The sequence below is a fragment of the Selaginella moellendorffii genome, unplaced genomic scaffold, assembly GCF_000143415.4.
Source record: "Selaginella moellendorffii unplaced genomic scaffold, v1.0 SELMOscaffold_46, whole genome shotgun sequence".
NCBI classification, from domain to species: Eukaryota; Viridiplantae; Streptophyta; class Lycopodiopsida; order Selaginellales; family Selaginellaceae; genus Selaginella; species Selaginella moellendorffii.
The window spans coordinates 314,658-372,172 of record NW_003314307.1 but is presented as its reverse complement, the minus strand read 5'-3'; the positions used below and the strand labels follow the sequence as shown (position 1 = coordinate 372,172).

General features: G+C 45.9%; 9 protein-coding genes and 2 long non-coding RNA genes across 15 annotated transcripts; 5 read left to right on the top strand and 6 right to left on the bottom strand.

Moving 5' to 3' along the window:
- The first annotated feature begins 21,937 nt into the window (after window positions 1–21,937).
- LOC9656975 lies at window positions 21,938–24,382 on the top strand. The gene is made up of 6 exons (XM_024685813.1): window positions 21,938–22,189; window positions 22,281–22,766; window positions 22,900–23,268; window positions 23,330–23,702; window positions 23,759–23,994; window positions 24,048–24,382. Exons 1-6 carry the CDS (start codon window positions 21,938–21,940, stop codon window positions 24,213–24,215), a joined length of 1,884 nt encoding a protein of 627 aa, XP_024541581.1. The 3' UTR covers window positions 24,216–24,382.
- A 6,180-nt stretch (window positions 24,383–30,562) lies between these two features.
- LOC112350169 lies at window positions 30,563–33,266 on the bottom strand. 2 transcript variants are annotated; one of them, XM_024685915.1, is made up of 4 exons: window positions 31,837–32,446; window positions 31,198–31,778; window positions 30,927–31,133; window positions 30,563–30,861 (listed from the first exon to the last, which is right to left on the bottom strand). In XM_024685915.1, the coding sequence occupies exons 1-4, from the start codon at window positions 31,931–31,933 to the stop codon at window positions 30,655–30,657; spliced, it is 1,092 nt and encodes a 363-aa protein (XP_024541683.1). In that variant the 5' UTR covers window positions 31,934–32,446; the 3' UTR covers window positions 30,563–30,654. The 2 variants fall into 2 exon arrangements, with proteins under 2 accessions (XP_024541683.1, XP_024541682.1); XM_024685914.1 differs by lacking the exons at window positions 30,563–30,861; window positions 30,927–31,133 and having other exon boundaries at window positions 31,759–31,778; window positions 31,837–33,266.
- A 26-nt stretch (window positions 33,267–33,292) lies between these two features.
- Window positions 33,293–35,927, bottom strand: LOC112350168 (uncharacterized protein At1g51745-like). 3 transcript variants are annotated; one of them, XM_024685911.1, is made up of 3 exons: window positions 35,336–35,927; window positions 34,031–35,187; window positions 33,293–33,976 (listed from the first exon to the last, which is right to left on the bottom strand). In XM_024685911.1, exons 1-3 carry the CDS (start codon window positions 35,524–35,526, stop codon window positions 33,471–33,473), a joined length of 1,854 nt encoding a protein of 617 aa, XP_024541679.1. In that variant the 5' UTR covers window positions 35,527–35,927; the 3' UTR covers window positions 33,293–33,470. The 3 variants fall into 3 exon arrangements, with proteins under 3 accessions (XP_024541679.1, XP_024541680.1, XP_024541681.1); XM_024685912.1 differs by having other exon boundaries at window positions 35,737–35,925; XM_024685913.1 differs by having other exon boundaries at window positions 35,340–35,446.
- Window positions 35,566–38,566, bottom strand: LOC9657310 (spindle assembly abnormal protein 6 homolog). Its single transcript, XM_002980754.2, has 12 exons — window positions 38,390–38,566; window positions 38,154–38,338; window positions 37,941–38,097; window positions 37,803–37,888; window positions 37,653–37,743; window positions 37,479–37,598; window positions 37,318–37,419; window positions 37,146–37,253; window positions 37,014–37,078; window positions 36,659–36,950; window positions 36,526–36,593; window positions 35,566–36,468 (listed from the first exon to the last, which is right to left on the bottom strand). The coding sequence occupies exons 1-12, from the start codon at window positions 38,564–38,566 to the stop codon at window positions 35,961–35,963; spliced, it is 1,959 nt and encodes a 652-aa protein (XP_002980800.1). The 3' UTR covers window positions 35,566–35,960.
- Window positions 38,567–38,764: 198 nt separating this feature from the next.
- Window positions 38,765–39,927, top strand: LOC9656974 (mediator of RNA polymerase II transcription subunit 30). Its single transcript, XM_002980836.2, has 4 exons — window positions 38,765–39,006; window positions 39,118–39,210; window positions 39,266–39,382; window positions 39,430–39,927. Exons 1-3 carry the CDS (start codon window positions 38,767–38,769, stop codon window positions 39,362–39,364), a joined length of 432 nt encoding a protein of 143 aa, XP_002980882.1. The 5' UTR covers window positions 38,765–38,766; the 3' UTR covers window positions 39,365–39,382; window positions 39,430–39,927.
- A 183-nt stretch (window positions 39,928–40,110) lies between these two features.
- On the top strand, window positions 40,111–41,460 carry LOC112350172. 2 transcript variants are annotated; one of them, XR_002993676.1, is made up of 4 exons: window positions 40,111–40,152; window positions 40,215–40,432; window positions 40,492–40,590; window positions 40,719–41,441. It is a non-coding gene; the product is annotated as an uncharacterized LOC112350172 (long non-coding RNA). The 2 variants fall into 2 exon arrangements; XR_002993675.1 differs by having other exon boundaries at window positions 40,492–41,460.
- Window positions 41,461–41,551: 91 nt separating this feature from the next.
- On the bottom strand, window positions 41,552–46,475 carry LOC9657309 (RNA cytidine acetyltransferase 1). Its single transcript, XM_024685910.1, has 27 exons — window positions 46,338–46,475; window positions 46,191–46,282; window positions 45,972–46,143; window positions 45,793–45,915; window positions 45,561–45,734; window positions 45,399–45,509; window positions 45,214–45,347; window positions 45,059–45,152; window positions 44,896–44,994; window positions 44,708–44,844; window positions 44,573–44,655; window positions 44,388–44,514; window positions 44,244–44,331; window positions 44,098–44,197; window positions 44,003–44,055; window positions 43,774–43,950; window positions 43,688–43,725; window positions 43,539–43,635; window positions 43,311–43,490; window positions 43,152–43,260; window positions 43,034–43,103; window positions 42,836–42,983; window positions 42,654–42,782; window positions 42,464–42,589; window positions 42,345–42,410; window positions 41,802–42,289; window positions 41,552–41,743 (listed from the first exon to the last, which is right to left on the bottom strand). The coding sequence occupies exons 1-26, from the start codon at window positions 46,440–46,442 to the stop codon at window positions 42,068–42,070; spliced, it is 3,054 nt and encodes a 1,017-aa protein (XP_024541678.1). The 5' UTR covers window positions 46,443–46,475; the 3' UTR covers window positions 41,552–41,743; window positions 41,802–42,067.
- Window positions 46,476–46,529: 54 nt separating this feature from the next.
- On the top strand, window positions 46,530–48,191 carry LOC9656973 (protein pxr-1). The gene is made up of 5 exons (XM_024685916.1): window positions 46,530–46,957; window positions 47,105–47,206; window positions 47,311–47,455; window positions 47,531–47,592; window positions 47,656–48,191. The coding sequence occupies exons 1-5, from the start codon at window positions 46,868–46,870 to the stop codon at window positions 47,899–47,901; spliced, it is 645 nt and encodes a 214-aa protein (XP_024541684.1). The 5' UTR covers window positions 46,530–46,867; the 3' UTR covers window positions 47,902–48,191.
- Window positions 48,192–48,209: 18 nt separating this feature from the next.
- LOC9656972 (probable glucan endo-1,3-beta-glucosidase A6) lies at window positions 48,210–50,069 on the bottom strand. Its single transcript, XM_002980752.2, has 3 exons — window positions 49,966–50,069; window positions 48,602–49,906; window positions 48,210–48,535 (listed from the first exon to the last, which is right to left on the bottom strand). Exons 1-3 carry the CDS (start codon window positions 50,018–50,020, stop codon window positions 48,501–48,503), a joined length of 1,395 nt encoding a protein of 464 aa, XP_002980798.1. The 5' UTR covers window positions 50,021–50,069; the 3' UTR covers window positions 48,210–48,500.
- Window positions 50,070–50,389: 320 nt separating this feature from the next.
- On the top strand, window positions 50,390–50,803 carry LOC112350171. The gene is made up of 2 exons (XR_002993674.1): window positions 50,390–50,477; window positions 50,559–50,803. It is a non-coding gene; the product is annotated as an uncharacterized LOC112350171 (long non-coding RNA).
- Window positions 50,804–50,886: 83 nt separating this feature from the next.
- Window positions 50,887–52,210, bottom strand: LOC9656971 (hypersensitive-induced response protein 1). The gene is made up of 5 exons (XM_002980751.2): window positions 52,007–52,210; window positions 51,823–51,943; window positions 51,675–51,766; window positions 51,456–51,552; window positions 50,887–51,342 (listed from the first exon to the last, which is right to left on the bottom strand). Exons 1-5 carry the CDS (start codon window positions 52,193–52,195, stop codon window positions 50,981–50,983), a joined length of 861 nt encoding a protein of 286 aa, XP_002980797.1. The 5' UTR covers window positions 52,196–52,210; the 3' UTR covers window positions 50,887–50,980.
- Window positions 52,211–57,515: the final 5,305 nt, after the last annotated feature.

The window sequence follows — 57,515 nt, the reverse complement described above, 5'->3', positions numbered from 1 at the left end:
ACAGACCGGTATTAAGATATACTAGTGCAAAGGGAAAAAGGTATTTGGTGATCAAGTAAATGGCATGAGGGCACACGCCATTATAAGCCTAAGCGCTAGTGGACACCTCCTTTTTGGTACTCTCAGCGGTACTATCATCCTTCTCCGGGTCAGTTGTTTTGCTTTGGATTGTTGTCTCTGACGTTACTGAGGCGTTCTCGATAGTTGTTAATGTTGCCGTTTGTTCAGAAAAATGATCACCTGGAGTATAGTACGGGGAGTTTGGAAGACTTATATATTCTACATCTTCATCTATCTCCTTCTCCGTCTCCTTTTCTGCCTCACTTACAGATTTTGTGCTTGCCATGAGAACGCTCTTCACCCTAAAATATGGAGTTCGTTGTGTTATAAAAGGAAACCAACACACACGCTGCAAGGGAATGATGGTACATAAAGCACGTAAGCCCACAATATGGGTTTATGTGCCATTAATATGGGCCACACGCCATATTATTAGATTTATGCACGTGTGATTGGTAAATGCATATGTCACATCATCTTTGTTTTACCTCACACACTATATCAAGCCTCCTCTGATTCAGATTCGGATTGTTCACCTTGAAATAAAATACATTAGAAACTTTGTAAAGGAATATTAATGAATCTCACCTTGAACCCGAGTTATGAATGCTCTTGCTGCATCTCTTGCATGGTCTGGCAAGGTGATGGTGGCACTCTGCTTCCGCATCCAACCATGCACAACATTATCCACCGATATGCTCATGCTGGGATCCCTTGGATTCAGCACCCATCTCTTTTCTAGGCAATCCTTCGTATATCCGGAACTTGGCTTGAACCACTCCACAGTTACATTGAAGGAGTTAGTTTCCGCGTCCTCCTCTGCATCAGTGATGCAGCGCCCCACCCATATCATTTGTTTTTTATTACTGGGTCTAACAAGCACGACCATTCCTTTGCAGACCTGTACTGGATTGAATGCTGAATCCGGCTTCTTGTTCCTCGGCCCACAATAGTGATCCTCAACATCATTATCTGTCACTGCATTTCCAGAGGACATTGTTCCGCTACTATCTGGTGCTCTGGGTTCTGGCCAAAAGGACTCTTCCAATTCTTCATATACAACCGGCCCATTTTGGATAGCAGATATAATCTTCTCCCAGTATTCGAGCAAAGGCTTGCACCTCTGAAAATAGGATTCTCCACCAAACACCAACCCCCTCTTCCAGAAGGCAATATGCTGTCTAATCCCGGCCACTATACTTTCCTGGTCTTTGAGTCCATCCGGGTGCATCGGCCGTGGGGAACCCTGAGGAATCATAGGTTCCCCAGTTATGGGATCTCTCTTGAAGAGTTCAATGCCGTCCACTGGCAGCCACACTGTGTCCCATTCTCTCATCTTGTACCTCATCACTGGAGCACCGTCACACATGCTGAAATGAAACTGAAGAGGCTTGGAGTGGCCAATCAGCGTTTCGGATCCATCCCTGATGTAGCCTCTTACAAACCCCTTAAAGTCTGGAACCTCTGTCAGAAGTGCAGCTTCAACAGTGCCTTTGATGCAATTTTGGAATTCATCGTAGAGTTGTGGGAGGGTGAGGACATTGGATCGCCGGAGGGACTCTGCCAGGTGACTGAACATGGCATCGACGTCTTCATGAGTGTGCCCAACCATGAGAAAGCCAAGTGTAACCGTTTCAAATATGCCTTTGGCAACAAGCATCGCCAAGTACGCGAAGACGTACATGTTTTTGTTCTCACTGCCAGCATTGTCTGTTTGGAGCAGAAGATGGGGTGGAAGGCCACATCGGCCGCAAGAACTTCCTTGAGATTCTGCTTCGTTTGGATGAGGCTGTGCATTCACCGGGCGACCAGCCTCGTCGGAATGGCATGAGGCCTCACGTGATAACCCTACAATCTGACGGCCAACATATTCACTGGGATGGCATGGGGCCCCACGCGATACTGCAAGCCTTTGCTCCTCCTCCAGCTGAACCCTGTATGGGGTTCGATCGACAAGGGCCTTATGCAAGGGTTGGCCGTTCAGCTCAGTCTGCGCACTTTGCAGAGACCTTAAGTGTTTTGCTAGGGACGCAATCATCATGTTTGCACCCCCGCCACCCCATAGAGGTACAAAGAAGTTCCCATAGTTCTGGGCACCATGCCCATGAGCGATTATGCCAAACAGAGACACAGGCAGCTGCATGGATGAAGAGATTGCCTTGGGGGCAGGATTGAGTCGAGGTAAGCACGTCTTTTTCTGGTCCATTTTGTCGTGGATGATGCAGAGGTAAGAGTCAGGTCTCTCCATGGAGAGAATCCTGTTATGATAATATGCTGTCCTGCAGCTTCTCTGCTCGATGTTGTGGTCGAGCCGCCTTCTAACCAACGTCTCTCGCTCTTGAGCGCTGCAAGAATTCTTCGACAAAGCCATTTTGATAGCAGTGCACTCGTCACACTTTGAAAAGCTGGAGTACTTTCCTATACTCACATCCCTGAACCTGTTGCTCCACAATCTACTAAATCTAGATTGGCTCAGCTTCCTGTAGCCATTACTCTGGAGTTCCCGATTCACATCTTCCAATATGGCCCCCTTGGTATACATGGAAGGGAGAACTCGTTGGGTGTCTCGTGTTCCATCTTCCAAGAGGCGGGTTTTATGTGGTTGCTACTCGCTACATGTCTCGACAAACCTCTTGAAGATTGCCTCTCCATATACAACATGACCCCTGGTTTTGTGCGTACCGTCGTTCTCATGGACTGCCTGTTGAACCCTTTGTTCCTCGAACTCAGTTTTGATTCTGTAGAATGTGGTTCGAGGGACTCCATAAATGATTCTCCATGCCTTCATGCAGACCAAACCCCTCTGGAAGACCATGCCCCCCACCTGATGTTCTGAAGCATCAACAGATGACCGTAATGCCTCATACACAAAATTGCGAGCTGCCTTCCAGGACAATGTCTTGTATCTTGCTCTCTCCTCTTCAATAGCATCCCAATCAGCATGTTGACAGCACCTCCTCTTGCAACAAGCAACTGTCGAGACCATTCGAACCTCCATCGCCATTTTCTGCCTTTTCGGTTCGTTGCTCAGATCCCTTTGGCTGCGCTTTAGGAAGGTGTACTTTCTTTTCCCATGAAGAGATGTTCTGTCATCAGTTGTAGTGGTGTTTGATTGTGAATCCTTCACATTCTCAAACACTAAGTGCCTCAATTTCCACCGCACAATGCTTCCAATAGTCAGACTGTTTTCTTCTGTGTCAACAACCTCTAAAATCGCAACTCCAATATCATCCCAGCCCAATTCTTGATTAGCAACCGCATCTCTTGGATCGACAACTGTGGCTAAGCCCTCAGCTACCACCTCCCCCTCGGGGTTGTTTAGAAACACTTTTGCCTGAATCCATGTAGCACGGTTCTTAAGATCCACGGAAGGAACATGCGTCGCACTTGCGCTGTCCCCAACATCTGCTTTCTTCTGAAGATTTTTCAAGGCAATAACAACATTTACCCCGACGACCATCTCTCCTCGTTCAATAGCGACCACATTCCCATCGAAGACAGTCTCTACTGATACAGCAGCATTGCCTTCCCCAAGCCTTTGACAGTGTATAACAAAGTTCCGATCCATAGACACAAGGGTCCCTTTTGCAACTCTCTTCCCACCATTCAAAATGTAAACCTTTTCCCCAACCCTGAAGGCCATTCTGAAAGTGCAGAAAAGAAGTTAAAACCATACAAAAAATGATTGGAGAATGGCCTAAATCATAACATACCAAACAACCTCAATAGCATGAGGCCACATGCCATTATTCAAACATGCTATTGACACCCACGTGAAATTTCGCATTCACAAAATTGGCATGAGGCCTCATGCCATCTTGATATACACACAGCTGCAGGCAAGTAAAAACATACATGACAATACGCTAGCCATGAAATTGCAAGGGCCCAAGATGGCATGTGGCCTCATGCCATTTCTAAATGTGGTCCTAAGCCATTCCATGGTGAACATACCAGGAAGCACAAGTGCCGAATATCAAGAGGAAGCGGTAGCCACACCAAAGACAGTGCCGCTCGCAACATCGCAACTACTCGTAGCGCCGCTCGCAACACCGCAACTGCTCGTAGCGCCGCTCGCACAAACTGCCACTCGCATAAACTGCCGCTCGCAATGGCCGCAATGCCGCAACCGCTCGTAGACGCATAAACCACAGCCCACAACGCCGCTTACACAAGCAGCGCTCACTGCGCTCAGCGGAACTAAGAACACGGCGCACAAAAATGATAGACCTAGGAATGAGTTCGAGAATTCAAAAATAACACACGCTTGAACGTCACATCAAATCCTCTGACAAACCAGATCTTATGATTCCTCTGACAAATTTCAAACTGAGTAGCTTCTAGACTTTGTTGTCGGAGGTTGAACTTTGTCACATCATGTCCTTGCCTCGATCCAGCTGTGCCATGTCAGTGATTCGAACTTTGCCATGCCATGTCAGCGATCCGCGCCAAGATTATTCGCCGTGTAAAGGAATAATTACGCTGTGTGTGTACGTCCATTTATGGCAATATAAGGCCACACGCCATTCAAAGAATAATGCTCGACATAAGGCCACACGCCATTCAAAGAATAATGCTAGTCGAGCATTTTTTGGTGCATTTTTGGGTTCAAAATTGCATGAGCCCACACGCTATAAAGTTTACCTGTACCAAAAATAGAAACAGCTTTATTTACTTGGGAATTTAAGTGGTTGAGGCATTTTTAAACTTACAAACACATGCCCTACTTACATTCCTTTGGTTGCCTAAAATTCAAAAATATTATAAACCTTTCTTTTTGCATTTTCAATGTTTTCAATTATGGTTTTTGATTTTCGTAGGACCAGCCTAGTAATCTATTTGCATCCCGTCATGTTTATAGCTAGCTTTCGTTCGTCCCCTTCGCTAGCCTGAGATACATCTGCTCGGCATCTGCCTCTTACAGCATTTGCCCAGAAAGGGCATCTTTCTTCACGCAGCATTTGCCACATGTTTAGGGTTTAGGGTTTAGGGTTTAGGGTTTAGCAATTCAGTAGCTTGATAAACATGCAAATACAGAACTTGATGCAAAATCCTTTGATATGTCACAATGCCCCTAGGACCATAAACACATTTCAATAGAGAAGGTCCTTTCATTTCATAACTCCTTACGTAGATCTTGGTGAAACCAGAGTTAGTGAAGTTAGTTTCTTGTGATCCCGCATCTGATTGTGATGTCCCTTTGCAGTGTCGATGGAAATGTCAATGCACACCAAACTGTAAAATCTTGGAGCAAAATAACGGTCGGATCTATGGCAAATGCCCCTGAAACATTGTAAGGCTCGTGTGGTCTCATGTGGTGTCCGATCGAGATGCTTCTTTGCAGGGTCATCAAGAAAGACATTCTATACCATTCTGTAAAATCTAGTTGCGATCTAACGGTTGGATCTCCAGAAAACTTAAAAAAATCTCGCGCGTGTCAGAATATCCTAGGAATATACTCCTATGTGCCCCTGAAAATGGCATGCGGCCCCACGCCATTCAAGAGATAATGCTAGATGACGCCGAGAATTTTTTGGTGCATTTTTTGGGTTCAAAATTGCATGAGCCCACACGCTATAAAGTTTATCTTTGCCAAATAGAGAAAAGTTTATCTGTGTCATGTGAGGTAGTTACAGTCCTTTGTGCTCGGCATCTGCCTCTTGCAGCATTTGCACTGAAAGGGAATTTTTCTCCATTCAGCATTTGGCCCTGAAAATGGCATGCGCCCACACGCCATTCAAGGAATAACGCCACAGGACGCCTGGATTTTTGGGTTTAAAATGTTTAGGGTTTTTTGGGTTTTTTCAAAATATTTTGGGTCCAACGTTTTTTGGGTTTCTTTGGTTCAAAATTGCATGAGCCCACACGCTATAATATTGATTTGAGAGAAAAATAGAAACAGATAGAATTTCTTTATTTAGCTGAACATCTGCCATTTTTGGAAATACAAGATGCTTTGGAATATCCAATCATGCATGGTATAAATATAGCGAGGGTATTAAATGATATCCCAATCATGATCTTTCTTTTGGATTTCGCGTGCATGCAGTCCGAGGAATGATGACGTTGCGGATTTCTTTTGGATTTTGCGTGCTTGCATGCGCGCGGCAATCCAGAAATTAATGGTGGCGCCCAAGTCCGAGGAATGATGACGTGGCGGGATTACCAACCGTTGTGACATTTCGCGCGTGTGAGGTTAGGTTTTGCATTTTGCTTTGTACTCGCGCTCGCACACTCGCGCTCGCGCTCGCATCACACTCGCGCTCCCGCTCGCATCGCGCTCCCACTCGCGATCACGCTCACTTCTCTACAGGTTTCTCGTGTGCATCGGCGTCCACTCGCGCTTGCATCACACTCGCGCTCGCATCGCGCTCGTGTGCATCGGCGTCCACTCGCGCTTGCATCACACTCGCGCTCGCATCGCGCTCGTGTGCATCGGCGTCCACTTCAAGACACACCCAGTTTGTAACTTCGCCGCCAACTCCGCCACCCACTCCACCACCCACACGCAGCCCACTTGGCGTCCCGGGAGATTTCAGCACCACTCTCCAACTGTAAGTGGCAGAGTAGCCTTGCTGCTACGATCCACTGCACACACAGTGCACATTCGCCAGCGAGTCTGGCCTCGATTGTCACGGCCTCCATTCGGCTTCAAATGGTAAGTCTTTTAGACCAAGTAGAAAATGGCATGAGGCCACATGCCATTCAGTAGCAACATTGACATGCACCGATTGGGCTCTCGAGTGCAGTCCGGTTACAGATGGCGTGTAGCCTCACGCCATCTTAGGATGCAGCCTCAAGACATCTGATGCAGTGGTGAATGGCGTGTGGCCTCACGTTATTTCCAGCTGCTAGCTTTTCATCTGTCAGCTCTAATTGTTGTGCATTTTTGAACAGGCGAGGAATTGCGTTCTTCTTCCAGCCACTGTCAATGTGGATGCAGAGAAGGGGGAGGAGCTCACCAGTTGGACTTTCAGGATGGAAGGCGAGGATCTGATGCTGTACAACACAGATGGTGGGAGAAAAGAATGCATGGGGATCCTCATCCAAGTGACAGACACTCCATGCAGTTCCATGCAAGAATATGGACTGGCACTTGTGGTAGAGACAGCGTCCGCCTTCAAGATCCACCTTGCACATCCTAGCGGCTTCCCGGAGGGGGGCAGCGGCTATGAGGAATTCCTAGAGGGAGCTAGGGAGAGGTTGTCCAGGAGGCCCACAATTTCAAAGACGCTGCGGGTCTATGAAGATCACATGGAATCCACGGACCTCACCTACGGCGATGTTCAAAAACTATATTCCAACATTGAGCCGTTGAGAGTGCCTCCAGTTTGCGAAGCGAAGGGGAAGGGGGTCGATCTGGAAACTACCCCGAAGCAGAAAAGGGTGGTCAAGCTCAAGCCGACGTCCGACTCTGCTGCTCCAAAAAAGAAGCTACTCGGTGATGCCATTGCCTCGGGTTCGAACACTACACCCACCAAAAAGAAGAGCCGCAAAGAGCAGAAAGAGCAAGAAGAGGCAGCAAAAATCGTCGCAGATAATAGTACTTGTTACTATTCCAACAAAGTATATACAATCGACGTGAGCCGTATCGAGATCCAAAGCAAATACAACCACAGGCTAGTATCTGATGAGTGGGTGGAGAAACTGAAGCAGAAGATGCTGGCAAATCCAGTAACACCCGACATCGCAGACGTGATCCCCTACTACCGAACAATGAAGGGCAAGACGAGGTTTCCAGACTTGATCAATAGGAAGGTGTTGGACGATCAGAACATCCGGTTCTATGCCGTCTCCGGGCAGCATTCTAGCTTGGCGATGCAACAGATAGTTGTGGATATTATGGTGGGCGAGGAGGTGAAGAAAGTCTTCAAGACAAGAGTTGTCCGCCTGATAAAAGGCAACTCGCCCCTCCAATCTATCATATACATCTCCCACGCGCAGAATGTCAAGCAAGAAACGTGCTACAAATCGGGTCTGCACGAGACATTGGCACGAACACGGAAGCTCTGGGTTCAACTGAAGAAGCCACAAAAACCAGGACAAGGACATGCACTAGCAACTAGCGCCTGGCAGGTAAGCCTCGTTGCATGTGGCATAGCATGTGGCCTCACGCCATTTCCATTGCAGGAATTCTCGAGTCTTCTCTCGAAAACACTGGGGGTCAATGACACACTCAGCATCCATAACATTCTACTCGCGACAAAAGTTGTTTTTGACAAATGGGTAGATGTGCTAAGGAGGTACCATGACGGGGAGTTGCTAAACTCAATGGGTGTGAAGGACGGCCGGAAGCCCAATGATTTGAAGCTCAACGCCTTGCGTTTCTCGCGGTCTCTAGACGACGACGACCTTCTGACAGTGGCTAATGCTCTTCTACGTGGTGAGGTAGTCTTCAACAAGACCAAAATGACTCCCGGCCATATTGTGACATACGAGGACTTGTGCACGACTCTGAGAGCTCGTGCGCTATTGAAGGATTGGATCTTCGAGCAAGTGGCCGTGGTGAGGGTGAGCATCGACACCACGCAAGAGATGATGGAAGAGCTGGACTTGTCAAATGAAGACATCGACGAGTACGTGAAGGGGGCCCCCAAGTTCATCGATCTGCTGCGGGATGCCACGAAAAGTAAAACTGAGAAGTTGGATCAGTATCCAAATTTCATTAAGAGGGATGTCGACCGCCGGCTTCAGAAACAGCTCGACCCCGCAGCAGAGGCCTATCGAGAACCTTACCGGGTATACGTGAATTCGGATGAGGATCAAAGGTGGAGGAGCATCGTTTCCCGCGGAGATGAGCAGGTCAAGAACATCTTTTGTGTGATGGACTTCACAAACGAGGAGATCACTCATGCAGACGAAGTCAGCTCCATCATTGACTTAATGGTGGGACTTGCGGAGGTGGAATCTTCAGTCCACTATATGATCTACGACTCCGAATCCTATCACAAGTTCTGGAAGGCCTTGAACGAGGTGAAGGCTCGGTTGAAAGGCAAGGAGATGCGGGAGATCCATGGGATAATGGCTAAGAAGAAGATACCGACGAATGTCCGCATCTTCACAGTCGCCCTTGTTATTGGTCCTGCAGCAGAGTGGGACTGGAGTGACTTCCCAGCTTCGTTCAACAAAGCCGATCGAATTGATCTAAGGGAGGTCAATTTACCCGTGCCTGAGGAACTGAAGACGGCTATGGAGCTTTCGAATCCAAAGAAAGCTCCAGGTGCAGCATGGGAAATGCTCAGCTGGGTCTTCAACGCAATAGCGGGTGACTCCAAGGGCAAATGCGTTGTTGAGTACAACTGCGGCGGACTATTCTTTCGAGCCGCACTACTCAAGGGTGTCCCGTGTGTTGCGGTGACAAACTCCATTGAAGAGGTGACTTCAATGGAGCATATAATTACAGTTGCCAAAGAAAAACAGTATCTTCTCTACGAACCTGGTGAGTACGCACTTTAAGTTTAAATGTTATCTCACAAGCTCTGTATGCAGGAGCGTGGCCACCCCCAGATGCTGAAACGGCGTTAACAGCTACTGATGTTAGGCCGAGGTCACAACCTGCACAAGGTAAGGTCACGTGAGGCCTCACGCCATTTTGATTATAGATCGTTGTGAATATTCAGACACGAGGACTGAAAAGCGCACTGGTGGCGCGTCGAAGAAGGACAAACAGACAAGCAATAGGAAAAAAGGAGGTACAAATTATATTTGCAATGGCGTGTGGTCTCATGCCATTCCTTGCAGGAGACACTTCTTCAAAGGCAAAACAGGCAAGCACCAGCCAAGCTCAAACTGACAGTGGTCATAAAAAGCGAAAGCACGTTGGACAGTCGTCGGGATCAGAGGCGTTTGATTCGAAAAGGAAGAAGGGCAACGAAAAGATGATAGGTAATGCCTCGCGGTTATGGCGTGTGTGCTCATGCCATTCATTGCAGATCAAGGGCTGAGTGAAAGGAGCCAGTCACCACCTTCTGACTCAGATTCCTATGGCGGACTCCCCTTCCCCAATCTCAATGGAGAGGTACAATGGATGAGGGATGCTTTTCAAGTCAGGGCCACGTTTTTCTCATCTCGTCGTCTTCGAAGGGTGCAAGAACGTGCAGAAACCATGTTAAGACAGTCGGGTGAGGATACGGTCCTAGGTCACGCACTAAAACAGGCTATGGATGTCTTGTATTTTGAGATGGAGACTCGGCCAGATGATTTTTCCAAGATGGTCCTGGAAAAACAAGCAATCCAGCCTGAGCAGCCTATGGAAGAAATGCAAGAGGGGGATGAGGAGCCAGAGAAAGATAATGAGCAGGAAGAGCAGAAGGACGAAGAGGAGGACAAAGAAGAGGAGGACGAAGAAGAGGAGGACGAAGAGGACTTGGATGGTCCTCACAATGGTGACGATCACAATAACGACGATGACGATGATGACGATGATGGCCAGCCTGAGGTGGCCAAAGAGCAACGGAGGAAGGTCATACAAGACAAACCATCAGGTAAATAATAGTACATCCATTCCTAACCTTTTACCATTTCTAACATTGTCCATGTAGGTCGCAGAAGAAATGGTAAGTAGAGATTATTCAGTTGAATTAAGATACAAACTCTAGCCTTTAGTGTCGAGGAAGGATAGTGCCAAGCAAGGGTCGAAACGTATGTCCAATCCTTCAGAATCAGCAGTGCGCCCAAGTGATATCGGTCCTAGTTCCTCAATAGCAGTTGATGGTAAATACAGTATAGTCGATTCAATGTGCTAATGAGTTTGTTTTTAGTAGCACGGGAGGATACCATCTCAATCGAAGGGAGATATTTGGACATGCATATGGATCCGCCAGTGGACTCTACTTGCCTGCAAGAGTCATCAGAGCTGGTGGAGGCTACTATCCATATCAACGCCAAGCAAGCTGACCACGCTCCACTTGATGCTGCCCATACCACTGAGTCAATCTTGTCCACGTATCCAACTGACGGTGACTAGGCGCCATTGGACCCGCATGAAGCCGCCCCAGCCGCCGAGCCGGTCGTATCCTCATTTCCAACGTGTGCCCAATCGTCTGACTACGCGCCGTTGGAACCTCCCTACACCGCCCCTGCTGCCTGTTCGGTCATGTCCACTTTGCCAACGGAGGCACCAGCTGAAATGGCGTGTGATCACACGCCATCGGAACCACCCCATGCCACTGTTGAGCCAGTTGTACCAGAGTCTACAGCTGAAATGGCATGTGCCCACATGCCATCGGATGCGATTGACCCCACATTGCAGAGGAGAGTATTTCCGCCCTTCACGTTTCCTCGACCAAAACCCTCTGAACGACCATCGGGAGCACCATTCACTAATATTGTAGATGGTAAAATTGACTTGTACCATTTTTTATGCTAACGCATTTCATTTCAGAGTCACGGCGAAAGTACTGTATCGTTTTTGATCTGAACGGTGTCCTTTTCTCCCATGAGCGTGGCTCGTCCTCGAATGTCACTGCACCCTCCAAAGCCTGCGGTCGCAAGTTGGTCAAAAGAGACAGATTCACATTAATCACACGGGAGAAACTGCGGGATCTAATAATGACCATGCGACACTTAAAACAGAGGGCCGGGTTCAATTTGCAATTGGGAGTTTGGACATCCATGATGCGCCACAATGCATTAATGTTGCTACAGATGATGCACGATCAGACGCGAGTAATATTACCATTTGACTTTCTCCTAACGCAGGAGGATTGCTTGACTATGGTCCATGTGAGGGGTAGCAAGCCCATCTTCGTCAAGGCAGAGGCTGTAGTGATGAACCGGACTGCTAGGTCAAGTGAAATCCTCATCATCGATGACTCGCCGATTAAAACTGCAGCGAACACGCACACATATGCAGTGCACCCCATCTCTTGCAGTATGGAAACTAGGGAGAAGAAACCGTATGTTCTGGGGGACCTTGCAAAACGGCTTGAAGCGATGGTGATAGAAAACCGGCCAGTCCAGGAGGTGGCTGCAGAAATCAACCAAATGGCAGATGGAACGGTATATCAGAAGCCATTTGATCGGACAGACACCAGTCATCATTTATGGCATGTATATTGTCTAGCCAAGCACTATCCGCATCTCCATAATCTGCTCAACCGGATGGGTTCTTCGACCACTGAACATGAGCGTGGACGTATTAGAGAAGAGATGGCATTACTATTGGGTTTAAATCCTGATAGTGTGGAGAGTGATGAAATTCCAAGATTATTGTATAGGCGTTGGAGGCAAAAAATAACAGTCTGAGATGGCATGTATTTATTTAAAAATGTAACTTATTATGGCATGGGGTTCCATGCCATTGTATTAATATTAAAAGACAATTCTTTGAGAGGATTTGCATTATACTAGAAGTGTTACAGCATGTTATTGGAAGTCTACGAAGTTGTTTTATTAATAAGGGGAAAGTAAAGATTGAATGGGGACTTGGGCTCCACCTAGACTCGGAGCAACTGAGCCAATATTAAAAGGATGGAAAGAAATTGGACGACGATGACAAGGAGAAGAGAGAGGTGAAGCAGTGAGAAGTGATTGAGTAGACATTTCCTTGTTTAAAATAAAATGGCATGTGCCTCAATGCAGTTGAATTTTGTTATATTTATATACTATATAAAGGTTTGGAAACCTTATTTTACAAGTGGGATAATGACAATTCCCACTTTAACGAAATAGAGCTTCTTTAGTCACTCACTCATGGAACAATATCAGCAACTGTATGCTGGTAACTTGGATAAGAATAAAAATTTTGGGAATAAACAAGGTGATCGGAAATAGAGGGTGGAAAGTAGGTTCCGCCCTGGAGGCTCACAAGCAACGGTTAACAAAGGTGGTGGTGGTTGGAGACCACCAGCAACTTCTTCTGGTCCTAGGCCCTCTGTTCCTCCTCCTAGTGGGTACAAGCAGCAGCAACTTGCAAAACCTGCTCCTAGCGGAACGGGTAGTGTGGGTCATTGCTTCCATTGTGGAGAGTCGGGACATAAGTCCTCGGAATGTCCCAACAAGTATAAGACAAGGTCTCGGGTTAATGTCATGAGGGAAGACGGTGGTGGTGAAGCTGAAGGGGTTGACGAGTTGGTCAATGCAGACTATGAGGAAGAAGAGGTGAGTAACTTTCATTGCTTTCCTCAAGCTTTTCTTGCAGTCAATGCAAACACTAATCCGTTGATGTATCTGGTAGGCTTTGTCCGTGGACACCAAATCTGAGTGATGATTGACATGGGAGCTACGCACAGCGTGATATCCGAAGACTTAGTTAAGTTGTTAGGATTGAATGCTAAGCAAATGTCGCCTATGCACTTCCGGTTTGCGGAAGGTGGGTAAGTAGCCAGAAAGTTTGTGAGTGATGTTCCAATAAAGATATCCAAGTGGAAAGAAAGAGTGGACTTGGTAGTGTTGAAGATACCAGATTTTCAGATGGTGTTTGGTATGGATTTCTTCAACAAGTATATAAAAGGGATTTATGGTGCTGGAGAAAGTCGTATCACATTGAAGTCCGAGGGACAACCCGATGTGTCCTTCCAGTTGCAAAAGCATTCCTCAAAGGATTGGGATGGAAAGTTTCTGACTGCGAGGGCCGCTCAAAAAGCAACTAAGAGGGGATGTCAGACCTTTTGGGTTTAGGTGATAGAAGCTGAGGGTATTGGTGACTCAGTTCGAATCGGCAATGGGGTTGCTCTTGTACCAAAGAAGATATTGGAGTTGTTGGTGCGGAATCAGGATATCTTCCCGAAGGATTTGCCACCAGGGCTACCTCCTAACTGTGAGGTTGATTATCAAATTGAGGTTATTCCGGGTTCTAAACCACCTACAAAAACTCCATATCGGTTGAACATCAAAGAGATGGCTGAACTTAAGAAGCAACTCACGGAGCTTCTTGACAAAGGTCATATCCAACCAAGCAAGTCACCTTATGGAGCGCCGGTCCTTTTTGTTATGAAAAAGGATGGAACCATGAGGATGTGTATTGACTATCGGGCACTCAACAAAATCACAGTTAAAAACAGTTATCCTTTGCCTCGCATTGATGACTTGTTTGACTAACTCTTAAAGGCTAAGTATTTTACGCGACTTGATTTGCGGTCCGGGTATCATCAGATATAGGTGGCGGATCAGGATGTGGAGAAGACAGCCTTTAAAACTCGGTACGGATTTTATGAGTTCCTTGTCATGCCATTCGGGTTATGCAATGCTCCGGCAACGTTTAGCACTATGATGGATAGAATATTCGGAGATTATCTGGACATATTTGTTGTCCTATATATCGACGATGTTCTAGTCTTTAGCGAAACATTGGAGGATCATTTGAAACACTTGGAGCTGGTGTTTCAAAAGTTGCGCGAACACAAATTGTATGCTAAGGAAAGTAAATGCGCTTTTGGTCAATTGTGTGTAAACTTTCTCGGACATATAGTTGGTGGTGGCGTGATTGAGGTCGATCCAAAGAAGGTGGAAGCGGTGAAGTCCTGGGAAGTCCCGACCACTGTATCAGATGTTCGATCCTTTCTCGGTTTGGCGGGATACTATTGCAAGTTTGTCTGCAATTTTGCAAGGATTACTCTTCCGTTGACTGAGTTGACGAAGAGTAGTATTCCGTTTCATTGGACACCAGCTTGTCAGCGTGCTTTTGTACGGTTGAAGGAGATCTTGACTACGGTTCCTGTTCTCAGGATCCTAGATCTTGATAAACCCTTCGAAGTGCATTGTGATGCATCTGGCTATGCTATCGGTGCCGTGTTGCAGCAAAATTGTGACAAAGCAGTTGGTGTTGCGCTAAGGCGACATGGTTGTCCCGTTGCGTTCTACTCCAAGAAATTGGATGAAACTCAACGAAGATGGCCAACGCATGAGAAAGAGATGTTTGTTATAGTGTCAGCCTTAGAACACTGGAGACACTACTTGGGTGGACATACCAAGGTTTATACGAATAGTAACACACTAAGATACTTTGCTACAACCTAAGTTTACACCGAAATAGGCTCATTGGCAAGAGAAGCTTGCTAGATATGATATTGAAATCATATATAAACCTGGTAAAGATAATATTGTTCCGGATGCGTTGAGTCGTCAAGCTCAATTCTGGGCAATATCGGTAATCAGTTCAAACTAGTTGGAGGACATTCGGGCTTCGTATGGAAGTGATCCATTGGCGAAGGCAATCTTATGCCGTGCGGGGTTGTTGAAGCAGAGCCCTGGTAGCGAAGCAGCAAAAGTTGCTAATCGCACTAATGCAAAGCTTCACTTCTCAGTTCGGGACGGGCTTATATTCTATAAGCAAGAAAGATTGTATCTTCCCTCTAAGGATCTTCAGCAGTTATTTCTACGGGAACATCATGATGTTCTAGCAGCGGGACATGGTGGGAAGCAAAAGACTCTAGCTTCATTGAAAAAGGGATTTTTCTGGTCTAGTATGGAAGTTGATGTAACGGATTATGTTCGTTCTTGCCCTATTTGCCAGTAATGTAAGCACAAAACTAAGAAGTAGGCTGGGAAGTTGTAGTGCATTCTAGCACCGGCATGGCCATTTTAAAGTGTGACACTTGATTTTGTCACTTGATTGCCGAAGTCTAAGGGTTATGATACTTTGATAATGGTTGTGGATCGGTTGTCGAAGATTGCACACTTCATTCCAACTGTGGGAACAGTGAATGCAAAACAAGTAGCAAAGCTCTTTTTCCATGAAGTAGTGCGAGTTCGTGGTCTTCCCGAAGAGATGATCTCGGATAGAGATTCGAGGTTTACGGGGAAGTTTTGGGGCACACTGTTCTAGTTGTTTGGTACCAAGTTGAAGTTTAGTACGGCTTATCATCCTCAAACTGATGAGCAGACCGAATGCGTGAATGCTTAAGTTGAGGATTATCTGCGGTACTATGTCGCGGCAGACCAATACGACTGGGTTGAGCATTTGGATACAGCAGAAATATGTTATAACAACACATTTCACAGCGCTATAGGCTGTTCTCCATGGGAGATGCTGCAAGGGAATGCTCGTGGGGTTCCTCAATAGATCGTTGTCCCAAAACCAATGACCAAAGTGTTGGTCCCAGCCGTTGAGACTTATGCGGAGCAGCTATGCCAAGGTTGGTCTAGAGCTACTGAGGCAATGGGCAAAGCTCAAGATAGGTATCGACGTGATAAGGATCAGCATTGTCAGGATGTATCCTATCAAGTGGGAGATCAGGTGTGGCTATCTTCCTGAAACTTGAACATTAAGAGTTCTCTGTCTCGGAAACTCTTGCCGAGATATGTTGGACCCTATCGGGTGTTGGCACACATTGGTGATGTATCCTATAAGTTGGATCTTCCGGATGAGTTGTCCCATATACATGATGTGTTTCATGTCAGTTTACTGGCACCATATAGTGTTGATGCGGATCGCTCTATGGACATTCGTCCCCCTCTGGAAGTTGTGAATAGTGATATGGAGTATGAGGTTGAGGCTATCCTTTTGTCTCGTAAGGCACGTGGTGGTCGTGCGAAGGAATATCTAGTTAAGTGGAAAGGTTACCCGACTTGTGAATCAACTTGGGAACCTCTTAGTAATTTTACACATGCCCGTGAGCTTGTCACGGAGTATGAGAATAGTAATAAAAAATAGCTTTTATAAATCTTGTAATAAATCTTGCAATTTAATAAAATAATATATTTCTCTAAATCAAAGTGTTGTTTCTATCATTCGTTCGTACTTGGGTCAATTTTGGCAGGTTGACTTCGGCACTTCGGTGCATGGGTCCAATCCATAACCATGGGGATAACTATTATAGACTGATCATAAGTCCCCGCCTCTCTCTCGTTGACTCATTTTCAAAACGGGGCGTGGTCGTGTAAACAACTTAATCTGCCAGTTTATAATAGTTGTCTAAATCTTTCCGATGGGGTTGATTTCTTGCTCAAGGGAAGTTAGGCCTCTGGCCTTCTCCCTATGTCCTTGCGGGCAGGGATGTATCATTCTTTTGTAAGCCGAGTGGTACTCGGAGCAGTAAGGGTGGTTAACTCTGTTAGTCATTTCCTTGTCGGTGACGGCCGGAGGGTGTCTGAGTCTTAGCGTCTTTGGACGTAGAGGAAAGGTCATTCCCTAACTCATTTAAGTCAGTGTGTTTCCCACACAGTGTGCTTTCCGTTAACTTTCGGAGTTGTTTCCTTGATGGTTTGCTAGACTTGGGTATGTATCAATAAGGACGTCAATCTTCCCCAAGGGGGGGAGAGTATCGCGAATGTGACTTCGGGTATCGAAAGATACTTGTCAGCTAGTCCTTACGGACACTCTTTCCTTACTGCCATGACGGCAGGAGGTCGGTACAGTTGGTTCTCTTTATCGTTCCCACTTGAGCTAGTTGAGAAACTGGTTAATAACCATGCACTTAAATTGGATAAACATAAGGTAGGAACCCTATGTGTTTCTTGCTGAGCATACTCGGCCTGGTTTGAGAAACTCGTGTCATTGATTTGCACTTGCTAGTATCAAGAACCCCCGCGATATTGAGACTAGTCCCTCAATATTCGCTAGATGATAGCTTACTGTGTTTGCCAAACACTTTCGCTATCACGTCCTTTGTGTTGGTCTCATTTTGGTCCCAAATGCTATTTATGGAAAGTGTCTAGATTAGCTCATTTAGCATATTTACGGAATGTAGAGATCGGCCTGAACACAATGGTGTTCGTCCCGTGTCCAAATTCGCAATCTTAAGACATTCCATATTTAGTAAGTTTCGGACTTGTCCCAGAGACTAACTCCTGGTACTAAGGGAGGCTTGGGGTGAAAGCCCAAAGCGTGTGTCCCTCAAGGGGGGGGGGGCTGTGGGGGGTTCCAAATGTATAGTAGGGATAGTGGTTGGAATGCATGTCCGACCACCTGAGACATTAGTTTGGCTCCCACTGGGCTGTGTCGCTCCTTGTTCTGCGTCCGGCTTGGGTCTAAGCCCAAGCTCCATACTGCTTTAGTCGGTGGAATACCCTCCTTCTCGCGTTAGGCCACCAGTATGCCAAAATTGTGCCAAACTCCGTCTGACACCATTTTGCGTGCAGGTGCTAGATACGGGGAGTTGGTGCTCATGGGATTGTACCGGACCCTCGTTTCGTAGCGCAATGGGCTTGGAGTTCGGCTCCAAATTCATGTGTGCTACAAATTTAGGGTTCACTTCTGAAGTTTCTTACTTCATATGAAGCCAAATGAAATACAGGATGTTATAACCAACACTTTTTCAAAACTTTATAGGACTTGTGTATACACTTACCCATCTTTGATAATGCTTTTCGACTAATATAAGACTATGAGATATCACTTTTCCTACTTATAACTATACTTTGGTTCCTATCAAAAATAATTTTGTTCCAATGGAGGTCAACACTATTGCTATATGCATTCAAGGACATGGACAAGAACATGGTCATAGCTATGATGTTCGTTGTTAGGTATGTGATGAAGTTGGTCACACATATCAGCATTGTTAGCATTTCCTGATTGACATCTTCTATTTCATAAATAAAGAGTTTGATATTAACAACATCCTATTGTTTTTCTTGTGATGAAAAGTCTTGATACTAAGGTTTTTCTATGAAATAAGATATCATACAAGTAATGAAGGGATCTTGCACAAATAAGTTAATAACCCCTCCATTATTCTTTCAGAAATACAATTAAGGGGTTTATTTGACACAAATTCATCCAATGTTTATTTTTCAGGTTTGATTTTATGACAAAAGGTCTATTATTAGCCTTTTTATGTTGGTTGATATAAGTTTTATTTTATCTTCTATTACTCAGCTTATTACCATATATTGCCATTTATATTTGTATTGTGTGGCAGAGCCAATCTTCATTCTTTATAACAATGGCCATACATGTATGTGTGCAAAATGAAATAGACATGTTTATATGATTGATTTCAAGCTTGAGTTCCAATTATTGTAAGTGGTGTCGAATCAAGTTTTTAACTTCATCCTTTATATACATTCATTACAGTGTAATCATGCCAAGTATGACTTTGAAAATTCTCCTTGTTTTATACTCCCTTATATTTTTTTCTATTCATTTCACTTTGTTTCTATTTCATCCTTTTGTTTCTACCTTCTATAACTTTTATCTCCCTATTACTTTTTACTATATTTCCTTCTTATTTTTCTATTCCCTCTTGAGATCCTTTAGGCAATTTTTGTGTTATAGTGTTTGACTAGCTAAAGCATAAATATGTTGATCTTTTCGATTTTGACAAGCTAAGGTTGCAATATGTCATCCTCTTCCAACTAGAGATGCTCATATGATCAATGTTTCTGTTTGGCATTTTTCACCAAAGGAAATCAAAATCTCAAGAGTAAATATCCAAAAGATGTTAGAAAAAAGTGTTATTTAAAATCTTTAGAATCGTTGAGCATGTGAACCTCATCTTATAACAAATCCTAATGGAAGTATTCATTTCTATATTAACTATCATCAAATGTATACCTTTTTCCTCATACTATTGATCTTCTAAACTATTTGGGGCAAAGTCATTAGTTTATTAAATTAGATTTTGCTTCTAAATATTTGACAAGTTTTGATGGCTATAGAAGATATTCCCAATACTACTTTTCATACATCATTTGGCTTGTATAAATTCTTGGTGATGCTATTTAAGTTAAATAATGCTTTGATGATTTTTTAGCAGATGATGGATGAAGTTCTTTATAATATGCCTAAGATGATTACCAACTTTATCAATGATGTTTTAATCCACTTTGAAGGGATGTGGGAGGAGCATATTTGTGATGTTTGCAAAATATTAAATTGACTATGGGAATTTAGTTTGAAGTTGAGGCAGTTAAAATATGTATTTAGGTCCAAAGACACAACTTATCTTGGGTACTATATTTTTCACAAAAGTTTGCAAGTTAATCTTGATAAACTTATGATTGTTCTAAAGTTCCCTACTCTAAAGTGTGTTAACAATATGAAATGCTTCTTTAGCAAGGTGCAATATTTTAGTCATTTTATTAATCATTTTTTTTATCATACTACACTATTATGAGGTATTATTGAAATTATCACATCATCTTTTACCTAATTTGAGGATTGCAAACAGATATTTATGAATCTCAAAATGGTGTTGATAGTTCCTCTAGTTTTGGTGCATCTTGATTACACTTAACTTTTCATCTTATGTGTGAATGTTTTTGATATTAGTCTCAACAGTGTATTGATGCAAGAAAACATGAGTGTACCTAATCAATGTCATCCCATTATGTACATCAATTATATCTTACCATCAATGGAAATAGACTACCCTAATATAGAGTTGGGGCTTCGAAAAACTTTACGCATACTTTTATAGTTTTTAGATGTTGTTAAAAGGTGATTATATTGCAATCACTTCATTATTAAAGTAGAAGAACTTGGTTGGTCATATTGTTTGGTAAGCTTTGAAGCTTTAAATGTATAACTTTAAGTTCTATGGCTAATACTAATGCTCTTTTTTAAGTTCCTTTCAATTTTTATATTCTTAATGAGCCTATTATTCTAGTATCAATGGATTTTTTGGATACAAATTTCATGCTATTGGTAATTGTTGTGTTTAATATTTAGTGTCTATAAGGTGCAAAGCTAAATTTACGTTCTCTTGATAAATTTTTTAAGGCTCAAAAGGTTGAATTGTGAATCTAAATATTCATGATGAGTTTAAGATTCTTACATCATTTGTTGATAATTTGTTATTTCGGTATTTACATTTTAAATTGCTATGAAGACAATATTTTTACTTTATGGGGCTTAATCATGATGACCATTTTCAGTTAGTAGTGCCTTTGATTTGGATTCTATATTTTCTCCATATTTATCATAACTCTTTTATTTTATGTGGGCATATAGAATATCATTGTGTGACTAAGAAACAATGCAAATGTTTCTATTGGCTAGAGATGTGATGTGACATGTGATTAGTTTAGATTCGAACAACTCACTCTTATATATAAAGTAGGGTTTTTAAGCTAATTGAATATACACATTTTTATATCTCATTTCTATATTCATACACTCATAAAATTTATATACATATAATTTCTAATATTGTATCAACTATCAATAAAACAATAAAAGTCAATAGATAATGGCATTATAGCATTTGTATTTTTATTTTTATGACTAGAAAATATTATAAACAGAAGAAGAATGTCAAGAAAGAAACTCTTAATAATTATATTCTAAATTTTTTTCTGATTAAGAAATATATAATAACCTAAAACTAAATCTGATTTTAAAAAATTAATACAAGCTCAAAATAAAAATTTCAATAAATATATTTGTAAAACAATTGAGAGCATTAATATCCTATAACTTAATTTCCAGATTGCTATTTGAATATTTATCAATTGTCCAAAATAATCTATATGAGATTCCAACTCTATAATATGCCTTGTCACAGCTGATGTGAAACATCTTTGCCAATTATAATTTTTCTCAGGTTGGCTAAAAACATTATCAAATTCTCAAGGATTACCCTCATTCTTTGTCAAAAGTTGCTGCATATAAAGACAAACTCCTTGGTGAAAAGAGTCTTAGTATGAATTTTAACTTTAAATCCCAGATTAAAGAATAATCTAAAATATGCTGAATATTATAGATATATAAAAATGGTAATGAAAAAAAAAAAAACATAGGGAGCTTTAATTGAATTTAAAATTCCCAATTTAATGCACGGCCCATAGACTTTATATTGTCCTTAAACGATTTTAAACAAGCCAAAGTTTTTATTCCAGATGCGTTGCAAGGCCGAAGGACAAGGGACCATGATGTTTGTACAAAACAACATCTATGCAGCAGCAATTCCACCAGTCCCAAGTCCTCCCAACCAAGCTAAGTTCTCCTAAAATCCTCCACATTTTCTAGCCTTCTTTCAGATTCTTGGTAGCTATGGCGGACAATGCCGACGACGCCGACAAAAGAAAGGAGAAGTTTCTTTGCGTCCAAAGAGCACAGAGCGTGCCTATGGATTTGGGCGCTTTGAATCCTTCCAATCCTCTCAATCCAAGGCGCTCGGCAGGATCTCGAACTGGATTGAGTGCTCGCATCAAATTCGCAGGAACTCTGGACAAGATCATGGGCAATTCCAAGCCGCCGCAGCGGCAGCACCGAAGAACTGATCGAGCCCAGCAGCCAGCTCTTGTCCTTGGCCCCGTGATTGGCAAAGTCACACACAACAGCGCCCGGGTTTTGATCGAGACGAGTCGCGATTCCTTCGTTACGGCTGTGCTAGAGGCGGTCCAGGAAGACATGGACCCATCGAAGAAATCCTCGTCCCTCCGCAAAGACCATAGCTGGGCCTCGTCAATCCTGCGCTGGGGAAGCCACAAGATCACGAGGAAAGCGCAGAGCGTCGCGGAGAATGGAGATTTCTCACGGCAGTCAAGGAGGAGGAGGATCAAATCCAAGAGGGCTCGTCGATTACCAGCTGGAGAAGGAGTTTCGAGCTGGAAGGCCGGGAGTGTTTCACTTTACGAATCTCAAGCCTGGCACGAGATACAAGGTGGAATTCAAGGGCTGCCTCTATTCCATCCCGGGAAGTTTCAAGACTTTGAGCACTCCGGGATCTACGAACTATAACGTCAACTTTGGCGTCATCAGCTGCAACAATGTCTATATCACACAGAAGGCTATTCCAATCCACTCGGATTTGTGGTCGCATCTCTACAGGAGTGTGAGCGCTGGAAAGATTGACTATCTCATCCATCTTGGTGATCAAGTAAGTTCTCTTCGCTCTTTCTAGAAAAAAAAACATCTCTTTATCCTGTTCTTTAAAGTTTTCATCACAAGTTTCTATTGCATATCCAAGTTTTAATTTTTGAGTGACGACTGATTTTTCATGCACAATCTAGATCTATGCCGATGTGGAGCCACAAGTTGGCGGACCAGAGCTCGACCGTTTCCAAGTCTCCAAGACAATTCTCGCGGACGTTCCTCCACTTCACCGCGAGAAAAAGAGAGAAGAGATTTGTGAGCTCTACCGCGAAACATACCGAGAAACTTGGAGCCATCCACCTACGGCGAAGTGCCTGGCAAATTGTCCAAACCTCATGATTCTCGACGATCACGAGATCCGGGATAACTGGGGAGACCTTCCCGAGGATTGGGACGAGAGCAGCGTCGAGTTTTTCATAGCTCGCTGTGGATGGATCGTTTATCTCGAGTACCAACGACAGCTTCACGAGGATGTAGATTTCTCGAGCCTGGAAAGCATTGACAAGGTAACTCCACCTCGATTGATTCATGGATAGAAGAGCACTTATGATGTTTTCGTCGATCCAGGAGTATCACTTTCATGTCCTTGGAGGAGTTGGACTTATGTTTGTGGATATCAGAGGCTCACGAACTTTCCACCGCGAGAGGGATGACGAGAACGCCTACCTTGGAACCAAACAATGGAAGGATATCTCCGGCTCTCTCTCGTCCCCGGGAGGAATTTTCAATGGAGTCTCGGCACTGCTCTTGTGTGCCACTGCTCCACTCGCCTTCCTCGAGCCCGTGATCACCAACGTCGCGGCCAAGAGAGTGAATCGTCTCGAGGATTTCAAAGGCCACTGGTCGGCCCAGCCTCACACCCAAGAACAGATTCGAATGATCGACGCGCTCGCGAGCTGGAAGGCTGCCCAAGATGGTCGTCAAGTTCTCGTCCTTGGAGGTACCTTTCCTTCCTGTGAATTGCTCGAGCTCAAACTGTGGATCCAATCCAACTAGGTGATGTTCACTGTGGAGGCCACTCGGAAGTTCTCAAGGACAACGAGGTCGTCTTCCAGCAGCTGACTTCGAGCGCCATAGCCAACACTCCTCTCCCCAAGACGGCCTATTACTTCATGAGACTGGTCGGACGCTTGGGAGGCTCGCTGAGAACCGGCTACACTTTCAAGCACTATCACTGGACGAGATCACGAAACTATGGTCTCGTGCGGGTGAAGATACTTAAAGTCGACCAGGTAAGCAATGCAGCACCAAGTTCTTCTCACCATCGCTTTCGACTTTGTGGCAGAGAAAACCAAGTTTTGCCGAGATCACCTCGCAGCTCGTCAAGGGAAAGTTCATGAGAGGAATACTGTTGGGAGCAAAAGTCAGCAGCACGAGGATAACAGAGAAGAAAAAGAAAAAGAGCAGACCTTTCAACTGTTGTGTGTCATCGGCTCACAGTACTGCTGCCTGAGTCAAAAAGAAATCAGACACACGACAAAGAGTTGCACGAGACCACGAAAGCTCATCACTTTGGACCACTTGTCACTAAATAGTATAAAGATTTCTCAGTGCTTACGCTTGTTTTTAGAAATTAGTGCTTCTTTCATCATCGATTTACGTCCATGGATCGTTCCTGGAGCTTCTTCTGTATGTAAACATCCCGTTATGATCTTCGAATCCACACTGCACATTTACATAAAAAAGGAAAGAATAAAAAAAAATACATGCAGTTTACCCCAACAAATCGCATTGTGTGCCACCAGCGAGTATCCGGCTTGGAAGGTTTTGAATCGTGACACTTGCTGGCCAGACTTTGTAGTCACTGCGTTTTCCATCTCCTCGTCCCCAAGAGTTTCACCCCGTTTCCACCACCAGGATCCGTCTCCGTGTCATATCTCCGCTGGGTCTTGCTACGTACGCTTCACGACGGCACTACTGCCCGTTATGACCGTCTTTTGCGGATTACAATCCGGTAGGCACTCACCGGAAATTGTCGGTAAAGAGTCGTCGGTGAGAAGCTCAACCGAATAAAGACCTGGATAATTGATGGTTTGCTAGATTTTGTTTTCTAATGTACATGCATCTCCAGTCTGGTCGTTCATGATCAGCTCGGAAGGCCTTCCTGCCTGTAAGTTAGGTCTTCTGGACATTCGACAGAGACAGTGCAAACTTAGAAGAGGCTTGCTTCTAGGAATTGGAAGGCGTGAAGGTCCTGCTGCCCCGTACTGGATTCCCACGGCTTGAAAAAATATTGCTTGATGATTTCCGATCCCACAGCTTACCAGAATGGTTCTTCGCGTCATTGAGAGATCTGGAATTAAGGTTTTTGGATGATACCCCCCGGGACATTCATATCTCGAGAGAATCTCCACATCGTGGAACAGGATCAACGCTCACGCCCGGGAGAATCAATCCAGCGCCATCGATTGCATCAGGTCCATAAAACTTTTTGGAGGTGCTTCCATGTCCTTGGACCACCCTCCATTAAGGTAGACCAGCTTAGTGAGTTTGAGCAATGCATCCACAAGGAAAGACTTGAGCTCGTCACAGTATCCCAAGATCTGACAGATTGGTCAACTTTCCTAATGAACCAGAGATGCTTTGAAGCCAATTTGAAGACAAATACAAAGTCCCTAAATTCTTGAGCTCCAATGCAACCTAGTGTTTCTCAGACAGAAAACCTGGAAGCATTTGAAAGGAGAGAGGCTTGGCAGTGTAGTGAGAACGGGATTTTGATCCAGGAGCAGGCAAGTGGTGCTCGAAACTCTGACCCTGTTCTTCTTAGGATGAGGCACCCCCACCAATGAAATCTTGATGTAGTTGCTCGTGAAGGTGTCCCCCACATCTTGATCTTAAATAACACTTTAGGCCCTCTTGCTCCAAGATTAGCCAACAACGCATCGTGAATCCTGTACCTCCTCTTCCCCAGCAAAAGGCATAATCTTCTTCTTCGGTAATAAGTGCGTGATTCTTGAGCCTTTACAGAACATTCACCGCCTATGCTGTGTTGGCCCCATTAGTCAGCAAAGAAAAAGAAAGTGCTGGATGACAAGAGGCAAATGCATTGTAAACCCAGTTTGATCCGCTGCAATACCTGTTTTTTCTCATCTTGTCTCCCTGTCTTCTGCCAATACCTTCAAGAGGCCTCCACACTTATCCACAACTTGCTCCACTACTGCCTTGATTATTTGATTTTGAGCATATTTTTTATTTGAGAATGCGTGGACTGAAAACAATTTCAAGCTGTCTTTCCCATCTTCATTTTAATTGCACCTCTACTGTTGAGCACATCAAGTATTCTGGTGGTGACGAAGATTTTGCTTCCAACCTCTTGCACCACATCAAACAGATCCAAAAGCTCCAGACATTCCTCATTGTTTTGTTGCTGATCTGACCTTCTAGTTTGATTTATTTGTAAAGTTAACATTTGCATGAAGCTGTAAACGGAAATGTACCTGCCATGACTGACCGAATGTTAGCCACAAAACTGGATCGAAATGTGACTGTTAGAGCCACATGGCGTACAGCCACTTGGCTTGAGTCGCATTCCTTCAGTTTAGGGCTTTTTTAGTTTTCTTTCTCATATCCCAGGGGATTGTTCTGGGAGTGTTCTCATCTAGACCGTGAGGCCTGGCTTCTCTCATCAAGGTATCAGAGCAATAGGTTAAAAAAAATTTTGGCACGACCAATGCCATAGACACTAGGACAGGATGGCATCGTCTTCTTCCTCCAGAGACATAGAGCAGTTCAATGGGATGAATTTCCTTGCCTGGAAAGAACGTGCATAGTTTTAGTTCATGAGGTGGGGACTCTGGCCTGTGGTATCTGGATTGAGAAAATGCCCATCCAAGGATAATGATGACATAGATCCATATAACAAGTGGAAAGATCTGGATGCTAGGGCAAATGGAGCATTAGGTGGAGGACTCGGCCCTCTCTACAGTGTCCACGTGAATGTGGAGAAGAGTTCTGCTAAGAATTGGAAGTCAATTTGTGAAATTATGGGAGTGGACCTACAAGAAGATGTGGATGTGATTCTTTGTTGCAGTGAGCTATATAGCCTGGAAGAGTAGCCACACGAGCATGTGCAAGATTACATCACCAGGCTTCAGCACAAAGTGGTGGAGATTCAACTGCTGGATCTAGAAGCTGTTGTGACAGATCAAGAGTTTAATGCAGTTCTGTTTAAGGGGCATGTAACTCATGCTATGAAGTCTCATCTTCGTTATATCAAGAAGATTCCCGACATTACACAGCGGCAGATTTTTGCTGAGCTTATCTAGCATGAGAAAACCGTTATAGGTGAAGGCAATGCTGTTGAGCAGGACGGGATTGCCATGGTGACTCGTGGTAATTAGCATAGGGCACTCTGTCTTTAATCGACTTGGAAATAAGCACTCCAACAGCACTGAGGAAAAGCCAGCACACCAAGTGAGAATTCAATTTGAAGTGTGAGATGTGTTCAAAGCATGGGCACCTGAGCAAGGATTGTCCAGTGAAGAAGCATTGCCATGAGACAAAATTGAAATCTGAGCGTGGAACCACATTTTAAAACTTGACATCGAGATGATGGTAATGATGAAGACTCTTCCACTACGGCCAATGGCTTGGCAAGTAGAGGTGGATACCACAAGCCGTGTTCCTTGGCTGGATTTGGCAGCAACGAATCACTCAACTTTTGACCGTGGAGATGAGGAAATGCACTGGCCAAATGTGACTCACAGATAACAGCTTGTTAGCAGTTGAAGGTGTGGGCACGATTGAAGTGCGTCCACCCACAGGCTTGGTGGTTCCAATCAAGCATGTGTGGTACATCCCCAAGGCTCAACATTCCTTGGTGTCCCTCAGACAAATGATGGAGCAAGGATTCAACTTGGAGTTTTGTGGTGATCATGTTAAGATCACACATCCAGAGGTTGGACATGTGGCTTCAGCAAGCAAGATAGGACGACTGTTCCAGATGGATTGCGAGGTTTGTGTTCCAGGGAAGCTGCTAGCTACGATGACAGTGGCTACTGCGAGTTCATCTTCAGGGGGAGCTGCAGATACCCAAACTTGACATCGTCAACTTGGCCATGTGAATCACAAGATGATCCAGCAGTCCACATGGTTGATGGCTTGGCCATCACGTCTTTTTCAATGCCATTATGTGAGCCATGCATCATGGGAAAGCAGCATGGTGAGGTGTTCAACTCTGGCAGGAGTGTTCAGGAGTGACACTCCCCTGACACAAGTGTTCACCAACTGTGACACAAGTTCGGCTTGTGGTATCCACCTCTACTCCTTGAGTCATCCATGACAAGTCATTGGCTAGTCTTCATCATCACCATCATCTCAGCATCAACTTTTAAAATGTGGTGCTGCACCTATGGAAGATCCACGCTCAGCTTTCAATTTTGTCTCATGACGATGCTTCTTCACTAGACAATCCTTGCTCAGGTGCCCACACTTTGAACACATCCCACACTTCAAATTAAATTCTTGCTTGGTGGCTGGCTTTTTCTTGGTGCTGTTGGAGCGCTTATTTCCAAGTCAATTAAAGACAGAGGAGCGCCCTGCTTGTGCTTGCTTGGCAATCCCATCTTGCTCAACAGCATTGCCTTCACCTATAACAGTTTTCTTGTGCTGGACGAGCTCAGCAAAAATCTGCCGCTGTGTAATGGCGGGAATCTTCTTGATATAACGAAGATGAGACTTCATAGCACGAGTTGCAAGCCTCTTAAACAGAACTACATTAAACTTTTGATCTGTCATAGCAGCTTCTGGATCCAGCAGTTGAATCTCCACCACTTTGTGCTGAAGCCTGGTGATGTAATCTTGCACATGCTCGTGTGGCTACTCTTCCAGGCTGTATAGCTCACTGCAACAAAGAATCACATCCACATCTTCTTGTAGGTCCACTCCCATAATTTCACAAATTGACTTCCAATTCTTAGCAGAACTCTTCTCCACATTCACGTGGACACTATAGAGAGGGCCGAGTCCTCCACCTAATGCTCCATTTGCCCTAGCATCCAAATCTTTCCAATCTTTCCATTCGTTGTATGGATCTGTGTCATCATCATCCTTGGACAGGCATTTTCTAGATCCAGATACCACAGGCCAAAGTCCCCACCTCATAAACTAGAACTGTGCACATTTTTTCCAGGCAAGGAAATTTGTTCCATCAAACTGCTCCATGAAGAAGATGACACCATCCTGTCCTAGTGTCTATGGCACTTGTTGTGCCAAAAGAAATCTAACCCATTGCTCTGATATTGCTCTAATCTCGGATAATCAATTAGTGATTGCTCTTTTATTCCAGGAAGGATAAAGCATATACAAATAAAATACCACTACATTAGAGAACAAGTGATAGGATGAGAGCTAACACTTAAAAGTATGTGACAACTGAGGACCAAGTTGCTGATATATTTACTAAGGCTCTTCCACCTATTGTTTTCTGCAAACATCAATAAGCACTTGGAATGTGCAATTTGTCCTCGCAGGGCTCCCGCTAGGTGGGTGGCAATGGTCACATTGGTGATAAAGATCCAGGTGTGTGAACATGACTGGCTCCTCAATCTATCAGTGTGGGAGTAGCATTAATGACTACTTACAAACTGGATGGAAAGAAATGGAAGTTGAAACTAGTTTGTACTTCAGAGAACTACAAGGTCCTGAACTGACAAACTGCACTCCTTGAAGTTTTTAATGAGAGCTAACACATCACCAAATGGGGTTGGTAAAGTGTTGCTATGTTCCTGGCTAGATACTCTTCTGTCGTAGCATCCAGTAATACTTTGTAATACAATGGCAAGTCCAGTCATAAGGGGAGTGTTAGAGCCACGTGGCGTACAGCCACCTGGCATTCTTTCAGTTTAGGGCTTTCTTAGTTTTCTTTCGTGAGATCTATCCCAGGGGATTGTTCTGGGAGTGTTCTCATTCTCTATAGAGCGCTAGGCTGTGAGGCCTGGCTTCTCTCATCATTGACTTGGTGCTCGTTTGGCCAAGAGTGTTTTTCCAGCTCCTACTCCGTGGACTCCAATCTACTTGCTGCTTACGGGGGGCCTCAGCAAGTCTGATACAACCCGCTCCATGTTCGTAGATGCTCAAGAACTTTCCACCGCGAACCTTGGAACCAAACAGTGGAAGGACAATGGAACGCATGGTCGTCAAGTTCTTGTCCTAGAACCTTTCAAACTGTGGTACCGGCCTTCCAGCAGCTAACTAGCCAACACTTGTCATCCAAAGACGGTCTGTTACTTCATGAGACTCTCATTCAACCAACACTTCCAAGTGGACGAGACCACGGCATTCTTGATGCTTATACTTGAAAGTCGACCAGGCAAGCAAAACAGCACCAAGTTCATCCCATCATCTCCTCTCGATGTTGTGGCAGGCAAGCCAAGTTTTGCCAATATCACCTCATAGTTCATCAAGGGAAATTCATGCCTGTTGGGAGCCAAAGTCAGTAGTGTGCAGCACGCCCCTAATATTCTCCTGGTTAGGAAGGATGACACTTCGTTCCACGTCCAATTCCCGCTATCCAACACCAACACTCTTAAGTCCACCAGACGCGACCTCCCCAATTTCGCCTCCAACTTCCAGTATGTAAGACTTGTAAATCCCAACTTCTTGCATACAACAACACTTGGCAGCGTTAATTGCTGCCATATTGTTGATCTATAGCAGCACTAGCGCACTGTGCTGCCAGCAGTTGCCAGAGGCAATAGCACAGCAGCATGAGGATAGACAAAGAAAAAGAGAAAGAGCCAACCATTGGACTGTCACAGTACTGCTGCCTGAGTCAAAATAGAAAATCGGACACACGAGAAAGAGTTACACGAGCTCACGAAAGCTCATTACTTTACATTGACCACTTGTCACTAAATAGTACAAAGATCTCTCAGTAAAAGCTTACATTTGTTTTAAAAATCGTCGCTCCAAAGGTCTTTCATCATCGACTTCACGTCAATGGATCTTTCCCGGAGCTTCTCCTGCACGTAAACATCCCTCCCAATCTCGAGAATTCTATACTCTACCTCTTCAAGCGGTTTTCCTGCGTAGTTTTCAACATGGCCCTTCTTGAGCACTGTCACTTGGAATCCAGACTCGCTTGCTTCGCGAAGGAGTTCCTGTACAAGCCATAAAAGCATTTAAATCGAATCGTTCGAACAAAGAAAAGCAAAGAATTCCTTACCTTTGGTTCGAATGGAATCACTCGAGCACCAGTGGCTCCTCCAAGCTTGTTGATCTCAGGTACAAGAGTGCGGCAAAAGTTGAGTGCCTCGTTATGATCTTCGAATCCAACCACATGTAGCTTCTCTCTGGAATCGCCTTCCAACGCCATGTTCATAGAATAGAGACCAGGAGAAACTTTCTGCTCCTCATTCTGCAGCATTATACACTGCAAGGGAGAGTAAACAATACATCAGAAACCAAAGGAATAAAAAAATAATCATGCAACTTACCGCAACATATCGCAACTGATGCCACCAGAGAGTATCCGCCTTGAAAGGTTTTGAATCGCGGTACTTGCTGGCCAGACTTTGTAGTGACTGCGTTTTATACTTCTCTTGCATCTTCTCAAAGCGTTTCATCTCCTCGTCGCCAAGAGTTTCACCCTGCTTCCTCGCCTCTTCTTTCAGCTCCGCGTGCCAGCGACGTAAGAGCTCACGCTGCCCGTCAGGTCCCTGGAAAAAGAGTCTCAGCGTTTCTTCCACCTCCTCTTCGGTTAACCATTCGTCCAAGTCCTTTCCAATCTCCTTCAGAAGCCTTCGCACTTTAGGATCCGTCTCCGTGTCATATCTCCGCTGTATCTCTTTCGGCCACACTTTCTTCTTGTTACTTTGCTGCTTCGTTTTCTTCAGGTCTGGTTGATCGGTGCTCGCTGGCTTACGCTTCACGGCGCCGCTACTGCTGCCCGTTACGACTGTCTTTTGCGGATTACAATCCGGTTGCCACTCAGATTTCTTTCTCCCGGGAATCGTCGGTAAAGAATCGTCAGTCTCTTGCTCCTGAGATTTTTTCTGTTTTTTTTGTGCATCGGAAGCTGTAAAGGACAAAAGATAAACGTTAGAACACGAAATCTAGCAAAACATCCGACTTACAAATGCGCTCCATTATCCAGGCCTTGATCGGTTCAGCTTCACTCCCCAGCTCCGTTTCCAGTCCGTTGAAAAGAATATCTTTCGAGTCAGGAGGCATGCCATGGAACAAAGGTTTTCCTCTTCGCTCGTTCTCCTGGGCCTTGAGCAGAATGCACCGCAGCACTTCGTCCTTCTTCCAGATATGTTGTGTAGCAGCAACTTCAGCGCTCGAAAGATTTTCATTGCTGGCTCTTGTTTGTGGAGTATGTGAGCTCGGCGCACGCTGTGGCGAGGACGAAGTCTGAGAGAGTGACGATGTAGTTGGCGAGTTTCCTCCGCGTGCTTATCGGACCGAAGAACTTCGCAAGCTTGTTCATACGTCGTGATAAACCTCGTTCTCTTAGCACTAGCCTCTTGCTTCTCTTCAGTCCTCCCACTAAGCTCTTTTCCAGTCTCCTGGCCATTTATCACCACACCATCGCTGCCTGGAAATTCTGCGTGCTTATCAGAACGAAGAACTTCGCGAGCTTCTTCATACGTCGTGATAAACCTTGTGCTTTCACCACCAGCCCGTTGATTCGTTTCATGTCGCCCACTCAGCTCGTTTCCAGTCCCGTGACCATTGATCACCACTCCATCACTGTCACTCGACCCTGGCTGAGAAGCGTCTGATTCTCGAATGAGCTCGAGTTGCCGAGAAAGCTCCATGAAATCTGGCTTCGGCGTGTTCCTGTCGAGTTCGTCTCCATTCTGCTTCCTCAAAAGCTGTACCCGAGCAGCGGCCGGAAGACGAAGAGGTGGAGGTAAACTCTCTTCAACGGCAGCATCATCACCAACATCAACATTACTCTCATCTATCGTTGCCTGCCTTGCCATGTCTCGAATCTTCGCGATTCTTTCTTTCTCTTCCTCGCTCATCGCAGGAGTAGCAACCGCTTCTACGTGTAGTAGCTCCTCGTCAAAGTCCAGTTTTTCCATCGTTGTCCCCTGGAAAGCTCGAGCTGGCGCTGGGACTTCCACTCCTCTCTCCCTCTTCGCCAAGGAAGAGATGATAGTCGAGACAGCCATCGCCAAGCCAGCCACAAAACCGCCGAGAAGAAAAGGCCGAGCTTGCTGGAGTCCAAAACTCCTCGCTGCTGGAAGCGTCGAGCTCAGCTCGACCTTCGCAAAATTCCACCTTGACAGCATCACTTCTTTGCCCTTGAAAATCCTCTCCAATGCCACGCTCTTGAAAGAAATCGCTGGGAAACCACACCTGGCCTTGGCGGGCGCGTCGCCCACGCCCCATTCTCTCCCAAAACCATCTTTCAATCCCCTGATTCGTACTGCCCTGGTGCCGGCTCTTCGACGATTGCCGCCGCTGCTGCTGGGGATTGGAAGCGCTGGGCGGTAGAAGGAGCTCCCCAGCAGCAGCCCATTCGCCATAAACCCTAAACCCCCGCCACCCACATTGCTCCTCTTCTACAAAAAATGTACGTTTGCTCCTTCCACCATAGCTAGAATTTCGCGTCTCTTTCTTTCCTCTCCATCGTCTCCCTCGACGGACGAGGAGAAGATAAACCCCTCTTTCGTCTCTCTCTCCATCGATGGCAAGAACTTTTCTTCTTCATCGCCTTCGTCTTCCTTGATGTAGAGAATCCCCGTGTATCGTCTCGTCAGGAACACACCACCCCTCGGAGTCGATTCAAAGCCACACTGACGGGAACCAGCGTCGCCACTGGCCACTTCGGTGGAGCTTTTGAGCTCAAGAACCCAAACCCATTCTCCGGCTGCCTCCTCTTCTCCTCCGAGATCGATGCCAAAGTCCGGATTTTCTTCGAGGCCAGGACTGCCTTCTTGAGGAGCTTCTTCGACAGTGCCTCCTTGGATCTCTTCTTGCCGGTGCCTGGAACTTTGGTGGTGTAATCGTCGTCGCTCGTCGCTAGAATCTCTGAGCGTGGAGTTCTCTGCCGGGCCGTTCGCTTTGCCGTCTGCCAAGGTTTTGGAGAGGTTGCGAGCTCGCCACTGTAGTTCTTCAACCTTTTCTTCCTCGTCCCCAGTATCCCCTCCACAACTTCCACGGACACGGGGTATCCGCAGACTGTCTTTCCAGTAATTGTACTGCTGAGCGAAACCACGGGCACGGGTTGCTTCTCATACCGAGTTCGTGGATGTACGAATCCTGCAAGCCAAAGGACCAGGCATAAGAAAAACAAAAAGAAAGAACACAATGTACCTTCTTTCCAGTTCTCCTTTTGATCATCAGATGGACAGCATGCGGTTACAGTATCCTCGGCCTCCACTTTGAGTTTGCCTTTTCCACTACGACATGCCGATGCTGTGCCGACGTCAAACCGCGAGACGGAGGCAGTCGGCTGTGAAGAATTCGGCTCCCCTTTCCTCTGCTTTGTCACCTTCTGGACATCTCCAGCACTGTCCACGACAAGGGATGCCAACGTCCTTGGTGGCATCGACGCCTTCTTCTTGCTCCCCTTCTCCTTTTTCACAGGAGGCTTTTCCTCCTGTGTAATTCCCGTTGGAGAAGCAGATGTATGAGACGGCAGCGTCGTTCCCTCGCATGCCACCACTGCTACGTCCTTGCTGTTGTAACTGGCGCTGTGAGCATCGAGAAAATGCGCTGCGGGTTTATCCTGAGCTGATGACACTAGCTGCAAAGTCTCTTGCGTCGACTCACACTCGTCCGAGAGCTTGTCTTCGCCTTCGCAAACCCCTTCAGCTTTCACTGCCGGATCATCCTGATTCTCATTGTCCCGCTCCAGCGTCTCCAAAACCTGTAAAATCGGTCTTTTCCTGTCGCGCCTTTTGGACGGAGCTTCTTCTGCTCGTCCGGATGACCGCTTTCGCTTTAATGCCTTGACTTGATCTGGGACCGTCTGCTGCATGCTTTCGTCCAAAGGTGGTGCCTCGACCTCGGAAGAGCCATCCAGTCCTTCCACAGTTGTGATTTTGGACGAAGTACCGGCGGATACCAAGTCTTGTAATCCACGCATTCTCGGAAGTAATGCCGCTCCATCCTCCAAATCCGAGGTTTCCCGGTCCTTGGCAGTTTGTGCCTTTTTCTTGGAGACTTTGCGATTGACCCCGCTCGTATCACCATTTCCCTTCTTTGGTTGATCTCCACCACCATCTACGCTTTTCTGCTTGCCTTTGAGTTTTGATTTCTTCCCCCCTGTGCCAACGTACGCGGTCTTCAGCTGCTCGATCTGTTCCTTCTCGAGCTCTATAGCATCTACGATTGCGTCTTCCCTGCGAGCATACTTTTCCCTCCTCTTCGACTGTCCCGCCATTGCCTGAGCTTTCTCGATGCAGTCATCAAACTCCCCGCATCTGAACGGCTTCACTCTCTTCGATTTCTCAATATTGTACCAATCCCTGTAAGAAAAACAAAACCAAAAGAACTTTAGAACCCGAGCATCGGAGAATCAAAAGAGAGCAAGCAATCGCAAAAAGACTAGCACCAAAAACAAAGAAAGAACACGAGAGTGAGAGAGATACAAAAAGAACCAGACAAGGAACTTACACACTTGCATCGTCTCGACCAAGAAGCTTAACCGGAGTTCCAGATCTCGGAGACATAACATTCGATGCTAAGAGCTCCTTCTTACTAATAATTCGTCCAGGCCACCAGGAGCCATTCCTCCGCCTCACCCACACTATGGTCCCTGGAACAGGCTTCACATTGGTCGGAGGCTTCTTACTCGGGCTTGGCATACTTTTAGAAGAATTCTACTCTCTCTTCTCTTCCCGGGGCGCTCTCTCTCTCTCTCTCTTTCTCTTTTTTTCCCTTAAACTTTGAGAGAAATCCCACTTCACTCACCACACAGAGAGAATGCAGGCAAGCCACTTCCCAAGCTGTCCAAACTCGATCGTGTCGTGCTGAATGCGAGAAAAATGTAGCAATCTACTGCTAATGGAACCAACCTAGAAACCCTGGAGCTCGATGCCACACCCACGGCCGACGAATCTGGCGCCGCCTCAAGCTCGGCAGCAGTGCGACAGCTCTGGCCACAAATCCACAGCGCCTTCCACAATCCCTGATTGCTGCGACGCCTCCATTCTCATCCAGCCATATCCCCTACCTTTCTTTCTACTACCACTCTCGTGTAAACCCTAATGCCCAGTAACTCTGCTCACGCTGTGGATTTCTAACTTAAGCAGCCATTGGAGAGCCCAGCCGGATAGAGCTCTTCTTCTCTCCCCTTTGCTCGTCCGGGAATTCCCTGTGGAAGATCTCCCACTGCTGGGCTCGCGAATGAGAGCTGCGGCTTTGGGAGACCATTTCTCGTCAGCTCCAGAGTGACAAACTTCCTCTCCTTGCACAAATTCTCGGCCTTGCCATTGAGCTCGGCGAGCGGTGGCTTGAAAGTAACTTTGCTCGTGAATCCTGGAATGCTGCTACCACTACCACCACCACCACCACCACCATCACCTGTGACTGCCTTTGCTACTGCCGAGCTTGGAGATTTGGAGGTGATGCTCGTTGCTGATATCGATGGCTTGAGCTGGAGGAGATTGTGGGTGTTGGACGGGAGGAGAGGACCTCTTGGTGATGGAGTCGAGGAGATTGCCGAGGAGAGTGAGAGAGCTCGGCTGGTAGTGCTGTACTTGGCGTACTTTCCAAGCTGCGCATCAGTGAGTTGCTGATTCAGCCACCTGGAGAAAAAGCACAAGATCAATCCATCCACAGATAGCTCTAGCAAGAAAGCTTACTGGATCATCTGCTGGTTCGACTTGAGAGATTCCTCGGACTCCTCCATTTTCTTCTGGAGATCCGCTTCCTGTGTAGGTACGAAGATCTCACCTCAGCAAAAGAAAGGAAGCTATAGCTATATTGTAGAGTTACCTTTCTCTTTGATGCTTCAATCTCTATCTTTAGAGCTGCGATTTCCTGCTTGAGAGCAGCAATCTCGGCGACATTCTTCTCGATTGTTGCCTGTCGCTCCTGAAGTAGCGTCTCCTGTTGTGCTGTAACCTGCGTTTTCAGCTTCAACTTTGCCTTGCTCGACTTTATCTCGGCCTGGAGCTTCTCTATCATCTGGTTTGCCTTGTTTGCCTCGGCAACGCGGGCCGCGGCTTTCTCCTCGGCTTTCTCCGCGGCAGCCTGTGCATCTTTCAACGATGACTCTAGTGCCGCCCTGTAGAGCCATCCACAAAAATTTTAGCCTCGCATTCCAAAACACCAGGACACTACGACGAACCTAGTCATAGTGATACTCTCGAGCTGGCCCGATATGTTGCCGATCAGCTCGCTTTTGCTTTGGACCTACAACACATCGAGAAACTCAATTCACTGTCTGTTTCGGTAAAAGAGAGACACCAGTTCAGCGTACTTCCTGCTCCAAAGCTGCCAGACGAATCAGGTTATCATTCAGTTGCTTTGACGAGACTTGGAGTTCTTTATCCACGCTTTTGTTCCTCGTACGTAAGGTATCGCACTCCTGCGGCAACAGATTTAAAAAGGAAAGTAGTCATGGATTTGATGTGCTATACTACTTCACAAACCTGTTGCCTTTCTTGCAACTCCTTGTGCATAAGTTCTAGCTTTGTTTTCAGCTCCGCTATTGTTATTTCCAGGCCATGCCTTGTCGAAGTCAGCTCCCTGACCTGGACACACGCACTCACGAAATGAAGACGTCAAAATTCGACAAGATTTGTTGCGTCACCTGTTTATCCAGATCTATAACTTGGCTCTCGTGTTGTCCGGCTTTTTGAGTCAGTCGGTATTCCATTTCAGCCTTTTCGCGTTCCAGCCGCTCTTTCATTTCCAGGCACTCTTGCAAAGACTACGAGAAAAAAGAAACATTAACAACGATAGGAATGCTTTAAACACCTCCAACCTTTTCTCTCTCGCGAGCCAACTCCCTTGCGTGTTTTACTTGGAGCTCACTAATGGAACGTGATTGCATCTCCTTGGAATCGGCAAGTTCACTGCATGCAAAACGTCACCCTTAACACCCGAGAAAGGAACGATCAAGTGTCTTGCTCACCTGCGGAGCTCTCCAACATCTTGAAGAGAACTCTCTAACGATTCTAGAGTTCTTCGTAGCTTTTCATGAAGATCAACGTTTGCACCCTGCTCGAAACAACGAGGCCCAGCTAAAATCATACAGCAAAGGCAGCCTTACCTTGTACTCGGCAAGTCGTCCGGCAAGGTAGCTCTTGATCGTACTGTCATTTCCTTGTCTAAAGCACAGGGAGAGATGGCTGAGATGCTTGAATTGGTTCGTTTCCACCACACTAAACGTCGAGTCCCCGGTGCGAACGTTAAGTATCGCCAAGAACCTGTTTGATGATCCACATTTGCCATAGCATAAAGAAAAAACTGGGGGACGAAAAACCTTGGCGCCTCGCCAGCACCAGCTCTGATACAATGCTCGAGTAGCTCTATGAATTTGTGGGGAAACGTCCCAAAATCCACAAGAATGCACTGCTCCACCTTGAGTCCCTGGAAATCGTCCTCATTCACTTCCAGTGAGTACAAGAAGAAGGGATCGAGCTCGTTTGTGATCTGGATTTGCAAAACCTGCACGAAAAATTCCCTCGATGAGCTGCGAACTAGAAATCCAACTCTTACCTTTGTGGATCGGCGATGCTTGCTGAGGCCCATGATAATCCGGACCGTGAGCTCCACTAGGCGATCCTCGGAGGGGGACTTGATCCTCACCGGCACGGCCTTCTCGAAGAGCACGGAGCTGCTCTCGATGCCGCCATTGCTAGCGCTGGGCCGAGAAGCGGCGCAAGGATCCTCCATGGGAGCCGATCGATCGAAACCTATTTTCTCGGCGGTAGCGCCCCGAAAGAACTAGATTACTGCGAAGCCGCGAACGCCATTCAAAGACTGGAAGAGCAAAGAATGGGAATAATATAAATCTTGGCCCGCCTGCCACGTCACTGCTACCACATTGCCACGTCATTAGGACTTTCGCCACGTCATCTTTAGGGCTCTTGACGATGGAGGAAACCAAGCTCGAGGTGATGGCGATCGAGGGGCAGAAGCAGCTGGAAATCGCAGTGCAATCGGCGCACCAGATCCTCAACTCTCTCAATGAGGTTCTTAGCAATCCGGCGCTCTGGGAAGGCGGCGGCAAGGAAGAGGCCGGATGGGCGGCGGTGGACGATGCGCGGCAGAAATACAAGGCGGCGACGACTGCCCTGAGAGGAATCGTCGCTGCGATCTTCAACCATCCTCAGGTACCACATTCTTCCCTTCCAATCTCAGAGGAATTTCCATGTTGTGCTCTCGAGAACTCTGATCAACATTTATCCTTGGAAGCTCTGACGAATTCTCTTCTTTGCTCTTAGATGACGAGCTTGGATGTGGATTCCACTGTGGAGAAGGCAGTGGATCAAGCGGAGATTGATAGGCTCCAGAAGCAAACGGTGGAGCTTCGAGAGGTGAGCCAAGCAAAAGCTCTCTTTTTCTCTTGATGGACTGAGCAGCATTTCGCAGGAGATTGTAAGGAAGAACGATGTTCTCAAGCAACTCATCACACAAATGAGGGAACTTGTTAGAGACATTTCAATGTGGCAAACACCACCACCCTCCTAAAGAATTCCACATCCAGAGGTATTTGACTGTAGCGAACCTTTTTGATTTCTAATGTACAGACGCAGTGGACATGGCATCAATGAGGCTTTTGGTGCACTTTGGCGTGGATGCTGTGTTTCGCGACTCCTGCTCGCGCCGCAGCCTAGCTCCGAACCTCTAGAATGTCATCGTCTCGACGCCCTAGAGGGTGACGCAGCTAGGTGATGCCCTAGAGGGTGGCCAGCTAGGTGACGCCCTAGAGGGTGACCAGCTAGATACGTTTCCCACCGACGCCGCAACCATCATTTTTCAATCCGAATATTGTAACACGTATTGCACGAACGCGCAAACGGGTTGGCTAACCTGCATGAAATTATGGATACAGAACAGAGGCGGCATGAGCAAAATACAGAGCTTGCAGTTATGGCCAATCTCGGTGCGCTTGTCCCTGCAGTTGTCAACGAGGTGATTGGGCTTGCCAAGTCTGCTATTCATTGCAGCCTCCCGTTAAACAGCATCCTGTTTCAATCTGTCTCCACCTATGTGGCAATGATGTGAAAATGTTTAGATGGCATTTGTATTTTTGTATCATGTAAGAACACGCATTCCAAACCCAAAACATGGTCAGGTTCATGATCAGTAGTATAGTAGTGGAGCAGGTTGTGGACAAGTGTGGGGCCTTTCACTGGTCTTAAAGGTAATTGGCAGAAGAATGGCAGCCACACAAGATTGGGACTATGTTCAAAGCGAACTCAGCGATTAACAACTCTTGATGAGGAACACGAGGTACTGCAGCGACTCAAAATGGGGTACGATGCATTGTTACCTCTTGGCATCCAGCAGCACTTTCTCTTCCTTCCTGCGTATGCAGAAGACTGGCGAATTGGATTTTGGGATCTATTCAAATGTTGGAAAAACACAGCAGAGGCGGTGAATGTTCTAGAAAGGCTCAAGAATCACGCACTTATCACTGAAGAAGATTATTCTTATTCAGGTGCACGGTGTAAGAGGTACAGGATTCATGATGCAGGCCCCAAGTGTTATTTCAAGGCTGGGTGGTGGCAGAGAGATGCGGGGACGCCTTAATGAGTAATTACAGCAAGATTTCTCTGTTCTTATGTAGCATTTCTAAAGACATCTTTCTACAGAAGAACAGGATCAGAGTCTCCAACACCACTTGCCTGCCCCTGGATCAAAATCCCGCTCTCACTGCATTGCCAAGCCTCTCTCTTTTCAAAAGCTTCAAGGTACTTTGCCTTAAATTCACTGGCCACATAGCATTCAAGAATTTAGAGACCCTGGATTCGTCCTGGGATGAATCACTCGAAAGCATTCCAGGTCCACTCGGAAAGCTGACCAAATCTGGACTTGACAGGTTGTCACAAGCTAGAGCATTTCCCTGTCGATGCATTGCTCAAACTCACCAAGCTGGGATACCTTAATGGGCTGAACAATTCAGCAATGCCACGATGCTGCATCATCAACTTTTCAAACATAAGAAATGCTCAAATCGGAAGCTTGATGGTCCACAAGGACAAGCATCTCGATGGAATGTTTCAGGCCTTCACAAAGTTGGAGGTGTTGATTATTGAGACAACGCTGGCCGTGGAGCTACCTACAAGTATAAGCAAACTCTCGCATTTGAAGGAGTGGAAATTAACTGGTTACATAACACGATCTTCAACGGTTGACCAACCTTGAAAGATTGACACTGTGGGACGGGACTGGAGCAGATTTCTGAGGTTGTGGAAGTGGGAGGGTTTGGGGAAAGTGAGTTTAAGGTCACATGGAGAATTTAGGTACGTATCACCTTGAGGAGCTTCCTTCTTTAACAGAAGAAACGTTTCCCATGGTGACAAGGCGATAAGGGTAAGCATCCCAAATAACACTTTTCAGTCCGATATCGTTACTCCGTTGCAGTAAGATCAGAGAAACTTTCTCTAGCTTTGGAAAGAACGAGGTGGAGAGGTCCTTCAAGGAGTGACAGCTACCGATGTTGAGGACCGCCATGGTTGGCAGCCGAATCAAGTTTTGGCAATTCCAAAGGGAGAGGCAGGTTCCTACGACTTGAAAAAATATCGCTTGAGGAATATGAACATCTTCCAGATGTCTCTCTAGATCTAGCTGCCATGCATGCGTTCCCTGCGAATAAGGCGGTGTGATGTTGGGCAGCTACCAGAATGGATCGAAACATAGACAACGTTGAGAGATCTGAAATTATGTGAATTGGAAAATTTGGATGTGATACGATGGTGTTGCAAAGCTTCCTTTGCTAAGGAGGCTTGATCTGACAGGTTGCAAGAAGATCAGCATATTACTATCTGCAGATTCCGAGGACAGCTCCTTCTGTCCTCAAACTTGACTGGCATATCCGTATTTGAAGAGCACCTCTCGCAACGCCTTCAAAAAGTTCTATGAGATATGAGAATTTGCTGGAGTCTCTTCTCAGGGAACGTACCGGTTGCATGACGGCTTGCGCTAATAATGCCTGCTCACAGTCAATCTGGCTGGCGACACGGGTACTGGAAACCTGGGAAAGTCACAAGCGAAGTACCAAATATACGCTTAGCTTTCAGATGTCTATCTGAAGTGATGAGCTCGTCGTGTGTCTAGGCAGCGGTACTGTTAGCCCGTTTCCTTCTTTGTGTATCCTCGTGCTGCTGACTTTTGCTCCCAACAGGATTTCCGTCATGAACTTTCCCTTGATTTGTGTTCAACTTGCAATCACTGCCTCGACTTCTTGGACGACTTGTTCTTTAGCTGCTTGTTTTGAGGCGGCCTTTTCTTCGCTTCGCCCTTGTTCTCGCTGCTCTTGACGCTCACAAGGCCACTCTTTGGAACTTTTCCACCCAGCGCTGCCTCGAAATCAACATCGTTCCCACCGATTGCAAAGTGTTGGAGAGATTCAGGATTCAGCATCGAGCTCACTTTCTCCTTTTGGTCAGCCTGTAACACTCCACTCGTCAAAAACAGAAGACAGGATTACTAGAGAGAACCAAACCTTGACTTTGGCTGCTGCTTCCTCTAGATCTTCGTCCACCGACACTGCGTGGGGATTCATCACCACCTTTGTAAATAACAACGTTAGTAAAGAAACTTTTGGTAATACCTCACGACTACCTCTCTTAACCGAGGTAGTGTCTCCTCGATCTCTTTTGCAGCGGCTTTGTGTAGCTGGCCGTGCAACTTTCGCACACTCTTATTAAACAAAGCCAAGACCTGATTGCGAGGAAGATCCAATGCACTCTGGCAAACAAAATTCTCCATGGCTTAGAGACAGCCTCGGGTTCAAAAGAAAGGAAGAACAAACCTCCACAAAACTTATATCGTGTTGCTGGAGACCAATGCATAGCAATATGGCAGCTTGACAAGCAGATAAAGTTACGGGTATGGTTCTCATAAAATACAGTCGAGAAATCGTTGGAACTAAATCGATTATCTGCAGGGAAACTTAACAACACCACAACAGGAAGAGATAACAAACACACGTACCAGATGGTAGTCAGCGAGATTATTTGCATATGACTCTAATCGTTTCATGTCATAGGGTGTTAGGAGTGCATTTTTGCCTCCCAAGATGCCTTCGGTCGATATTGTCTCCTGAGATTCTTCATCGAAATCAATTTGAGGTTTCAAGACGCTAGTAAGGTGAGAAGTCAGATAACACGCAGTTATTTGCTGGAAACGTACCTTAGAGCGAGTCCAGGACTGAACGATCGAAAGGTTGAGCCCAACAGCGATATAAACCTCCGGGAGAAATCTGCAAAACATGCTAGTATCGTGAAAGGTCTGTACAGTAAAATACTACCTTCATTGAAAGGTCTAACCCAGCTTCCTTGCTCTGCCGTTGCGGTATCCACTTCGCCAATTTCTGTTGGCCTTAAGACCACACAGCTATGTTCTCCGGTTATGGCACTCTGCAGTATAAAGGTTCAGTTGGCAGACAGACAGTGCTTCAAAAGCTCACCGGAATTTGCGAGACATAAACAGGCACAAATTTGAGCTTTTTCCAGAAATTGTGCAGTTGTTGTGTGAGGCCATATGATACACCCACATAATGGACTTTTTCCGCGTTTCTTTCATGTAGACCAACTAACAACGGCGGAAGATTTGCTCTTGGTTTGATTTGTTCCTCCAAAAGCGAGATCTGAAGAGAAAACTGTCCGTCGATATTCCAAAACTATGAAACTCAAACCTCAGCAGCAGCTTCAGCAACTTTCACAGGGTGTTTATGAACCACATCATCTTCATCGTCCTCTTCTTCCAAATCGGTAAACTGGCCCTCGTAATACCTGCAATCCATATCAGACAAATCGACATTAATTTTCTTCAATTAATCTTTACCGGACTAGAAGGTTGACAGCCGCAGAACCATAGCCGGCCTAAGTACCATCCAATTTTTAAGCGCCAAAATGAGAAAATAGAGTTACCTTTATCAAGTTTGGATGGACTGCAATTCGGACAATCCTAGCACCAGACAGGCTCGGGAACTCCGAGTCTTGAAACTGTTGAGAAACTTTCCAGGGTATTTGATCTCCCGAAGGAGACGAGCCATCGCTTAGGCTTTTCAAAGCGGATTTTCTCGATATTTTTCCTTCTAAGCAAACCTTGAGTCGCAGTGATGGTTAGAAAAAAATTACAATATACAACAGTGCTTACCTGAATAACGCACAAAATATCAGGAAATGTGTTTTGTGTCTCATCAACAGGCCCTGCAACAAGTGTGAGCTTTGTACAAATCACGGAAGCGTTACCAAGAAGAACGAACAGATGATGTGCAGGCGCATCAGACAAGAGCTGCAAGTCATTTGGTGTGTTTTTGTAGTGCGAAGCCACGTATAGGGCCATCATTCTCTGTTACAAAAAGATTAGACTACTTCTTTAGAACATGATAGCTTACTTGCAAAAAGAGCTCGCTCGCTTTATGATAGGAAAACAAAGTATCCCGGTTGACATAGAAAAGCCGGCATTCACTAGGAGGCGGCAACCTGTATAAGAAAAATTCAATTATGGCACTTACTGTTTCTAGCAGTTTTGATCCTACCTTCCTTCGATACTTGGAATATGATCGGCAGCATTCAGACAAAGAAGCTCGTGCAGCCACCCTTCAATAGGATCGCCAGCTCCATACCTGATGGGCTCGGCCAGCTCAACCTCGCGGAAAACTCTACCTGTAAAGGTTCACGTAAAAAACTGTATGCTTTCGCAGAGAAGAAAGTACTAGTTCACCTGAAGGAGCAGATTCACTCTTTCCTTGACTACGGAGCTGCTGGATTAATTTTAGTGACAAGGAACGGCCAGTCCCTTCATATCTGCATCAGATATAATCAGGATAAGTCATCTAACAGGACATTTACAACGTACCCGTTAACTGTAGAGCACATGAACACTAAGTATGGCCCTAGCAGTGCTTTTACCATGGGAAGCGGTATCGCTGCGGCCTCGTCGATAATAAGTAACTCAGCCTGTGCAAGCTTTGCATGATCTTGAGGTTGGATGTACTGCAAAAGGGATAGCTTGGTTAGCAAGAGAAATAACGAGTAAGGATGTACTTGTATGGTTTGTCGATGTTGACGAAAGATGTTTACACGGACCACAGCTTTGTTGAATGCTGGATTGGTACTTTGCACGAGATCATAATCTATGTGTTCCTGAGAGAGAGGGAAAAAATCCCAGTGTTGAAGACAAACACAAGAACAATGCCAACCAGCAAACCTTGTACTCAAGTGCATCAAAGCCTTTGCATACAAACTCAAACAAGGTCTTCAAGTTCTCTGGGCTTGGAGCTGTGACAAAAATGTTTGAATACCTTCAAGATAAAATGACACGAAGTCAAAACAGAAACGTACGACAAACCATAACACGCTTACCCAAAAGCTACTGCACCAGCAATAGCTAAACCAAGAGCTGCAGATTTTCCTCTTCCACGAGAAGCGGTTAAGGCTACGGTACTTCTGAGAGTTTTCTCAGAAATAGCATCTAGGAAAGTTACGACGGCTTTTCCCTGGAACAGTTCGTTAGGCTAGCGAGATCGAAATAAGAACAATGTGCTCACCTGGTCTAACGTTTTGCATTTGCTCACTAACGGCCCTGCAGGTTGTGTGTCGACCAGCGAGTCTTTGAGCTCCTTCAAATCCTTTTCTGACTCGGTAAGACCTTCTTCGCCCTGTAGAGACACACGCTGAGAGGCTGATCATTGTGACAGCTAGCAATGTACCTCCAAAACAGGCAGAGAACTTATTGAGCGGACATGGGAAGATACTTGTAAGATGTTAAGCTCGTCATCCATAAAAATGCAAGCTTTGCAAGACGCAAGGGACAAAATAAAGCGCTCATTGAAGCGGGCGACCACATCTTCATGCGACTCGGTCCGGAAACGAGAATGAACGTCCTGAAATACAATCGAAAAGCATGGATGCCACAATTGGATAAGAAATAAAAGATTTTACCATCATCATAGTGTACAGGCTAGTCAAAGATGACAAAGAGCTTAGCAGCAGCAGTATAATTCCCCCACCCTCCACAGTCTCTATAGTTCGTGCGAGTAAGTTGGGAGTCAATGCTTCAAAGTCCTGGAAAAACATCCTCGTAAGAACTGTGAGTAAGGAAAAGCGTAGCGCGCGCTAACCTGAAGGACACACATCCCAAACGTGTTTCCCAAGATCTTCTCAGTTTCGGCGTAGTAGCAGTACCGAATGCTGGTGCTTGCCACAAAGAGCGAGAAAGGATCGTCTTTCTCCGCGTCCAGCAATCCCCTCTTCATCATCTTTTTTATCTGCTTCATTCGCTTCTTCTTGTGGCTAGAAAAGAAATTGGTAGGGAACAAAATCTCGGAGGAATGCAGTACCTGCTGAGGAACAAATCCTTCTTGTAACACCATAGCACCGACGGCCGAGATTTGACAACAGCCTTGGAGAGCATGTAGTGTAAGTTCACAACCTGATCCAAGAGAAACCTCAGAAAATCTCGCAATCGCTACCGAAATCTTGCAGACCTGATCCCTGTTCTTGTCCCCAACGACGACAAACAGCGATCGATGCCGCGACTTGACGCCATTCTCGATCAGCGTCCTGATCCGGCTGTCCACTTTCTTCCTCATTCTCGCCCTCTCGCAAACCCCTAAACCCTAGAAAGCCGGAGGAGCCCTAATATCCAATCCATCCATTTCTTATTTTGTTTTTCTGGGACGGAATCCATCCATTTGGTTTCGTGCATTCTCCATTCCATCGGGGGAATTTCCAGCGCATTCCATCGCCATCGCGGCCTTCGAGTCGGTTGCTTGGCGCTCCACGCAGCGAGCGTGCGCGGCGCCGCCAAATCTAGGCAGCAACCGGTACAATCCGCCGCGCAATGGCCATGGAGGAGGAGGATTCGCAGCAGAGGTATGTGGATTCGCTCAGCAAATGGCGTCGGAAGGAGGAGCAGTGCTGCGATGGATGCCGGATTGCTCGTTGCGCATAGGGTTTTTGGTCAGGATTACGCGAGATTGGGATAGAGATAGATAGCCGAGATCCAATCCAAACGATGGGGAAGAATCAGGCTTACAAGGCAATGCAACGGGCAAAGATGTCTTCCCACACCGGCAGTGTAGCGGATGATCTCGACGACGGACTGGTAGGTGTTCTTCCATACACCATTTTTTTCTCGCATTCTCTTATTAGATTCTTCGTTTGTTTCATGTTCTTGGTCGCTAGTTTCTTTCGGGATTTTAGTTTTTCAAGTTTTTCGTGGAAGAATGGGTGCTAACAAATCTCGTCACAGATGGATGGATCATTTCATTCACCAGAGTGGCATGCTGCGCGTTTGGCAAGTTTGCAAACTTCTCACACCATCACTTGGGAGGAATTCAAGCGGAAACAAAAGGTTCACTCTCCTCTAGACTTTGCAAAAAGAAAAAAAAAGTTCTTTCCTCCACCTTTATATGCCGGCGAGCTTTGTCCTGAGATACGCAAATAACTTGATCCTAGGAAGAAGCAAGGAAGCAAAACGAGCTTGAAGACGGTGAAGCCAGAATGATGAGAGAGTACAGAGCTCAACTTGACGCCGAGCGCGCTGCCAAGCTCTCACGGGGACGGAACCATGTTGATAAGCGAGACACCAGATTTAAGAAAGGTCAGTATAAGCTTTCGCTCCAACTCTTAAGTTTTCCTCTCATTCTTTTCTCCCATCTCGTTCCTTGTTGCATAGGGAAGAAAGACAAAGACAAAGACAAGGACAAGGACAAGGACAAGAAGAAGCCCAAGCGAAAGGTAATACTTTCATTCATTTCTCTCCTCGCTTTGCTTCAGTTTCTTACTGCTGGAAATGCTCAGAAATCAGAAAAGAAGCGACGGAAGAGCGATCTAGACGCTGCCGAGGAGGATGGAGCGAGCTCCTCGGCGAGCAGCAGCGACGACACTTCAGAGGCAAAGAAGGACAAGCGGAAAGTCAAGAAGGAGAGGAAAAAGAGGAGGAAAGCTATGTCCGAGAGCTCGGGCTCGGAGTCATCTTACAGCGACGACAACAAGAAACCAATGCGCTTGTCAACGTTTTTCGACGGCGGCGGCGGCAATGCGTGACGCGCTCGCTCGCTTGATAGCTCGAAGCAGGGAAGAAATTTTTTTTCTTCCTTTTCGTCCTCACCAAGTTTTTTCCACACAGCCAGCAGCAGTGTGTGATCATCTCAATCAAAGCAGCAGCAGCAGCATCAGCTCGTGCGATTCAGCATAGAATCACTGGGACTCGATAGAACACCTTTTAGATCTCACAGAGGTTCGTTTAACGAGAAAGAGACAATATACCAGGGAGCATTCTCCACTGTATATTAGTGAACATCCAATGAAGAAAAAGAATTTAGAAGTTTCTTCCATTTGATGTGATCCAAGACTTTTGGAAAGACCGGAAGTTCTTTAATTGTACGCATAGAACCTCCATTTGCGATTTTTCTTTCCTACGCACCCACAACGCAACACTCACACACACACACGCACGCACGCGAAATCACCAAAAGGAGATCCTTTTCCTTTTTTTTTCCTCTCCAAATGGCGGCGGCGGAGCTGCGTGGCTTGGAAAAAACGCAGCAGCACGACGAAAACGATGGCGATCGATCGATGCTTTTTGTCGGTGTGTACAGGCGAATTCGTAGCGTATTGTAGCTATACGTGTTGTCAAATCAATATCAATTCGACGAGGGGAAGATGCAAGATCCATAGCCTGTCAGTCAATCCAAATCGTAAGCTCGAAACTCCAAAAACGAGCAAAGAAACTCCAAAAGCTTACTTGGATTGATCTTCGTTAGAGCCGCCGTGCTCGAGAAAGAGCACTGATTCTCTCGGATCCAGCGACGATTAAAAGCGTAGGAGGCGTGCGCGATGATCGTGTTGGGATAGAAGCACGACTGCCCGTCCTGGATCGCAGCGCAGTCACTGGGATTCTGGCTGCAAATCCTGTCCAACTCTCTCTGGAGAGAGCTCGTATCAGCATCCGGCCTGGCGACGCACCACGAAGAAGAAGACGAGGAAGAATTCACGACCGCAACCGACATGGGCTCTGGCACCGCCTCGTACTGCGAATCCGAGAGCCTGCCCGTGAGATCGATGCTGTAAACCGGCCGCCCATCCGGGTAGAGCAGCCCCCAATGCCGCTCGATGCCAGGCCCGGGCTTGAGATTCTCGTTGTAGAGTGCGAAGATGAAAGTCTCTATGGCGCTGTTAGGCCTCTTTGGTGTCCCTCTCCCCTCGACCACCTTCCTCACTAGCCGGCGATTGTAGGTCGCGGCGTTCGATCGCGTAGCGCCCCTCTCGTTCTCATCGCCGGCATTCGGCCACCCCGTCTCGCTGATCCCGAGCTCCACATCGTCAAACCCTAGATCCTCCATCGCCGAGAAGGTCGCGTCCGTCATGGCGTCGAGCAGATTCGTGTACCTGAGCTTGCCATCGCGAACGACCGTGGCGGCGGGATCGAAGAGCGCGTAGCCCAGGGAGATGTTGACCGGATTGCCCGCCCACGCGAAATAGGGGTAGAGATTGATGTAGAATGGCGCCCGCGTTGTCCGCAAGAACCCTAACAAGGGCTTGAGCACGGTGTCGCGGATGTCCGGGCGAAATCTCCCCACGGATGGGGGGTAGGACGCCGCCAGCACGTCCCCCGCGACCGAGGTAGTGATCTTGATGCGATCGTCGAGGTTGTGGCTCTGGAGCGAGCGGTGGAGGTTCTCGATCGCGGGCATGAGCTGCTGCCACGTCTGGGCGAGGGCTGGATAGGAGAAGATCTCGTTGCCGACGACGATGACGATGATCTGGGTGCTGGGGTAGTAGGGCAGGACGCTCTGGGCAATCCAGTCGTCGGCACTGGATTGAGAGGAGGCCACGGCGCCGATGATCTCGTTTGGCACCATGATCGTGACGCGAATGGAGCTGTTGGAGAGGGCAGTGAGGACTTGGGGATTGGCATCGAAGAGCTTGACGAGGCGGACGTTCATGGATTTGAGCAGCTCCACCGTCTGGTTTGGGGAGGGGATGTTGTCCGAGACTCGGCCATAGTTCACACCGATTTGATCAAGCCCACTCCCGGGAGTGCTGCTGCCTGGGAAAGAAGAAGAAATCAATCGCGTTCTCCCTCGCTCGATCGATCGAATTTTTTACCTGGTGGATTGACGGCGATGCAAATGTGGAGGAGGACGCACAGAGGAACCACCATGGCCGCGGCGAAGAGAAGAAGAAGAAGAAGAAGGGGGGAATTTCCAGTGGAATCGATGGATGATCGGCGTGAGAGGTTGTTCCACTTTGGAGTTCCTGGCGGTGGTTTTCACCGACCATGGAAGCTGATATTTTTCTTCTCTCTTATTTTTTCTGATTTTTTTCCTTGCAGGGCTCGACAAAAAGATGGGCTGCGCTCGCTAGAATCCAAATCCAAATGGAAATCGATTCGAGAGGTGGGATTTGAGGAGAGGAAGGGGCCTTTCTTGACTGCCCGGAATGCCTTCCCACGCTGTGACGTTTGCTCGGGCCCCTCTCACGCGTTTGCCGCTATTTAACTTTCGCGTGTGCCCTAAAGTTTAGGGGACCTCTGTTTTAGGGCAGAATCTTGGTGAGTCAAAATCAAGGGGAATCTGTGTGGAAGATGAGGAGGAATATGTTTTTCAAGTTCAACGACGGTACATTCTTTTTCTTTTTCTTTTTTGCTTTTTTTTTTCCTTTCTGATTTAAAAATTACTTGCAAAATGCCAATGTTGAAGGTGGGGCAATTTACTGGGAAGTGCTTTCAGCATCATTTAGCTTTCAACTATACCATAAGCGTAAGAAACACAGCAGCTTTAGGTACCTCAAAAGTTTGGATGATAAGTGTTGCACAAAGTGATGGGATCGTCCATTCCATCCCCTAGTCATGATCATTCAAGGCAGTTGAGCATTGCTTTGCATCAGTTTTCAGAAGAGCTAAACATGTAATGTGTTCACCTCATGAAAAGCATGAACTTATTCACCAAGTGTTCACGCTTGAAAGAGAAAGATCATCAAGAGTACCACTCTTCAACCTTGTCGTATAAACAACCATGCAAGATCAGCTTCGTTTCAAGATCGTATAAACGTATTGATCGAGAGCTTGTATTATTTACAAAAGGTGGCAACCCTGTGGCAATCTGTGGCAATCTGTGACTGGTCACTGCGTGAAGGCCTCGGCCTGCAGCATCCCGTTGCGGATCTGCTCGGCAACGTCCCGCACGGCACCGGGTCCATGCGGCAGGAAGACGGTGGACGATTTGGAGGTGGCACCAATCTCCTTCATGGTGTCGAAGTACTGCGTCAAGAGCACCATGTCCATAACGTCCTTGGCGCTCGTCCCTGGAACGTTGTGCGAGAAGGCCAAGACGCTCTCGCGGAGGCCGTCCACAATCGCCTGGCGCTGCCTCGCCACTCCCACGCCGGACAGATACTTGGACTCGGCCTCCGCCTCGGCCCGCTTCACCTGGAGGATCTTCTCGGCCTCGGCCTTCTCGTTGGCCGCCACTCTCAGCCTCGCAGCTGCCACAAAACAAAAGAGCAAACAGTGTTAACGGGATCCCCAAAGTAACGCGCGGACAAAGTCCGGAAGAAAACATAAACAAATGCATAGGAATAGTTGATAAGAATAGAACCTGCGTTGATCTCGTTCATGGCATTTCGAACAGTTTTGTCCGGCTCAACGTCGACAATCAAGGTCTGGACGATGCGATATCCGTATGCGGCCATTGCCTGCCACGATCGAAAGGAAGGAGTGAAAATCATATAACAAGAAAAGAAAGGACCTCTAAGAGAGATCAACTTCGAAGAAGCGCATCTAACAAGACCAAAGCGAAGAAGAAGAGGCTCAGTACCTTTTCGAGCTCGTCCTCGACAGATTTGGCAACTTCATTCTTCTGCTCAAAAACATCGTCCAGAATCATCTTTGGCACGCAAGCGCGGACGACTGCAAGGAAACGATTTGAAACGAGCAAAGTCAAACGCAAAAAATAAAATACAAACCATCAAAGACATAAGCTTGGATTTGCTCCCGCGGATTAGAGAGCTTGTAGTAAGCATCCATGGCGTCGGCCTGGACCACCGCATACTGGACCGATGCTACGACCGTCACAAAGACATTGTCCTGGCAGGCAAGAAACCCCCCCAAAATTCAGCCCAGAGAAGCCCAGAAGCCAAGAACCCTAACCTTGGTCTTGGTCTCGCAGCGCACATCCAGCTGCTGGATCCTGAGATTGAGAGATCCAGTGATGTTGCTGCCAAAGATCCAAGGGACGCAGTGGCATCCGGGATCCAGGACCTCGTCGAATTTGCCCCATCGCTCCTTGATCGCTACCCTCGACTGGGGCACCTGGAAGCAGCAACACATCTGGCCCATGATACTAAAACCCTCCACGCCTAAAAACATTTGAATGGTGGAATTTATTTCCCACGCCTCCTGCCGATCCAACGGTCACCGGTGCATCCATCCAACGGCGTCGAGAATCAACGCTTATCTTGTATTGAAAAGTCAGTCGAAAATTCGACTGTCTATTTCTACGCGCCTTTTTGTTGTTTGGTTGCAATTGTACTTTGAACTTATGGGAACTCTCAACGAAACAACACTTTTACGATTAAACAAACGTTTGGAGAGTCAACCAGCAAATGTTGCCTGCCTTGGAGTCCTTTTTTGGGTTAGATCTTAAGTGTTCACGGAAACTCCTAGAACCAGTCGTGATAAAATCACGTAATAGTGGGCATTGAACAAGTGGTCGAACCAAGCAATGCCCACTTTCACATCCAAAGAGCTGCAAAACAACCAAAGTTTCCAATGAAGAGCTGTGGTTGTCAAAGAAAGAGCTTGCTTACCTTGACATTAGGAGACACCCCAATGTCAAACTCTGTGTGAGGATACTTGAAAGATTTTGTCCTTTCAGGATTTTGGTTTAGATTTAGCTTTTTGCATTGTCTAGATCTACCATTTCTTTCCAGCTTTTTTGTCAACAATTTTATCTTTGACTTGCAAACTTGTAAGGACAAGCTTTACATACTCCCCTTCAAAAAATAGAGAAGGCTTATTATGAATATTGTCCTCTTTTTTCATCTTCATGTGTAAAGCTTTAATGGTAATGTGCTTGCTTTGTAAGCAAGAGGTCATGAGTTACTGAAAGCATAATATTCTTTCTTTTCCATGGCTTGGAGATGCAGAACAATCAGCTGACATGGGTGACATACTATGATGTAGTAAGGGCTGATGCTTAAGCGATATGATGTGGTCCTGTGGACATTGTTAAAACAGTCAATGGGATTAGACTCAATTGAGAAAAAAATTTTAAAGTACATATATGATGGGGCATCCGGAAGCCATATGAGGGCCATCACAGGTTTCGTGGGTGGTCTGGACCTCGTGGCGGGAAGATATGACAACCAGCATCACTCGGTCTTCCATACGCTCAATGCCAAGCACAAGGACATTCCATTATATTCATCTTAGCATTCATTAACCCCTTAAAAGACAATCTTTATTATGATGGTTTGTTTAGGCTTATGGCAACAAAAACAATTGCCTTTCACTTTATCTTTTTTTTGTTAGTGTTGCAAATGTAATTATGGGTATCAAATGTTACTTATTAGCAAGTCTTTTTGAATATTCTTTTTTTTACTGTCACAACAGTAGAATGTTAGTTTTATTAGATCCTTTATCCCAAGCTACTTGAGAAATTGGTCATTATATATGTATGCAAGATAAACATAAGGTAAAAACTTTCTATGTGTTTCTTATTGAGTAAACTCAACTTGGTATGAGAAACTCATATGTTAGCTTGAAGTTACTAGTGTTGAAAACCCTTTTTAAATGATTAATTTTTCTATTTTACTTTAGTCACTTTTGATCACTTGGAGGAGTCTTACTCACAACCTTTATAAATTCTATTCATAACTTGGGGGCTTGTTAGCTTTGTGAATGGCTTTTATACCACTCTACCTTTACACTAGATTCAAGTGTTTCACATTTTTTATCCCACTACAAACACTTAAATGTACTATTAGCATATTAGCCTATTATGCTAAAGCCATATCCATTCACCCTTGTTTTATTGGTAGTCTAAGATAACTTGTGCCATAGTCTTGTTTCCCAAAGACATGAGGAAGGGTGTTCCCTATGTCTTTGGGTATCATAATGATGCTAAGCTGAGATCATAATATGATCAATCATGAACAAATGGCATATATCCCTTCTTTAGTCCCTACCAAACCCCTTTCCATACATGTCTATGCTCGCCAAAATTACCATGGGGTCAGGGCTTGAAGCTTGAACCACTAAGTCCCATTGACCACTAGGACTTCCTCACCACATTCTAAGTTTGAAGGATTGGGGTGGCTATTGCGAGCCATGGATTCAATTTACAGTATTTGCCTCTCTAGAGATGGCCTTCAAATTGCTTGCTTGAGGCTTTGGCTAGTTCCTAGGTTGGACAAGTGCTCTAGGTTCTCCACTAGGCTTGAGAGTTCAAGTAAGTAATTCTCTTATTTCGGTGTTGTTTTTTATTTTACCTTTATCATGGATCTTTACGAGTTCTTTATTTGGAAGAGAGCATGATCGAGGATGATGGAAGTTAGTGCTCCACGAGCTTATAGTGAGCAACAGCACCCTGGAAGTTCTCAGTTTCTTCCTCACTGGCTTGGATTTTTCAAGTCTCTCTGACCTAGTGCATATTATCGTGAACAGTAAGTCATTGACATCCTTGAAACTTGGCAAGATCAGCACAGATGTGGTGGATCTTCCAGCAAACATCTTCATCGTGGCTATGGTGGAGCTCTTGCAATTCTATTCTAATATTTTTTCTAGTTTCATCACAGCTCCTCCAAGATCTTGGCCATCAGGTTATGGTCCACGACACTATGAGAGAGACTGAGATAGGGATTATAGGGACTACTTTTGTAGATCACCCCGCTACTCTCTATAAAGGGGTGACAGCCATGACAAATCTTAGAAGGTACTGCAGGGAGAGATCTCATTTGCCTTACTACTACCATAGGGAATGCTCTTGCTCGCCTTATCACATGTACTGATGTTGAACACCACAAGGTTTGCTTACAAGCTTAACTGTGACTGTTTCATTACACCTGCTACAAAGCCTCAGAATTGTTAGAATATGTGGCTGATATGTATGACCTATAATGGAATATTAAAGGTTGCAAACATGGAAGTTCATTCAAAAACATTGTATTGAATAAAGTACAATAGTACTATCACACTAAGCTCTCTACAACTTTTCAATGGTGTCTCTCAATGCTATACCATCTTTAGCTGAATGAAGAGACTTTTATGGAAAGTAGCTTGCATTATGTTTAAATCTGTTAGGGTCAAAATTTTCTATGAGGACATCTAGGCATCTTCATGAATAACATCATGGCATGCTGTGCGCTACATAACTTGATGATTACAAGGAATGGCAGGTTTTAAATCCCTTATGAGCTAGTAATTTTCATTGCCTCTTTAAAATTTCAAAAGATTGCTCAACAACAATACTTGTAGAACAATGAAGGAAGTTGTATTGCTCTTTGCCATGAAACCTGTTTGGATATGGGACCAAAACCAATAAAGCACAATTATATCCTTCATCATCAATGATATATTGTGGAATGTCCCCAAACTTTTTGTGGTACACTAGACCACATAAACACTTATTCTCAATCCATACCTTCTTCAAACCACTAGAATTTCAAACTCGTATATCTGGAACCATGCCTTGAACTACCATTGAGTAGTATTTTTTTGCCTTAGCATACCAATCTGTTACATCCTCTGATCTTGGGAGCTCAATTGCAATGTGAGTGCAATCTATTGCACCACAACAATTTAGGAATCCATGCAATCTTTAAAATCTTGTTATAACTTTATTCATTCCCTCCTTATTCGGCTAATGGATCATTAGTCCTTCATGCTTAAGAAATGCACAGCTAAAATGGCATGGATAAGCTTGAGTAGTGCATGAAGCCACTTTAAATGCATCATCAATCATTTGCCACATATCCCTAAATGCCTAGTGTTTCAAAGCAATAACTAGTTTTGAAACAAGCAAATGTCACCTTGATATTTTTGCTAAACTTGGAGAGGGCTATAAGTATCTAAAGGGAATGACTTGAGAGTCAATTTATAATGGTTCAAATATATAAGGAAATGGCTTATAAATAAGAGTACACCTCTTTTTCTAATTAGTTAAGGGTCTTGGGATATATAGGGTTAATGTAAGTGACTAAATTTTCCATCTTACTTTAGTCACGTAACCACACCTCTGACCACTTGGAGGAGTCTCACTCACCCCTCTGTAAGTCTTATTCTAGACTTAGGGATTTGCTAGCCCTAAGAATGGCATCCATGCCACTCAACCCTTGCACTTGGTCCAAGTGTTCCACGTGTCCGATCCCATGATCGACACCCTAAGGTACCACTAATATATTAGCCCATTATGCTAGGCTATAACCATTCACCTTGGTCACATCAATGGTCCATCATTGCAATCTCGTCTCTCCAAGACTGGGCCATCCGTCCATGAGTGGTCATCCTAGACCCACTCCTTAGCATCCTTAGGATGCCCACAGACATGGGGAATAGCCTTCCCCAATATCTCCTTTCCGGTCCTCACTAAGTCATTTTTTATCTAGGGCCATGTTTGCCAACACTGCCACTGGATCAAGGCCCACAGGCCCGACCACCAAGTCCCACAGTCCTCTAGGACTTTCTCACCGTGTGATTGTGTCCTTGGTCACCACACCAGAGGGCTACTCCTCTTTCTTTCCACAGTCTGGGACTTTGGGATAACATTTCGGAACACCGTGGCCTTACACGAGCCTCATAGGTACTCTCCCCGCCTTCCACCTTTAGGTGCTCTAGCCATGGGCTTAGAGCGACGTTCCGTTGAGCCACGCCTGGTATCCAAGTAGGTAGTGCCACCCACACTTGGACTGGGAGCATCGGCCAGTCAATCTCCCGGGGGAACTAGAGCCGACTCTTTGTGAGACACACAATCCCTAGGCCCCAAAGTGGAGCCGGAAGGGCGCCACATGGTAGTGGCTGAAGCGAAAGCCAAACGAGCGTAACACGTTTGGACTAAAAGCTCCGACTTGAAAGGTCGAAAGCGGGAGTGGAACTCCCAACAAGGTGCTCGAGGAATGAGCACGAAGTGAGCCATAAGCGAGGCTCTAAAAAGGGACCCAGAAAGGACCCGAATTGGAGTCCGAGATGGACCCGAAGTGGAGTTCGAGATGGACCCGAAGTGGAGTCCGATATGGAGTCCGATATGGAGTCCGAAGTGGAGTTCGAGATGGAGTCCGATATGGAGTCCGAGATGGACCCGAGGTGGAGTCCGATATGGAGTCCGAAGTGGAGTCCGAGATGGAGTCCGATATGGAGTCTGAGATGGAGTCCGAGATGGATCCGAGATGGAGTCCGAGATGGATCCGAGATGGAGTCCGAGATGGACCCGAGATGGAGTCCGAGATGGACCCGAGATGGAGTCCGAGATGGACCCGAGATGGAGTCCAAAATGGAGTCCGAGATGGAACCGAGACCGGGACCGAGACCGAGACCGAGACCGAGTCCGAAGTGGAGTCTGAGATGGAGTCCGATATGGAGTCCAAGATGGACCCGAAGTGGAGTCCGATATGGAGTCCGATATGGAGTCCAAGATGGACCCGAAGTGGAGTCCGATATGGAG

Excerpts from the sequence above, each read along its gene's own strand:
- LOC112350169 (XM_024685914.1), bottom strand. The coding sequence starts at position 33,240 with ATGGCGAATGGGCTGCTGCTGGGGAGCTCCTTCTACCGCCCAGCGCTT.
- LOC9656971 (XM_002980751.2), bottom strand. The coding sequence starts at position 52,195 with ATGGGCCAGATGTGTTGCTGCTTCCAGGTGCCCCAGTCGAGGGTAGCG. Across the intron at positions 51,944-52,006 it reads GCTGCGAGACCAAGACCAAG|GACAATGTCTTTGTGACGGT; the intron begins GTTAGGGTTCTT and ends CTTGCCTGCCAG. Across the intron at positions 51,343-51,455 it reads CATGAACGAGATCAACGCAG|CTGCGAGGCTGAGAGTGGCG; the intron begins GTTCTATTCTTA and ends GTTTTGTGGCAG.
- LOC9657309 (XM_024685910.1), bottom strand. The coding sequence starts at position 46,442 with ATGAGGAAGAAAGTGGACAGCCGGATCAGGACGCTGATCGAGAATGGC. Across the intron at positions 44,845-44,895 it reads AACATCGACAAACCATACAA|TACATCCAACCTCAAGATCA; the intron begins GTACATCCTTAC and ends TCCCTTTTGCAG. Across the intron at positions 44,056-44,097 it reads TCATCTGTTCGTTCTTCTTG|GGCCTGTTGATGAGACACAA; the intron begins GTAACGCTTCCG and ends CACTTGTTGCAG.
- LOC9656972 (XM_002980752.2), bottom strand. The coding sequence starts at position 50,020 with ATGGTGGTTCCTCTGTGCGTCCTCCTCCACATTTGCATCGCCGTCAAT. Across the intron at positions 49,907-49,965 it reads CATCGCCGTCAATCCACCAG|GCAGCAGCACTCCCGGGAGT; the intron begins GTAAAAAATTCG and ends CTTCTTTCCCAG. Across the intron at positions 48,536-48,601 it reads TCTAACGAAGATCAATCCAA|GCTATGGATCTTGCATCTTC; the intron begins GTAAGCTTTTGG and ends ATTGACTGACAG.
- LOC112350168 (XM_024685911.1), bottom strand. The coding sequence starts at position 35,526 with ATGCCAAGCCCGAGTAAGAAGCCTCCGACCAATGTGAAGCCTGTTCCA. Across the intron at positions 35,188-35,335 it reads GGTCGAGACGATGCAAGTGT|GGATTGGTACAATATTGAGA; the intron begins GTAAGTTCCTTG and ends TTTTTCTTACAG. Across the intron at positions 33,977-34,030 it reads AAAGGAGAACTGGAAAGAAG|GATTCGTACATCCACGAACT; the intron begins GTACATTGTGTT and ends TTTGGCTTGCAG.
- LOC9656975 (XM_024685813.1), top strand. The coding sequence starts at position 21,938 with ATGGCGGACAATGCCGACGACGCCGACAAAAGAAAGGAGAAGTTTCTT. Across the intron at positions 22,190-22,280 it reads GAGCCCAGCAGCCAGCTCTT|AGGCGGTCCAGGAAGACATG; the intron begins GTCCTTGGCCCC and ends CGGCTGTGCTAG. Across the intron at positions 23,703-23,758 it reads TCAAGTTCTCGTCCTTGGAG|GTGATGTTCACTGTGGAGGC; the intron begins GTACCTTTCCTT and ends CAATCCAACTAG.
- LOC9656973 (XM_024685916.1), top strand. The coding sequence starts at position 46,868 with ATGGGGAAGAATCAGGCTTACAAGGCAATGCAACGGGCAAAGATGTCT. Across the intron at positions 46,958-47,104 it reads ATGATCTCGACGACGGACTG|ATGGATGGATCATTTCATTC; the intron begins GTAGGTGTTCTT and ends ATCTCGTCACAG. Across the intron at positions 47,456-47,530 it reads AGACACCAGATTTAAGAAAG|GGAAGAAAGACAAAGACAAA; the intron begins GTCAGTATAAGC and ends CTTGTTGCATAG.
- LOC9657310 (XM_002980754.2), bottom strand. The coding sequence starts at position 38,566 with ATGGAGGATCCTTGCGCCGCTTCTCGGCCCAGCGCTAGCAATGGCGGC. Across the intron at positions 38,098-38,153 it reads GGTGCTGGCGAGGCGCCAAG|GTTCTTGGCGATACTTAACG; the intron begins GTTTTTCGTCCC and ends ATCATCAAACAG. Across the intron at positions 37,254-37,317 it reads AGTTGCAAGAAAGGCAACAG|GAGTGCGATACCTTACGTAC; the intron begins GTTTGTGAAGTA and ends CTGTTGCCGCAG.
- LOC9656974 (XM_002980836.2), top strand. The coding sequence starts at position 38,767 with ATGGAGGAAACCAAGCTCGAGGTGATGGCGATCGAGGGGCAGAAGCAG. Across the intron at positions 39,007-39,117 it reads CGATCTTCAACCATCCTCAG|ATGACGAGCTTGGATGTGGA; the intron begins GTACCACATTCT and ends CTTTGCTCTTAG. Across the intron at positions 39,211-39,265 it reads AAACGGTGGAGCTTCGAGAG|GAGATTGTAAGGAAGAACGA; the intron begins GTGAGCCAAGCA and ends AGCATTTCGCAG.